The sequence below is a fragment of the Lactuca saligna genome, chromosome 3 (assembly GCF_052625555.1).
Source record: "Lactuca saligna cultivar CGN05327 chromosome 3, ASM5262555v1, whole genome shotgun sequence".
NCBI classification, from domain to species: domain Eukaryota; kingdom Viridiplantae; phylum Streptophyta; class Magnoliopsida; order Asterales; family Asteraceae; genus Lactuca; species Lactuca saligna.
Window position 1 is genome coordinate 23,504,209 of NC_136419.1, and position 59,353 is coordinate 23,563,561.

General features: G+C 33.8%; 4 protein-coding genes across 7 annotated transcripts; 2 read left to right on the top strand and 2 right to left on the bottom strand.

The window, feature by feature from the left end:
* The first annotated feature begins 5,460 nt into the window (after positions 1-5,460).
* Positions 5,461-10,116, top strand: LOC145034785 (LRR receptor-like serine/threonine-protein kinase FEI 1). 2 transcript variants are annotated; one of them, XM_078983294.1, is made up of 15 exons: positions 5,461-5,610; positions 5,981-6,080; positions 6,626-6,694; positions 6,881-7,076; positions 7,227-7,434; positions 7,524-7,595; positions 7,699-7,770; positions 7,885-7,956; positions 8,045-8,116; positions 8,232-8,311; positions 8,384-8,545; positions 8,644-8,976; positions 9,058-9,306; positions 9,378-9,511; positions 9,603-10,116. In XM_078983294.1, the coding sequence occupies exons 4-15, from the start codon at positions 6,980-6,982 to the stop codon at positions 9,819-9,821; spliced, it is 1,770 nt and encodes a 589-aa protein (XP_078839420.1). In that variant the 5' UTR covers positions 5,461-5,610; positions 5,981-6,080; positions 6,626-6,694; positions 6,881-6,979; the 3' UTR covers positions 9,822-10,116. The 2 variants fall into 2 exon arrangements, with proteins under 2 accessions (XP_078839420.1, XP_078839418.1); XM_078983292.1 differs by having other exon boundaries at positions 5,981-6,056.
* Positions 10,117-10,817: 701 nt separating this feature from the next.
* LOC145034786 (AP-1 complex subunit sigma-1) lies at positions 10,818-12,866 on the bottom strand. Of its 3 annotated transcripts, none has more exons than XM_078983296.1 (8): positions 12,742-12,866; positions 12,504-12,563; positions 11,886-11,972; positions 11,692-11,783; positions 11,493-11,601; positions 11,370-11,405; positions 11,184-11,270; positions 10,818-11,101 (listed from the first exon to the last, which is right to left on the bottom strand). In XM_078983296.1, the coding sequence occupies exons 2-8, from the start codon at positions 12,504-12,506 to the stop codon at positions 11,030-11,032; spliced, it is 486 nt and encodes a 161-aa protein (XP_078839422.1). In that variant the 5' UTR covers positions 12,507-12,563; positions 12,742-12,866; the 3' UTR covers positions 10,818-11,029. The 3 variants fall into 3 exon arrangements, with proteins under 3 accessions (XP_078839422.1, XP_078839421.1, XP_078839423.1); XM_078983295.1 differs by having other exon boundaries at positions 12,504-12,626; positions 12,742-12,858; XM_078983297.1 differs by having other exon boundaries at positions 12,504-12,610; positions 12,742-12,851.
* Positions 12,867-37,072: 24,206 nt separating this feature from the next.
* Positions 37,073-39,662, top strand: LOC145034787 (protein KAKU4-like). The gene is made up of 8 exons (XM_078983298.1): positions 37,073-37,470; positions 37,918-37,976; positions 38,119-38,195; positions 38,273-38,361; positions 38,446-38,561; positions 38,653-38,817; positions 38,892-39,060; positions 39,127-39,662. Exons 1-8 carry the CDS (start codon positions 37,182-37,184, stop codon positions 39,393-39,395), a joined length of 1,233 nt encoding a protein of 410 aa, XP_078839424.1. The 5' UTR covers positions 37,073-37,181; the 3' UTR covers positions 39,396-39,662.
* Positions 39,663-40,031: 369 nt separating this feature from the next.
* Positions 40,032-45,221, bottom strand: LOC145034788 (histidine kinase 5-like). The gene is made up of 14 exons (XM_078983299.1): positions 44,681-45,221; positions 44,322-44,587; positions 43,405-44,237; positions 43,272-43,328; positions 42,940-43,167; positions 42,734-42,827; positions 42,428-42,634; positions 42,189-42,319; positions 42,064-42,113; positions 41,778-41,998; positions 41,584-41,687; positions 40,831-41,508; positions 40,573-40,749; positions 40,032-40,478 (listed from the first exon to the last, which is right to left on the bottom strand). The coding sequence occupies exons 3-14, from the start codon at positions 44,116-44,118 to the stop codon at positions 40,356-40,358; spliced, it is 2,784 nt and encodes a 927-aa protein (XP_078839425.1). The 5' UTR covers positions 44,119-44,237; positions 44,322-44,587; positions 44,681-45,221; the 3' UTR covers positions 40,032-40,355.
* Positions 45,222-59,353: the final 14,132 nt, after the last annotated feature.

Sequence of the window (59,353 nt, forward strand, 5' to 3'; positions counted from 1 at the left end):
TGGATTATCTAGTTGGGCCAAAACCCATATGATGCTCCATGGATGCTCCATGGTGTATTTGAACCCATGGATCCAAGGAAATGGAAAGTCATGACAATTAGAGTTTACTCTAATTGTATAACTATATAAGCATCTTATTCTTGAGGAAAATCGACCACTAGTGAGAGTAAGAAAGGGCTAGCCGATTTTCATGAAGTGTAGAATTCTCTCAAGTTATTCCAAGTGTATTTGGTGTTGTGTGAACCATTTGAGGTGTCACACTTGGGGCACTAGGCACTCAAGCTTCATGAAGACTTTCTACATGAAAAAGGTATGTATTCTATCTTGTTATATCCATTGTTTTGTATGCTAGATTAGGATAATACCTTGGATGTTCATATTTGCATGTATAATAGAGAAAACATAGATCCAAGGTATTTAGGGTTGCATGTACACTTAGGAGTGTTAGAATGCTCATAACCTTACAGTAATCCCTTTCGGTTTATTTCAAATGGATACCGGGTCTATTTCACCTCTTACCACTACCATATAACATCATAACAAAGAATCACAAAGTCATCAAGCAAACACATGTGTAAGTGACAGTTGTCACGAAGTAAACCATCATACTACAACATAGACTAGTAGGCCGGTATTGGTGGCTTCGACCCACAGATATAGTGAAGGAAGCTCACCCTAACACTGAAGACAGCTAAATCTCGCACTCGAACTGCTGGAACTAGACTCCGCCTAATAACACAATAATTAACACTAATTAATAATTAAGGTTCATTACTTAACTCGCGAGTCCAAGTCCCATGACTAAACCCCTTAAGGGTAAAAAGACCATTTTGCCCCTAATATTGTCTAAAACCCTAAATTTTGACCAAAAGTCCAAAAGTCAATAAAAGTCCACTGCCCAACGTGTACGCTGGGTGTACTCTCTTCCTACGCGAGGCGTACTCAGAAATCAGGTGGGATCGAGGTCTTACCTGGCTACGTTGGACGTAGCCAGTAGTATACGGGGAGTACTCCATCTAACCCCAAAAACCATACCAAAATGGTCTTAATCATTAAGACATGTAGCATATATGACCTTCTTAGAATGTCTTTGATGTGTGTAAAACCAACTAGTTTTAATCCTACTAACTTAAACACAAAGACAAACACACGAAAGGCAGTGTACCTATCGATTAGTAGTTTAGTTCAGGTAAGTAGGGTATCGAACACAGGGAACGGTAAACAATTAAAATAGATGCTAATATTATCTAAATAAAACAAGTAATAGAAAGGGGGTTTCTCTAGTTTTGAAAGACTAGAAACTTAAACAATTAACTAAAACTTAAACCAAGAAACTAAGAGCTAAGCAAATAAAAATCAACTAAATTCAATAATAAAGAGGACTTTTGTTTAGGTTCGACTCATTTGTTCCCATGGATGATTTCAATGTATCAGATTAATTCTTCATTGGCTACCGACTAAGATGATTAGTTTCACGTTTGCTATTACTAATCCTTAGGAAACAAATTAACTCAAGCAGTGGCCAGTTGTCTAAATTAACGAATTTCCTAGTTTGTTGATTCGGGTTTAGAAAGACTTGTAATTAGATAATCAATTTGGTTATTCAATTAACCTCTTGTTGATGGTGTATCACACAAGCTCACACATTAACTTACCTATCTTCTAGTTAATTCTAGTTTCACATTCGTTATTCCTAGACATACAACTATGTGGTCACGTAAATCATATGAAATTAGCAACTAAGAGATGTTCATACAACTTAATTACTGATTTATTAATAGAAAAATAGTTATTGTTAACACATAAGGTTCTTTAAACAAGCTTAATAAAACATAATCACCAATTAAAATTAATCCTAATCAAATAATCAATCCATGCTCACAAATTCATCTACCTAAACAGAAGTTATGAGTTTTTAGCTCATAATTACAGCAGAAACAAGCTCAAAAACGAAATCAATTGGTAAAAACATAGTTCAAAAAAGAGATTAGGTAAGAGTAAACTTGATTTTGACTTGATTCTCCTTAAAATTGAATGTAGGGTTGATTCCCTTGCTTCCCACGCTCTAGCAGCACCTTTAGTCGACAATTGGCCTCCAAGGGTTCATCTATCTGCTAGGGTATCGATCTGAAAGTCCCTTTATATAGATTTTCACAAAACAGGGGATACTCGGTGAGTCCAGTGACCTACTTGGCGAGTCCATCACTTAAAACCCGTGTGCGGCAAGTCAGCGCGTCCAGAATCGCGAAACTTCTGACCAACTCGGCGAGTAATCGACCCTACTCGCCGAGTACGTTTCGAATCAACATTTTCTCAAAACACGAAAGTCGTCCGAAATTGTGTCCACTTTTCAGAACATTTTGAATCTCGTCAATCGGAGTTACGGTTCATGAGATATGGCCAAAACACTGATGAGGGGTCAAGCTGTCCAACAACATCCTTCTTTCTTCAAAATCCAAGATCCAAGCATCCAATCGCTAGTTCCGCTTCCTTTTCCTTCCGAGCATATCATCATTGCTGAAAAATGAAATTCTAAACTAACTAAGCACCTTTTTTTCATTAAATGAGATAAAATCAACATAAAGTATTAAGATAATGCATGAAGTTTATAACTAAATATGCCCATATCAGTCTTAATCCGTAAAGTCTAAAACTCTAAACCTTTGTATGGCTGAAAATGGATTGAACCTTAAAACTCTAACTGAATCCACACTCATCACCACCGAACTCTTGCATGGTTAGAAAAGGACCACCAAGCAACCATTTTTATGAATCTACAAGATGTAGCATGCATGAAAGGACAACTAATATGCCATGGAGTGTTCCAAACTCTTAAAGTTCCAAACTTTGGGACAAAAAGCTCATAAAACCCAACTATTGAGATAAAAAAAGGAAAGACATCAAGGTATAGACTATATACCTTCAAAATATGCACAAGGAAGGTTTCTGGATTTATAAGCTTACAAGCAACACCTCCTTCTTCAATGGTCTTCTTCTTTAACAAATGATCACCAAAAGTCACTAATAAGCTCCAAACTCTCACCAAAAGTGCAATCAACCTGAGCCATTTCCCTCGACAACAAAACTATCTGAAAAACATTTAACTTTAAAACATAAGCATAGAGCTTATTAAGTTCCCTAAAATACAATATATATATATATATATATATATATATATATATATATATATATATCATTGTAAAAACTATATATATCTGCATTGGGCAACACCGATCATGTCATCATTCAAACGGACATGTAGGCTCACGACACAACACTGCCATCGACATCATCCAAATGGACCCGCAGGCTCGCAATACATCACCAATATCGCTATCATCCAAATGGACATGTAAGTCATCCCACAACACTGGTATTGTCATCATCCAAACGGACTTGTATGCTCATAACACAACACCGATATCAAAACATCATCCCATTCTAAGCATACAAACAAACAGACAAGAGTTCACTAGTCTACATACAGTAGATCCAATAACGACATAAATAATGTAATGAGAAAACTCACATGAATATGAAAAGATGAAACCACACACTCACACAAGCCCACAAATGAATTAGATACATCACCACCTAGTAAAATAAAGGTCAAACCTCGGTCTGCAATTTAAATCCTCAAAGTTTAAACCAAAAGTCAACGATCAATTAGTCAAAGTCATCATTCATTGGTCAACGATCGATGCATTGTGACCTAGCTGTTGGTTGCGTCGTGATCACATTGCAACAAAACAGTCACGATTCTCTTCCTAAACTCGTGTTGTGACCCTTCCTTTGTCATGTCATGCTTTTCGAGGCATAAGCCTTTTTCTTAATAAGCACTTAATCCCTTCAAATTAAGGCTTATACTATTAAATCTAAATCTCACATGGGACTTAATGGATAATATTTCCAACTTTTATCCAAATCTATACCTAATTAAACTTAGACTCAAACACTAATACGTAAATGGTCCAAAATGACTAAGAACTCATGTATAGCTCACAGGGAGCCCATGCATGCCCTTTTTTTTTGTCATCATAAGTCCAAAAATCATCTTAATGCACTTTATAGGGTTTTGGAGTTGCTTAAACTCTAAGAACATCCATAAAAAGAACCAAAAGAGACATATATACAAGATTTATGAACTAAAAATCATAAAGGTGGAAGCTTTATATATTCCAAGGGTTAAAAAGTAAACAAAGAGGTTGGATCTTCTTTGGTAATGCACCTTCTTGCACCAAAACTCAATACTCCTAATTCAAAGATCACACCAAAGGTGTAAGGACCTTCAAACTCACTTAAGAACACTCTCAGGGGATATGGTTTGTTCTATGGGAGATGGAGGTTGTGAAATGACAAACCATGGTGTTAGTGTATTTATATAGGATCCAAGGCTTGAAATTAGGGTTAGGGTTGATGGTGGCTACGCATTACAACCAATAGATAGTCATGTCGCGACTTAATGATGTGACACACGCCGTGATCACCAAGTCATCGCACTGTGGTCCTTTTAAAATCCTTCCAAACATAACTTAAGGGAAGAACAACTTGACAATTAACATACCAAAAAACCAAGTGTTACCAACTTCGATATTGGCCTTAGAACTTGAATATGAACATGGCCAGTGACTCCTACCACCCTTTCTATACCTTTATTTTTCTACCATGCAACTCCAATTATCATGTTTTACTCCTACCACTATTTCTCTACATTTCTTTCTCTCCCATGCAACTTTGATTACCCTTTCTTTCTCCCCTGCAACTCCAATCTCTTATTTTGATTTAAATTAGGGTTTTCACTTTCATTTTTTAGTTTGATGATTTATATGATAAAATTTTCATTTGATTCCAATGTTTGGTTTGTGATTTAAATTTAATGTTGGTGATGGTATTAACAGTGTCGATGGTTGGTGGATGATGGTGATGGTGGTGGCAACCGACGACAATGGTGGTTGGTGTGGTGAGTCCAACGACGATATTGGCGGAGTGGTGACAACAATAATGGTATAATATGGTTATGGTGATGATATAGGGATTAATTAGTTTAGTAATAATACTAGTTAAAAAAAAAAGAAAAAAACAAAATAAGGAAAAGGCACAAATATGATATTTTAGTTATTTCGTGCGCACTTAACGAAATAACATTGACGAGAAATGTGATACGGATGGGGACCAAACCTGAAAGATTTGCCGACTATTAGAAATGTCAAATTTTATAAAACTAAGATCTAACCTACAAAAAATATATACCTCACGGACCAAATAGGTAATTTACTAAAAATTCTTATATCATGTTTTTTGTTCGGTCAAAGTTGGAGGATATATTTTGGAAAAGGAAAAAACATGACACGGGCTATGGTCCAAGAGTCCAACTTATATGAAGCGAGCGTCGGTCGCACGTATGAACAATCGTTCTCCCACGTGCGACGCCACTCTGTGCTAATTGGTGACGCTGATGCTCTGCCCCATATTTATGTCTAGAGCATCTTCTCTCTCCCCTTCATGATCACACACACACACACTCCTTTTTCTATTAGGGGTTTCTCTACTTTACAGCTCAAACTTCCGGCTTCTACTTGCTCAACTCCTCAATTGCAGATCCAAAAAACGGTGACTATCAGTTCTATACTGATTAAATTTGCTTTTTATCGGCTTAATTTCAGTAGTGATACATGTAATTTACTTGAATGAAGCAAAAGTAGCTCCAGTTATAGCTGCCTTACTAGCCTTCTGATTGTATCTAGCCACAATGATGATTTCTGATTTGCTAATAGTGGAGAACGTTTGAATGTCTTTATAAATTACACAGTCATTTTAGGGGTTTTTGCATATGGGTTTAATACCAAAGGGGTGATGGTAATCATCAGAATAAGGGGCATTTAACTAATATTTCATAAACGTATCGTCGTGATTTTGGACTATATCAGTACCATTTTAGGTGTTGGGTAGCTATCTGAACATTGTACTTATTCATGGGCAGGGAAGGAGGACATTTCGGCCATACTGCTGCAGAATTTGTACACCAGAAAGAGGAGAGATTAGAAGCCACTTCAATGGTATTCTCATCTTCATCTGTATATGTAAAATCCTCAAATCCTCAACATGTGTAAACTTTAACATACATTCATATTCCTAAATCGCAGAGGGTTTTAAGCTCGTGACTTCCTTTTATCCTCGTCGATTATTGTTAGCTTAGAGCCTTAGACATTCTAAAATTCTGTTGTAATGATTGTTCGCGATGCTCTTGGTTTACTCTGATAAGCATAATCTTGCTGCATAACATTTCTACTTTATTTTGACCAAGTTACCTTCTAGGATAATATGGATCACTTGCTTATGTTGCAGGTGTATACATGTTATTCTTCTGATAACTCTAGTCATAAGCTATGTGCACTCTGCGGGGTTTTCTTAAAATGTTTTATCTTTAATTATTTCATCATTTTGCACCTACCTGGAAGCTGTGGTATTTTGTATTGGAAATGCTTAAGCCTGATTTTCACAAAAGGAAATGTGGTACCCTTAATTGATGTTTTTTCTTTGTTTCTTTTTTCACTCTCTTATCCATTTTATAAATCTTATTTCTTGGGTGGTGCTGATGTAGATAGTTTCCTTATCTCTCTCTCAGGTTTCTGATAATACTAGTCAATGAACTTGTGATCTTCAGCCTAAATAGAAAGCTGTCTTCTGCTGCCAGGTTATACTTTCATCTCAGAGCAATCAAATCATTAATTTTTAAATCTTTCACGAATCACTTGTCCTAATTCACAAAAGATGCATATAATGTTGTTACTAAATGCAAATAGTTCTTGTGATAAATTTATATACTTTCTTTTCGTGTTATTGAATTATTCTCTCAAATGGAAACTTGTACATCCTGCAGCTGCTACATGGTCACATTAATAAGCAAATGTGTTTCCAAAGGAGATTTTTTGATGCCTTGTGTATCAGATGATCTGTAGGAGTTTTATTATGCTCAATAATGGGAATTCTCCTTAAAGATTTTCAAGGGTCATTGCCATTATACATTCTATTGCTATGTTGTTTGGTGGACATATGCCAAAGTCTCACTTCAGATGGTAATATGTCAACTTTATTCCTTCTTATTTGTTGTTTTCTTTTAAGGATGTAAATGATCATCTTCAAATCATAATCATATATTGATATCAGTATGTTTTCTATGATGCAATCTTTTAAGAATTTTAGAATGTTTTGTGTTAATTGTTTAGGTGAAGCTCTTGTGAACTTCCGGACAAGCATTATTAGTTCAGATGATGTTCTTGGTCAATGGAGACCAGAGGATCCTGATCCATGTGGATGGAAAGGGGTAATATGTGATTCAAAAACAATGAGAGTTATATCTTTGAATGTTTCCAATCACAAGTTAAAGGGACTCATATCACCAGATATTGGAAAGCTAGATCACTTGAAATTCTTGTACGTGATTTTTAAACTCTTTTTAACAAAAAAATTTGCATGCTTAATACTTATACAACTACTGATGCTGTATATGTGACATGCTGTAGAGATCTTCATTACAACAATTTTTATGGAGAAATTCCTCCAGAGTTGGGAAATTGTACAGAGCTGCAAGGATTGTAAGCACAAATTGTTCTAATATGATATGATCGGATTGTGTTCTTGTTTTTTTGAGATATTGATGAACACTTCCTTTTTCTTGTGTTGTTATTATTTTGACAGATTTTTGCAGAATAATTACTTGAGTGGATTTATTCCTACTGGATTGGGAAACCTTTCGAACCTTCAAACATTGTAAGTTTAACTCTTTTATGGTAGCTTTTGAACACTTTTAAGTACAATTATAAAAGCTGTGCATTTTAAATTGTATCATTTGATAACTAATATAGATTTTGTTTCTTGTTGCAGGGATATTTCTAGTAACTCTCTTGATGGAAGAATTCCCACATCACTTGGGAATTTGAGGAACCTTCTAACCCTGTAAGCATGATTATTTAAAAGAGTTAACTTACATTTGATCTTTTTTAAAATATTATTTTCCAACTTTAATTCTTTGTTATCCATGAAGCAATGTCTCATCCAATTTTCTAGCTGGGCCAATCCCAACAGATGGTGTTTTTGACCAATTTGGAAGTAACTCGTGAGTTCTGAATTTAAATTTCCTAATTATCACATATTTTAATATCTAAAAAAAATGAAAATAAAAAAGTGTTGTAAGGCAAAGTTGGTGCTTACTTTTGGTTGGATACCTGCAGGTTTGTTGGAAACAGTGACTTATGTGGGAAGCAAATTAATAAGTTATGCAAAGATGAAGTTGGAAATCAACAGACTACAGGTTTTATTTTCTTCCTTGTAAAAGTTGTTGGTTGACTTTTTTACATTTGACTGATTTATTTTGTTTGTGTAGGGAATCAAAATGTGAAAAAGAATTCTGGAAGGTTACTTATTAGTGCTTCAGCTACTGTTGGTGCATTGCTTCTTGTTGCCCTCATGTGTTTCTGGGGTTGTTTTCTCTATAAAAAACTCGGGAAAAATGATGCAAAAGGGATTGCAAAGGATGTGAGTGGAGGTAAGTAAAGATCGAAATAAGCTTTTAAATAGAATAATAATATGGGCTTTATAATTATTAATAAGAGTATTTTTTTTTTTGGTTATTGATTGGTTCAGGTGCATCGATTGTGATGTTTCATGGAGACTTGCCATATTCATCAAAGGATATAATAAAAAAGCTGGAAGCTTTAAATGACGAGCATATAATTGGTGCTGGAGGATTTGGAACAGTCTACAAGCTTTCAATGGATGATGGAAACGTTTTTGCTTTAAAAAGAATCGTAAAATTAAACGAAGGATTTGATCGTTTTTTTGAGAGAGAGCTTGCAATTCTTGGAAGCATCAAACATAAATACTTGGTGAATTTACGAGGATACTGCAATTCTCCAACTTCAAAACTCTTGCTCTATGACTACTTAGCAGGTGGAAGCCTAGATGAAGCTCTCCATGGTACTAATAATTTTATTTTTTATAATAATTTTGTTGTTGTGAATTGTGATTGAGATTGAGGGAGGAATGATTTGTTATCAGAAAATGGTGATGAACAACTGGCATGGGAGACACGGGTGAAGATAATCATGGGAGCTGCAAAAGGGCTGGCTTACTTGCATCATGACTGTTCCCCTCGAATTATACACCGCGATATAAAATCAAGCAACATTTTGCTTGATGGAAATTTCGAGGCCCGGGTTTCTGATTTTGGACTTGCAAAACTGTTGGAAGATGAAGAATCTCACATCACCACCATTGTTGCAGGAACTTTTGGATACTTGGCTCCGGGTAACAACAAAGTATATATAAGTTTTATTATACCAGTAGTAGATTTAATTTTTGATTTTTGTTTGATGCAGAATACATGCAAAGTGGTAGAGCAACAGAGAAGACGGATGTTTATAGTTTTGGTGTGCTGATGCTTGAAGTTGTAAGTAGAAAGAGGCCCACGGATGCTTCTTTCATAGAGAAAGGGCTTAATATTGTTGGCTGGGTATGTCAGTCATGTCGTCCATCTATTATTGTTTGTGGGAAATTAAAATCGGCAAACATGTTTTTTTTGATATTTTGATTTTTATTTGCAGTTGAATTATTTGGTGACGGAGGATAGGCAGCGTGAGATAATTGATGGAGAGTGTGAGGGGGTGGAGGCGGAGACATCTGATGCTCTGCTGTCGGTTGCAATTCAATGTGTGAGTCCGAGTCCTGAAGATCGGCCCACAATGGACAGAGTCGTCAAAACACTTGAGTCCGAGGTTATGACTCCATGCCCAAGCGACTTCTATGATTCTGCATCCGATTGAAGAACATTTTCTGCAAATTCATTTTCCACGTCATCACCCAATTCCAATCCATTCTTTCATGCAGTAAAGATGAGTACCAATTTTTTTTGGGCTTGTCATATTTACAAATTTACCCCACCACCCCCCTTCCCCTTTCCCTTTTGTGATAATATAACATTTACTTGGTAATTAATTAGCCACATGTGTATAGGTAATAGGATCCTCTTTCTTTCTCGGTGACAATGCCATTTCTGTATAATATGCTCTGTGCTCGCTCATCATATTTATTTAAAATTCAAATGCAACTTTTTCATCAGTAACATTTTATTTCTCATGCAATAATACGTCTTGTGTCTTTTTCATAACATAAGAAATCATGATTGCAAAAACATGTCTAGTGACCAATCGCCCTTTCACAAATATAAGTTAATCACTCACCCTACTTGTACATAATTTTCAATCCTCAAAAAATAATCTTATTATTATTATTATTATTATTAGAATGGCTTACACACAAACCTATTATTCCATTTCTAAATTTATATCTTTTGTCCATAATAGAACTTGAACCCTCATCACAACATTTGAATGAAGGACATTTACGTGTTGATAACATTTTATTTTAATGCCCTTGCTGTTTCCAAGTCAGGGGTTTTATAAGATAACATACAAAGAATATAACCACAATTTTATTTGCCCCAAGTCAAATCTCTATAAACTTTAACATACAAGTTTTTTAACAGTTTAAAAATCTCCAATCCACCCCTTTGTAGGTATACACGTATTTTGTGTCTTATAAGTTAAAAAAACACTTTTGTAACTTGTCCCTTATTTGATTCTAACTTTATAAGATTAACTCTTAAAAGTTAATTATAAATGTACATCTTCTAAAGTACATTCATTCTACATGTAATTTGCCTATATGGTATAAATTCATATTTGTTTATGCATGAGATCTAGACAACCATATTTATCAAACACATGTTTATTTTTAGAAGACTATGAAGCATGTAAACATTTGAAGTTAAGATATATCGTTGTTACACATCTAGAAGCTCAAAATGAACAAATACACACATCCATACATTTGATTAACATCAGTTGACTTTTCAAAATTCAAAATTCTAACACTTAAAAAAAAGATTTCCACACAAACAAAAGGGAAAAAACAACAGAAAAAGATAGATGTGAATATATCAATATGATAGAGGTAAGAGCAAGTAGAAGCTTTATTTGGTTGCCTGTGCAATTATATTGCTTATAGAATTTGCTTCTTCTTTAGCAGCCTCCACCAAAGAATCCTGCAAACACAAAAACCACCAAAACTTCAGCCACTCACAACCCGCCACATGGACATGTGCCACCCGGATTTTATAATCTTACCTGTGCCGCCACTAAACGGGCCACCGTCTTCTTGCTCGATTCCTGAAGCTCTCCTGCTATTAGCACCTCATCCAGTATATAATAAGCCTGCAACAAAACATGACAGAACAGAACAGGTTGTACTACTGTGTTTGACTTTGACTTAGACTGATGTGAATAGGACAAAAACTAAAAGCGAAAACATACCTTGTGAAAATTAAAGATCAGGTCCAGCTCACAAACCTATCATACACAAATTCAAAATTTTATAAAAGAGTTTTCTTACTAAACAACACATTTCCAATATTTCTTACAGATTAGATGGCTTACACTTCCGAAATAGCGATCTAGAATCTCAACATAATGATGAATAATTTCAAGGACTTCCAATTCATTGTCTTCCTGGTTGATGCACATACAGAAGTAGAGACTGGCATATCTGATAAGTTTTTTTTTTATTAAAAAGAAATAAGTTACAAAAAATGAGCTTCTTTAAAAATGGAAACATTGTATTAATTTTAAGGGATACCGTTTATAAACGACTTTAAATCCTCTCCACTCAACAAAGTTGCAAAGCTTGGGACCACGTGTGAGAATCATCCCACTCAGCTCTCGTATTACCTACATAAAGTCCATGAATGTCAACAATATTCTGAAACATAAGAAAAAGTGAAATATATGGATCAAAGAGATGAGAACTTGTTAATTCTTGCAATTGCATACCTTACTTCTTTCTTTCTGGGTATAAGGTGAATACCATTTTGTCAACCTGACTTTTCCTTGTCGGCTTATTAACAAAACAAAATGAATCTGCAACAAAAAATTAGCTATAACATATCACTTCCAAGTTCCAATGCCACAAATGCTCATATCTATACATTTACACCAACTGCATAAATGATAAATCCAAATTCCTGATTTCACAAACTTCTTAATCCTTAATACTCTTGTTACATTTTGATCTGCACTTGCAGAAAACCTTGTTCACAACATGCTAGTCTATGTAAATGTCACTCAATTAAGTCCATGGGATGTATCTCCTCACCACAAGAACCCTAAAAGAGAAATAACACAGTTCTAGTCGTTGTATAGAGTCCCTTTTGTACCACAATTAATGCTCATTCTAGAAAGAAGCATTGTTTCAAAATAATTAGGGTGAAAAAGGCACTATCCTCGTTCCTGAGCACAAAGAAATTCATCCTTGGTCTATGTTCGATTGGGAATTGCAGATAATTGTGAGATGGTTTTTTCTAGATATGTAAGCAACTGATGATAGAAACCCTAATTCAATTAAATGGTCATGAAAACGCAACTAGTAAAAAAGGATTTACAAGTTCTCACCATGGTTCAAACTTCTGCGAGAAAAACCTCGTTTGCCGTCAGATCCGATCGAAAACTCTACTGAAGAAGATGAAATAACCTCGCATTTATTACAAAACTTGCCCAAACTAAAAGAGAGAAAATCTACGTGTATATGAAAATTAGAAATGAAAATTCAATCAGAATTTAACAATTATTTTGAATGATTAAAACATAAAGTGGTCGGGATCAAGAGATAGAGAGGAGATGGAAAGTAAACCTCGAAGAGAGAAAATTGAAGGGTTGGATTTGCCTTGATTGTCGCCGGTGGAACAGAGCACCTCTATACAAAGGGACTTCTATTTTGTTGAACAAAGTGTGAATCTATTTCTTATCAGCTTATTAATTACATGTATTGTATGAGAAAAAATTAAAAACCAAATATAATCAAAATAGTTACGGTGTGTATAGTTCACGAAAAATAATTTATTTTTTAGAAATTTTTATAAGAAAAATAAAATGTAACAGCCCATATTTTTCAATAAAAATGTTCATTTAATTAACAAACTTATATTCATTAATTATAAAATTTCAATCACAATTGTTCTCAAAAATCTAGATCATCAAATAAATTATTCATAATATCAAAATGTCTATAATAAAACGTCGGGAGTGCATGCCGCGCCATCATGCCGAGCTCTGGCCCTTAAATCCCGAAGTACTTGAAACAACTAACAAACTGTAAGCTAATGCTTAGTGAACTTCTGATAGCATATCCCACATAAGTCACATAATCACATATTCAATATAAACCACATAAGTCATACATGTAACATATATGGATGCCATGGAGTCCCTTCATGGTCTTATTCTCGGATGTCGTGGGCTCCCTCCCAGGATCTTATACTTATGTGTCATGGGTTCCCCCATGGTCTTAACTACCTGTCATGGGCTCCCCCCATGGTTTTCATATAACTATCCAACAAGATACTAACACATTCACATATATACATACTAAACATGTCGATGACACATTCTCAATAATTACCACAACTAACTAAATGGGACCCATTGCTATGGTGAGGAAACTCACCTCAAATGCTAATAGTAGTTGAATAGGCCCTGGCTCCGAGTATCTGCTCTACTCAATCCCTAAACATAAACAACTCCTTAAGATTCAACTCAATACTTCAAACCGTAAGAGTCAACATTAGTCAAAGTCAAAGTCAAGATTGACATTTCGAGTTGAATCAACTCATTGAGTTTGGCTATCAACTCGTCAAGTTCCCTTGTTAACTGGCCAGATCGTGAAAAGTCCCACCAACTCGTCGAGTTCACTCATGAACTCGTTGAGTTGGCCAGAAAACCAACTTCTTAATGTATTAAGTCGTTTTCCTTTGAATCCAAAGACTCCAAACCTGCGATCCCTTTCAAAATTGATGTCTAGAAGGGTAAAGTTGTCACACCCCCAAAACCGAACGGCGGAAACGTTCGGGGGCGGAGGACGTCATATTCAGTATCACAACAATTGAATAATAAAGAAAGTACACACCACCATAATATATATTTGAAAAGTTTACATGATTGAATGTATTACATGTTTGAATATCAAATACAATATGGTGATCAACAATATGTTACTAATGCCAGCGCGTTAGTCTTTAAAAGTAGATGCTACCTGGTTTAGCGGCTTCCTGAGAATACAAGTTATTTCAAGAAAAAGTGTCAACAATTAAGTTGGTGAGTTCATAACTAGTGATTTGAGTAAATGTATGCCATTCGAAAGTTCGTGTATGTTATTTAGAAAATCCCTTATTTTCTTAACAAATGAAATGTAGTCTTAAATGAAAAAGACCAAATGAATCGTTGTTTGCATGAAATGAATGTATTAACCAAGAAAATCCCATATTTTCCTAAAAGTGAAAAACAGTCTTAAGTGACCAAGACCGTAAGTTGTAAGCAACTATGACATGCTCAAAAGAATGATGTATAGTCTTATTATAAAACAACACTATAAGAAGATCGTATTTGTAAATGAAAAGTGACTGTAATAGTCACTTTCCCCGTGAAAACATAATACCATAATAATTGTCTGTCTCGTGAGTTTTCATAACAATACTATCATAATTTGCCTGTAGCGATGTTCTTCAGGCGTCGAAATGAGATGACACTTGTCACCCCGAGGACTGTAGTTAACAATCAGGGCGATGGATCATTAGTCCCGTATAGATCTATACACACTTGTCACGTTCTCCGGACGAGAGATTTTGGTTATAAAACAGGACTTCTAGCGGTACCTTAATAGGTATAGTGAAGATGAATGACTCACAGATTCTCAACTAAGTTTGTATTCTTGAAAATGATGATTTTGTATGAAATGATTTCCCTTTTCCACAATATTAACAAAGGCATAATTAAGAGGTGTATGTTCTTGTATGTATAAGAATGGTATACTAAAAATGGTTACCCTTGATATGATGCAAACGTATAAATAAGATTATAGTATTTATAATCATGTTTCATCCCGAGTGGGTAAAGTAGGGTAATATGTTTTGCATGTTAACATATCCATATAATAGTTATTAAAAACAATATGAAATGTATAACGAAAGATAGACATTTTCACGCAAGATTAACCGCGTGTTTACTTGTATTCTCCCCTGTAAGGTGTTAAAAGCATTTAAAAAGTATTTAAAAGCGTAGAAATGGGGGTATGAACTCACCTGATAGAATTGGTGAGTTGAAGAAGGCAAGACTAAACTCGGGCAGTACTTCGACTGGAAAGAAGCTAGGGATGAACATGGGACGGAACCGGTACTGCCCCGTCTCGTTCCCGATTTCCCGAATACCGAATTTGATCAAAAGCTAATCCTGAGTACCGAACTGAATTAACATCACCAGTACCGAAATGGTACTGGTACTTAGTACTAGTACCGGTACCTGCGATACCGATTCCCGAATTTCATGTATTTGGAGTACCAAGTACTGTCCTGTATTTTTAAATTCGGTACCGGTTCCGGTACGGTATCGGGATTTGGGACAAACTGCTCATCCCTAAAAGAAGTAAGTTCCTCGGGAACTTCGGGACTTCGGGCTTCCTTTAAGGCTTTGACACGTAACCGGGGCGTCGGGATAGTCTCGGAATGCTTAACACTGAGTAAAAGTAGGAGAGGGGATAGAAATGAGCAGCCAAACTCAGAACCCTCAACTTCTATTTATAAGGAGAACTTTTGGAGTTCACATCGTGAACATGAAGATGTTCGCATTGTGAACTTGGTTCTTATCCATCTGCTGACTCTACTTCTGACCGCCCGACCCTGGAGCTTATCCATAACTGGCTCACGTCGTGAGTCCTCTGACAGTGTGGGAATTCGTGTCCCAAACTGTAAAAATTCATATCTCTTGCATACGAGCTCCGAATCGTAATCCTTCAACACATCTAACCACCTCCTCCTTCGCATGTTGAGGTTCTGCTGATCCATCAAATACTTTAAACTTTTGTGATCGGTATAGATGGTGAACCGCACTCCATACAAGTAATGTCTCCAAATCTTGAGGGAAAACACCACTACCCCCAGTTCCAAGTCATGAGTAGGGTAATTTGCCTCATGAGGCTTCAACTGTCTCGTGGCATAAGCTATCATGTGACCCCTCTACATCAGTACTGCACCCAACCCTGAAATCAATGCAAATTTAACACCAAAGCAATAACCCTAGAAACTAGCATACAAATCGAAATTAATGTATAAATTAGGGTTAGAAGATTACCTTACTTGTTATGCAGTAATAACAAGATAAGCTTGAAGATCCTTAGCTCTTGAAAGCTTAGTGCCCCAAATGTTGTACCTCTAATGGTTCACAAACACCCAATGCAAGATGAAGATAGGAGAGTCTTAGAAAATATGCTAGGGTTAGGAAACATATCCTTAGGCTGAAATTCTAAGGGTTTAGGAAGGCTTTATCTAGGGCTAGGTTGGTTAATCTTAAAGCTATACTTGAATAAGGAAATCCTAGTTCCCATGCAAAACCTTAAGCAACCCATTTACCTCCTAAAGGAAGCCTTTTGACGAAATCTTATAGGGCCACCCTATAAATTTTGTCCACTCTATTTCATGGAGTCCTAAGCCCAGTTTCACAACGATCAATAATTTGCAAAACAACTCCTCCATTATTAACCAGTTCCTTTAATCCCAAAATCAATCACATACTAATTTATGATTAATCACTAATTAATAATATGATTTCCAATAAATATATTAATCTTGTAATAGATTAATAAAATCATTTTGAGTGTTAATTTATTATTTCAAAAAAAAAATTCTACTATCTCTCCACTAGTCATCATGTCAAATTGCATAAGTGAAGGCAACTCAAAAGGACCATGTTATTATCAAATCAAGTACATACCAATTATAGTTATGGGCTTAGACACCTAATCTAACAATCTTATGGGGTTTTACTCTTTCATGCAAGTAATAGTGACCTTTTATGAAGATTAGGAAGCTTATATTATGGTTTGGAGTCCATTTAGCCATGCAAAATCAGTCAGAAACTTTATGAATTAAGACACCCCTTAAGGGTCAGATCAATGTTTGGACGTTCTAGACTTAACCCAACAGGAGCTTATTATGGATTTTAGGTCTCTCATGAGTACGTTAGGCATACGTAGGACTACGCTCAGCATAATGCGTGGTTCATACATCGATAACTTATACTTTGTGCTTCGAGGGTGAGTATGCAGGGCGTACATTTCTGGTACGCAGGGCGTACTCCCTAAGATGTTCATTTTGGGCTTTTTGGGCCTTGAGCCTTTTAGAATGTGGACTATAAGATGTTGGACCAGTTATGCGAATGGTAAAAATGGTCTTTTACCCTTTAGGAATATAAAATATTGTTTGGGCCTTGTATTTTGGGAGGTTATCTTAATTATTGATCAAGGATAATTTAGTCATATTTAGTGTGAGGATTCCCGTAGCAGCAGCTCGTGTGTTCGGTTATATTGGTTTGAGGTGAGTCTCCTCACTGTACCCGTGGGTCGAAGGCACTAATGCCGGTCCACTAGGATATGTTATGGTAGTTGTATTTGTGATTCTTGTTGGATTAGATGTTTAAACCCATAACTATTTTGGTATGTACTTGACCCGATTTTGAACATGGTCCTTTTGGGTTGCCTTCACCATAATTGATAGGATGAATTAAGGAGAAAGAGGATTAATTATGCTTTATTTAATATATTATGTGAATAATATATTAAAAGAGAAATCATATTGTTTAATTAATATTGATCAATAATTAATTTATAATTAATTTTGTGCTAAAAAAGATTAATTAAATAAATGGGACCGATATTGTAATTATATGATAGTTACAAAGTTGGGCTTAGGATCCATAAAGAAGCAATGGACGAATTCTACATGGGAGTCCATATAGAAATTGTCCAAGTGGCCTTCTGGAAGGATCCCTGGGCTGCTTAAGGACTAAGAAACTGGATTAGGGTTTCCAAGTTGATAACCCTAAAAGCCTCAACTATATAAGGGTCGTAAAGGCTCCCAAAAATGCAGTTAAGCATTCTTAGAGGATCTTGGACGTTTTTTGTGCCTCTTCCCTTTCTCTCTTGTTCATCCTTATTGCTAGTGGTATTTGTGACTCCATTAGAGGTGCAACACTTGGGGCACTAAGCTTTCAAGAGTCAAAGACTTTATGGATTACGATTGTTATTGCTACATAACAATCAATGTAAGATCTAAACCCTAATTATATGTTAATTTTGATTATAGTATGTTAGATATAGGGTTTATGGTTTTTGGATGATTATTGCATACTAAACATGTCGATGACACATTCTCAATAATTACCACAACTAACTAAATGGGACCCATTGCTATGGTGAGGAAACTCACCTCAAATGCTAATAGTAGTTGAATAGGCCCTGGCTCCGAGTATCTGCTCTACTCAATCCCTAAACATAAACAACTCCTTAAGATTCAACTCAATACTTCAAACCGTAAGAGTCAACATTAGTCAAAGTCAAAGTCAAGATTGACATTTCGAGTTGAATCAACTCATTGAGTTTGGCTATCAACTCGTCAAGTTCCCTTGTTAACTGGCCAGATCGTGAAAAGTCCCACCAACTCGTCGAGTTCACTCATGAACTCGTTGAGTTGGCCAGAAAACCAACTTCTTAATGTATTAAGTCGTTTTCCTTTGAATCCAAAGACTCCAAACCTGCGATCCCTTTCAAAATTGATGTCTAGAAGGGTAAAGTTGTCACACCCCCAAAACCGAACGGCGGAAACGTTCGGGGGCGGAGGACGTCATATTCAGTATCACAACAATTGAATAATAAAGAAAGTACACACCACCATAATATATATTTGAAAAGTTTACATGATTGAATGTATTACATGTTTGAATATCAAATACAATATGGTGATCAACAATATGTTACTAATGCCAGCGCGTTAGTCTTTAAAAGTAGATGCTACCTGGTTTAGCGGCTTCCTGAGAATACAAGTTATTTCAAGAAAAAGTGTCAACAATTAAGTTGGTGAGTTCATAACTAGTGATTTGAGTAAATGTATGCCATTCGAAAGTTCGTGTATGTTATTTAGAAAATCCCTTATTTTCTTAACAAATGAAATGTAGTCTTAAATGAAAAAGACCAAATGAATCGTTGTTTGCATGAAATGAATGTATTAACCAAGAAAATCCCATATTTTCCTAAAAGTGAAAAACAGTCTTAAGTGACCAAGACCGTAAGTTGTAAGCAACTATGACATGCTCAAAAGAATGATGTATAGTCTTATTATAAAACAACACTATAAGAAGATCGTATTTGTAAATGAAAAGTGACTGTAATAGTCACTTTCCCCGTGAAAACATAATACCATAATAATTGTCTGTCTCGTGAGTTTTCATAACAATACTATCATAATTTGCCTGTAGCGATGTTCTTCAGGCGTCGAAATGAGATGACACTTGTCACCCCGAGGACTGTAGTTAACAATCAGGGCGATGGATCATTAGTCCCGTATAGATCTATACACACTTGTCACGTTCTCCGGACGAGAGATTTTGGTTATAAAACAGGACTTCTAGCGGTACCTTAATAGGTATAGTGAAGATGAATGACTCACAGATTCTCAACTAAGTTTGTATTCTTGAAAATGATGATTTTGTATGAAATGATTTCCCTTTTCCACAATATTAACAAAGGCATAATTAAGAGGTGTATGTTCTTGTATGTATAAGAATGGTATACTAAAAATGGTTACCCTTGATATGATGCAAACGTATAAATAAGATTATAGTATTTATAATCATGTTTCATCCCGAGTGGGTAAAGTAGGGTAATATGTTTTGCATGTTAACATATCCATATAATAGTTATTAAAAACAATATGAAATGTATAACGAAAGATAGACATTTTCACGCAAGATTAACCGCGTGTTTACTTGTATTCTCCCCTGTAAGGTGTTAAAAGCATTTAAAAAGTATTTAAAAGCGTAGAAATGGGGGTATGAACTCACCTGATAGAATTGGTGAGTTGAAGAAGGCAAGACTAAACTCGGGCAGTACTTCGACTGGAAAGAAGCTAGGGATGAACATGGGACGGAACCGGTACTGCCCCGTCTCGTTCCCGATTTCCCGAATACCGAATTTGATCAAAAGCTAATCCTGAGTACCGAACTGAATTAACATCACCAGTACCGAAATGGTACTGGTACTTAGTACTAGTACCGGTACCTGCGATACCGATTCCCGAATTTCATGTATTTGGAGTACCAAGTACTGTCCTGTATTTTTAAATTCGGTACCGGTTCCGGTACGGTATCGGGATTTGGGACAAACTGCTCATCCCTAAAAGAAGTAAGTTCCTCGGGAACTTCGGGACTTCGGGCTTCCTTTAAGGCTTTGACACGTAACCGGGGCGTCGGGATAGTCTCGGAATGCTTAACACTGAGTAAAAGTAGGAGAGGGGATAGAAATGAGCAGCCAAACTCAGAACCCTCAACTTCTATTTATAAGGAGAACTTTTGGAGTTCACATCGTGAACATGAAGATGTTCGCATTGTGAACTTGGTTCTTATCCATCTGCTGACTCTACTTCTGACCGCCCGACCCTGGAGCTTATCCATAACTGGCTCACGTCGTGAGTCCTCTGACAGTGTGGGAATTCGTGTCCCAAACTGTAAAAATTCATATCTCTTGCATACGAGCTCCGAATCGTAATCCTTCAACACATCTAACCACCTCCTCCTTCGCATGTTGAGGTTCTGCTGATCCATCAAATACTTTAAACTTTTGTGATCGGTATAGATGGTGAACCGCACTCCATACAAGTAATGTCTCCAAATCTTGAGGGAAAACACCACTACCCCCAGTTCCAAGTCATGAGTAGGGTAATTTGCCTCATGAGGCTTCAACTGTCTCGTGGCATAAGCTATCATGTGACCCCTCTACATCAGTACTGCACCCAACCCTGAAATCAATGCAAATTTAACACCAAAGCAATAACCCTAGAAACTAGCATACAAATCGAAATTAATGTATAAATTAGGGTTAGAAGATTACCTTACTTGTTATGCAGTAATAACAAGATAAGCTTGAAGATCCTTAGCTCTTGAAAGCTTAGTGCCCCAAATGTTGTACCTCTAATGGTTCACAAACACCCAATGCAAGATGAAGATAGGAGAGTCTTAGAAAATATGCTAGGGTTAGGAAACATATCCTTAGGCTGAAATTCTAAGGGTTTAGGAAGGCTTTATCTAGGGCTAGGTTGGTTAATCTTAAAGCTATACTTGAATAAGGAAATCCTAGTTCCCATGCAAAACCTTAAGCAACCCATTTACCTCCTAAAGGAAGCCTTTTGACGAAATCTTATAGGGCCACCCTATAAATTTTGTCCACTCTATTTCATGGAGTCCTAAGCCCAGTTTCACAACGATCAATAATTTGCAAAACAACTCCTCCATTATTAACCAGTTCCTTTAATCCCAAAATCAATCACATACTAATTTATGATTAATCACTAATTAATAATATGATTTCCAATAAATATATTAATCTTGTAATAGATTAATAAAATCATTTTGAGTGTTAATTTATTATTTCAAAAAAAAAATTCTACTATCTCTCCACTAGTCATCATGTCAAATTGCATAAGTGAAGGCAACTCAAAAGGACCATGTTATTATCAAATCAAGTACATACCAATTATAGTTATGGGCTTAGACACCTAATCTAACAATCTTATGGGGTTTTACTCTTTCATGCAAGTAATAGTGACCTTTTATGAAGATTAGGAAGCTTATATTATGGTTTGGAGTCCATTTAGCCATGCAAAATCAGTCAGAAACTTTATGAATTAAGACACCCCTTAAGGGTCAGATCAATGTTTGGACGTTCTAGACTTAACCCAACAGGAGCTTATTATGGATTTTAGGTCTCTCATGAGTACGTTAGGCATACGTAGGACTACGCTCAGCATAATGCGTGGTTCATACATCGATAACTTATACTTTGTGCTTCGAGGGTGAGTATGCAGGGCGTACATTTCTGGTACGCAGGGCGTACTCCCTAAGATGTTCATTTTGGGCTTTTTGGGCCTTGAGCCTTTTAGAATGTGGACTATAAGATGTTGGACCAGTTATGCGAATGGTAAAAATGGTCTTTTACCCTTTAGGAATATAAAATATTGTTTGGGCCTTGTATTTTGGGAGGTTATCTTAATTATTGATCAAGGATAATTTAGTCATATTTAGTGTGAGGATTCCCGTAGCAGCAGCTCGTGTGTTCGGTTATATTGGTTTGAGGTGAGTCTCCTCACTGTACCCGTGGGTCGAAGGCACTAATGCCGGTCCACTAGGATATGTTATGGTAGTTGTATTTGTGATTCTTGTTGGATTAGATGTTTAAACCCATAACTATTTTGGTATGTACTTGACCCGATTTTGAACATGGTCCTTTTGGGTTGCCTTCACCATAATTGATAGGATGAATTAAGGAGAAAGAGGATTAATTATGCTTTATTTAATATATTATGTGAATAATATATTAAAAGAGAAATCATATTGTTTAATTAATATTGATCAATAATTAATTTATAATTAATTTTGTGCTAAAAAAGATTAATTAAATAAATGGGACCGATATTGTAATTATATGATAGTTACAAAGTTGGGCTTAGGATCCATAAAGAAGCAATGGACGAATTCTACATGGGAGTCCATATAGAAATTGTCCAAGTGGCCTTCTGGAAGGATCCCTGGGCTGCTTAAGGACTAAGAAACTGGATTAGGGTTTCCAAGTTGATAACCCTAAAAGCCTCAACTATATAAGGGTCGTAAAGGCTCCCAAAAATGCAGTTAAGCATTCTTAGAGGATCTTGGACGTTTTTTGTGCCTCTTCCCTTTCTCTCTTGTTCATCCTTATTGCTAGTGGTATTTGTGACTCCATTAGAGGTGCAACACTTGGGGCACTAAGCTTTCAAGAGTCAAAGACTTTATGGATTACGATTGTTATTGCTACATAACAATCAATGTAAGATCTAAACCCTAATTATATGTTAATTTTGATTATAGTATGTTAGATATAGGGTTTATGGTTTTTGGATGATTATTGCATACTAAACATGTCGATGACACATTCTCAATAATTACCACAACTAACTAAATGGGACCCATTGCTATGGTGAGGAAACTCACCTCAAATGCTAATAGTAGTTGAATAGGCCCTGGCTCCGAGTATCTGCTCTACTCAATCCCTAAACATAAACAACTCCTTAAGATTCAACTCAATACTTCAAACCGTAAGAGTCAACATTAGTCAAAGTCAAAGTCAAGATTGACATTTCGAGTTGAATCAACTCATTGAGTTTGGCTATCAACTCGTCAAGTTCCCTTGTTAACTGGCCAGATCGTGAAAAGTCCCACCAACTCGTCGAGTTCACTCATGAACTCGTTGAGTTGGCCAGAAAACCAACTTCTTAATGTATTAAGTCGTTTTCCTTTGAATCCAAAGACTCCAAACCTGCGATCCCTTTCAAAATTGATGTCTAGAAGGGTAAAGTTGTCACACCCCCAAAACCGAACGGCGGAAACGTTCGGGGGCGGAGGACGTCATATTCAGTATCACAACAATTGAATAATAAAGAAAGTACACACCACCATAATATATATTTGAAAAGTTTACATGATTGAATGTATTACATGTTTGAATATCAAATACAATATGGTGATCAACAATATGTTACTAATGCCAGCGCGTTAGTCTTTAAAAGTAGATGCTACCTGGTTTAGCGGCTTCCTGAGAATACAAGTTATTTCAAGAAAAAGTGTCAACAATTAAGTTGGTGAGTTCATAACTAGTGATTTGAGTAAATGTATGCCATTCGAAAGTTCGTGTATGTTATTTAGAAAATCCCTTATTTTCTTAACAAATGAAATGTAGTCTTAAATGAAAAAGACCAAATGAATCGTTGTTTGCATGAAATGAATGTATTAACCAAGAAAATCCCATATTTTCCTAAAAGTGAAAAACAGTCTTAAGTGACCAAGACCGTAAGTTGTAAGCAACTATGACATGCTCAAAAGAATGATGTATAGTCTTATTATAAAACAACACTATAAGAAGATCGTATTTGTAAATGAAAAGTGACTGTAATAGTCACTTTCCCCGTGAAAACATAATACCATAATAATTGTCTGTCTCGTGAGTTTTCATAACAATACTATCATAATTTGCCTGTAGCGATGTTCTTCAGGCGTCGAAATGAGATGACACTTGTCACCCCGAGGACTGTAGTTAACAATCAGGGCGATGGATCATTAGTCCCGTATAGATCTATACACACTTGTCACGTTCTCCGGACGAGAGATTTTGGTTATAAAACAGGACTTCTAGCGGTACCTTAATAGGTATAGTGAAGATGAATGACTCACAGATTCTCAACTAAGTTTGTATTCTTGAAAATGATGATTTTGTATGAAATGATTTCCCTTTTCCACAATATTAACAAAGGCATAATTAAGAGGTGTATGTTCTTGTATGTATAAGAATGGTATACTAAAAATGGTTACCCTTGATATGATGCAAACGTATAAATAAGATTATAGTATTTATAATCATGTTTCATCCCGAGTGGGTAAAGTAGGGTAATATGTTTTGCATGTTAACATATCCATATAATAGTTATTAAAAACAATATGAAATGTATAACGAAAGATAGACATTTTCACGCAAGATTAACCGCGTGTTTACTTGTATTCTCCCCTGTAAGGTGTTAAAAGCATTTAAAAAGTATTTAAAAGCGTAGAAATGGGGGTATGAACTCACCTGATAGAATTGGTGAGTTGAAGAAGGCAAGACTAAACTCGGGCAGTACTTCGACTGGAAAGAAGCTAGGGATGAACATGGGACGGAACCGGTACTGCCCCGTCTCGTTCCCGATTTCCCGAATACCGAATTTGATCAAAAGCTAATCCTGAGTACCGAACTGAATTAACATCACCAGTACCGAAATGGTACTGGTACTTAGTACTAGTACCGGTACCTGCGATACCGATTCCCGAATTTCATGTATTTGGAGTACCAAGTACTGTCCTGTATTTTTAAATTCGGTACCGGTTCCGGTACGGTATCGGGATTTGGGACAAACTGCTCATCCCTAAAAGAAGTAAGTTCCTCGGGAACTTCGGGACTTCGGGCTTCCTTTAAGGCTTTGACACGTAACCGGGGCGTCGGGATAGTCTCGGAATGCTTAACACTGAGTAAAAGTAGGAGAGGGGATAGAAATGAGCAGCCAAACTCAGAACCCTCAACTTCTATTTATAAGGAGAACTTTTGGAGTTCACATCGTGAACATGAAGATGTTCGCATTGTGAACTTGGTTCTTATCCATCTGCTGACTCTACTTCTGACCGCCCGACCCTGGAGCTTATCCATAACTGGCTCACGTCGTGAGTCCTCTGACAGTGTGGGAATTCGTGTCCCAAACTGTAAAAATTCATATCTCTTGCATACGAGCTCCGAATCGTAATCCTTCAACACATCTAACCACCTCCTCCTTCGCATGTTGAGGTTCTGCTGATCCATCAAATACTTTAAACTTTTGTGATCGGTATAGATGGTGAACCGCACTCCATACAAGTAATGTCTCCAAATCTTGAGGGAAAACACCACTACCCCCAGTTCCAAGTCATGAGTAGGGTAATTTGCCTCATGAGGCTTCAACTGTCTCGTGGCATAAGCTATCATGTGACCCCTCTACATCAGTACTGCACCCAACCCTGAAATCAATGCAAATTTAACACCAAAGCAATAACCCTAGAAACTAGCATACAAATCGAAATTAATGTATAAATTAGGGTTAGAAGATTACCTTACTTGTTATGCAGTAATAACAAGATAAGCTTGAAGATCCTTAGCTCTTGAAAGCTTAGTGCCCCAAATGTTGTACCTCTAATGGTTCACAAACACCCAATGCAAGATGAAGATAGGAGAGTCTTAGAAAATATGCTAGGGTTAGGAAACATATCCTTAGGCTGAAATTCTAAGGGTTTAGGAAGGCTTTATCTAGGGCTAGGTTGGTTAATCTTAAAGCTATACTTGAATAAGGAAATCCTAGTTCCCATGCAAAACCTTAAGCAACCCATTTACCTCCTAAAGGAAGCCTTTTGACGAAATCTTATAGGGCCACCCTATAAATTTTGTCCACTCTATTTCATGGAGTCCTAAGCCCAGTTTCACAACGATCAATAATTTGCAAAACAACTCCTCCATTATTAACCAGTTCCTTTAATCCCAAAATCAATCACATACTAATTTATGATTAATCACTAATTAATAATATGATTTCCAATAAATATATTAATCTTGTAATAGATTAATAAAATCATTTTGAGTGTTAATTTATTATTTCAAAAAAAAAATTCTACTATCTCTCCACTAGTCATCATGTCAAATTGCATAAGTGAAGGCAACTCAAAAGGACCATGTTATTATCAAATCAAGTACATACCAATTATAGTTATGGGCTTAGACACCTAATCTAACAATCTTATGGGGTTTTACTCTTTCATGCAAGTAATAGTGACCTTTTATGAAGATTAGGAAGCTTATATTATGGTTTGGAGTCCATTTAGCCATGCAAAATCAGTCAGAAACTTTATGAATTAAGACACCCCTTAAGGGTCAGATCAATGTTTGGACGTTCTAGACTTAACCCAACAGGAGCTTATTATGGATTTTAGGTCTCTCATGAGTACGTTAGGCATACGTAGGACTACGCTCAGCATAATGCGTGGTTCATACATCGATAACTTATACTTTGTGCTTCGAGGGTGAGTATGCAGGGCGTACATTTCTGGTACGCAGGGCGTACTCCCTAAGATGTTCATTTTGGGCTTTTTGGGCCTTGAGCCTTTTAGAATGTGGACTATAAGATGTTGGACCAGTTATGCGAATGGTAAAAATGGTCTTTTACCCTTTAGGAATATAAAATATTGTTTGGGCCTTGTATTTTGGGAGGTTATCTTAATTATTGATCAAGGATAATTTAGTCATATTTAGTGTGAGGATTCCCGTAGCAGCAGCTCGTGTGTTCGGTTATATTGGTTTGAGGTGAGTCTCCTCACTGTACCCGTGGGTCGAAGGCACTAATGCCGGTCCACTAGGATATGTTATGGTAGTTGTATTTGTGATTCTTGTTGGATTAGATGTTTAAACCCATAACTATTTTGGTATGTACTTGACCCGATTTTGAACATGGTCCTTTTGGGTTGCCTTCACCATAATTGATAGGATGAATTAAGGAGAAAGAGGATTAATTATGCTTTATTTAATATATTATGTGAATAATATATTAAAAGAGAAATCATATTGTTTAATTAATATTGATCAATAATTAATTTATAATTAATTTTGTGCTAAAAAAGATTAATTAAATAAATGGGACCGATATTGTAATTATATGATAGTTACAAAGTTGGGCTTAGGATCCATAAAGAAGCAATGGACGAATTCTACATGGGAGTCCATATAGAAATTGTCCAAGTGGCCTTCTGGAAGGATCCCTGGGCTGCTTAAGGACTAAGAAACTGGATTAGGGTTTCCAAGTTGATAACCCTAAAAGCCTCAACTATATAAGGGTCGTAAAGGCTCCCAAAAATGCAGTTAAGCATTCTTAGAGGATCTTGGACGTTTTTTGTGCCTCTTCCCTTTCTCTCTTGTTCATCCTTATTGCTAGTGGTATTTGTGACTCCATTAGAGGTGCAACACTTGGGGCACTAAGCTTTCAAGAGTCAAAGACTTTATGGATTACGATTGTTATTGCTACATAACAATCAATGTAAGATCTAAACCCTAATTATATGTTAATTTTGATTATAGTATGTTAGATATAGGGTTTATGGTTTTTGGATGATTATTGCATGTACATTTAGACAAACTAGATCCAAAGCTTTAGGGTTTGCATGTTCATTATAGGATTGATGTAATGCTTAAAACCCATAAATTCTTACATGATATGTTGGGCTAGGCCCATTGTATGATGGGCTAGGCTCATTTGTATTTTGGGCTAGACATATGGATTAGGAAGGGCTAGGCCCATTGTATGTTACGTAGGGTGCTAGATGTCTTTGTGAATCTTGCATTTGTAAGCTGGGATGGGCCCAATATGTGGGCTAGGCCCAATGGTATGTATGGTATATCGTATATGGTATTTTGGGAAACTCATTAAGTTTTGTACTTATGATTTATTATTATGGTTTCAGGTACTTTCGGTTCGAAAGGGAAGGGACCGACTTGATCGCAGCGCATCCACCTATGTTTCCACAATATGATGATTTTGGGATTGTACTATGATAAATGTTGTATTATGTTACACTTTGAATGTTTGAATAAAAATTGGTGTTTTGGTTGAATTAAAAATAAAAATTTTACCTCATAATTTTTGGGACATTACAAGAATGGTCACCTTGGCTTGGTTGTTGGATTTCAGAAAAGTTATATGCCGAAATGATCATGCCTCCCAATTGTCCTGCCCGGATGATTCTTACTTGATAGATGTATTATATAAATTAATAAGTTATAGTATTATAGGTTAATACTCGTTAGGCGTATTACCCGTCAGTTAGATCACTAACTGGATCTCCCAGATCCTGTTAATCGTCTAAGTAACTATCGAGGTGAGTTCATCTCACTATATTATGTATTCCAATATATATATATATATATATATATATATATATATATATATATATACATGCAGGTTAGGACATATGAATTAGCAGTGCACAACCCAATATATAGTTTTCTATGTGCATGTAGAGCCGAATATGTAATATCTATGTGCGTAATTGTTGATATGCTTATAAGTTATGACAAATTAGTTAGGGGATGATGGCAGAACGACAAAGTGGTCGGGAGCCTATAGGCCTACGTGTTAACAAAATGACATGTAGGCCGTAAGTACACATAGACTCGTGTTAAAGCTAAAATGTCGTGTAGCCCTTAAGTCTAAATTACCTAATATTATTTGTATGCATGTATGCGTATTGTGGTATATGATATATTTAGGAACTCAATAAGCCTTACACTTACCTAGTTATAAATGTTTTTCAGGCATTTCATTGGTTCTTGAGCAGTGCAAGTTCGATTGTACTTATGCCCATTCACAATCCTATTTTCTGGATTATACTCCGATGTAATTGAATATTTAATAAATAAAAATGAAAATTTTTGTTTAAATTTTGGGACATAACACAAACGCAAAACAACAAAGTATTTTTTGTGTTTTGAATTTGGAAGTGGCCTAACTTCTAAATTGTCATTCTTGGATTATCCAAATTTGATTTCGTGATACCACAGACAATAAGGTCAAAATCAAAGCTTTTGGAGAGTGATTGCAATCACGATTTTTGAATTATCCAAGTTTATATTGATATTCTTAGACCCAATATCTAACAACATTGAACGTTGAAACCCAAAGAAAAAACATCATAAATGATCTATGTGCTTTTAAAACTTTTGACAATATGTCATTATTGCTAACTCCGTTAAGTTTTGTCAATTAATTGAAGGACATTTTCGTCATTTCACTACCACATTTACCATTTATGATGTTTTCTCTTATTTAAAAAAAATGAAAAAAATGAAATAATATTTAAAAGGGGTCCCACCCTCTCTCTCTCTCTCTCTCTCTCTCTCTCCCTCCTCTCCTTTCCTCTCCCCTCTCTCTCTTTATCTATCTCTCTTAAGAACAAACAATAAAAAACACACACTCCTTATCCCCTTGTTCTTCCTCCCTGTAACGGAAACTCACCAACAACCACATTCCTTTGTCTTTCTCCAAGCATGTCGATTTTGTTTTTGAAATGTATGATATTGGAGAAGGTGGCTTGAAGGGAACATATGAGGTCGATGGTGGTGGTGGATCTATCAGAGCAAAAGAGAGTTAAGGGCTAGGGTTCAACTTGTAACGCCCGTAGATCCGGGCTAGTCAATTTAGAGACGATAGACGTCAAAAATGAATTTTTGATGAAAGATTATTTAGAATGAATAATCTTAACTCAGTTACAGTATATGTTACAAGGTTTCCGTGCATATAAAGAACGCCGAAATCCGAGTTATAACGAAAAAGTTATGACCTGTCGAAGTTTCGTGATAGAACCGGCACGACGCAGAATGACGTAAAAAGTGAATTTACTTTAGAGTGATATATAGCTTTAGCAATCTAAACGAAAGTCGTAGAGTTCGTTAAACCATGAGCGTGCATAAAAAGAACGTCCAAATCTGACTTCGTATGAGGAAGTTATGATTTTCTAAGTTTCGACTTAGCGGTATGCAGCCCGAATACTCGATTTGAGATCGAGCGGTTTTTAGCCGAAACAATCTAAATGAGAATCGAAGATCTCATTAATTGTAGTGAAACGATGAAAAGATAGACGAAAACGGACGTCGGATAAAGAAGTTATGATTTTATAATGGAGTTTTCCTGTTCCGGCCTACTAAAAATAAATAATAAAAATAAATTCAAAATTAGCCAACGGACTCCAAATGAAAGTTGTAGATCGTAGTCTCACCTACACGGGGATATAAAGAACGTCGAAAACGGAGTTCGTATGAGGAAGATATGAATTTTTGAAGTTTATTTAATAATTTCGGTATTTAAATTTATTAAAAATATCCGATATTATCCAAGGGGGGGAGTCAGCGTTCTTATCCCATTACGCCCAGCGTAATGTAGATTTACGTCCAGCGTAAATGGGCTTCCAGCCCCGTATAAAAGGGTGTCGAGGGCAACCGACTTCTTTGCTCGTTTCTTCCCTTTTTCTCGCGTCTTGCATCGTTTTTCGTCCAAGAAATATCCTGAAGCTCCGGTATCATTCCCAAGCCCCGAAGCAAGTCCGGAGGCCCCGAAGATCCCGAGAAGTGTGATTCCTGAGTCGAAGCGTTGCCCGCGAGGAGCCCGGTTTTTGTGAAGATCTTCCAGATCTACCGAAGAATACTACTTCTACAAGTCGTAGTGTTGTCCGATCATCTTCTAATCAAGTGAGTGTGTGGTTACTTTCTTCTAACGCATAATTATGAAGTATTTTATATGAAATACGTGTTATGTGTATAATTTTGTTGTTATGTGTGTGAATGTATATTCACTTTCTTCTATCTCATAAATCTGATTTATTCTCTATGAAATACGTGTTATGTGGGTATGCCTCATCTGTTATGTGGAATAGGTATTGAATGAGAATGTTATACAGGTTTTAAACTATGTATAAAAATATATATTTTTATCTACTAATATGTTGGGTAGAACATGGGTAGATAGTTGATATGTGATAAACATATGAGAGGCCCAAATGTTGTTGTTGTTGATCTAGTTATTCAGCGAGTATGGATTAGACCAAGAGGTTAGTTTTAGATCCGGGAGTATGGATCAGGTAAAGAGATAAAACTTGTTATTAGTCCGGGAGTATGGATTAAGACTAAGTTAATTGTCCCTAGTCCGGGAGTATGGATTGGGCACAATTATTGATCCGGGAGTATGGATCAGATCAGGATTAGGGTATAGTTAATTGTTCTTATTCCGGGAGTATGGATTGGGTACAATTATTGATCCGGGAGTATGGATCAGATCAGGAGGTTAGTTTTAGATCCGTGAGTATGGATCAGGTAGTTTTAGATCTATGAGTATGGATCAGGTGAAAAATGTTAGTTTTAGATCCGTGAATATGGATCAGTGAAGAGTATAGTTTTAGATCCGTGAGTAGGGATCAGGTAAAGAGGAAAATTTTAGATACGAGAGTTTAGATCGTGTCGTTGTGAGGATCGATGGGGTGGGATAAGAGTCGCCTTTATATGGTGAAATTGTACAAGTTTGAATGTTCTATATTTATATATATATGATATAACAATGTGGGATGAAAACCCTATATGCTCACCAGGCTCTCAAGCCTGACTCACTCAGTTTTCTTTGTATCACAAGTATCGATACGAAGACATATTTCACAGTGAGATTTAAAGGAGATATAAATCATTAGTGTAATTGAATGTAAGTTCTGTTTATGCTTATATGTCTGTATCGGCACATGACATCCCGAGGTTTTATTATTAAATGAAAATATATTCTCTTTGAGAAATGTTTTGATACGTTATTATCATATCTTGTTTCGGGAACAAATTCCGCAACCGTTTTCTTTAAAAGATTACTCTGATTTTATAAAACAAAGCATAAACAAATCGGTCTTTTCTGGCCGTGAAAATGGGGATGTCACACAACTTCCCCGACATCCTTCTTCTCCCAAATTGGCTTTTTCTTGTTTCGATCTATATCATCCACGAACCTGGACACAAGTATTCTCATATTTGGGGAAAAATCAACCGAATTTCAATCTCTGACGGCTTCTGGTTCTTTACATACCCAAACCTGTTATTCATAAAATCAGCAAGGTGAGAATCATCTTATGTGGTATTAATTTAATGTATGTTTTTTATAAGGTTCGGTTTTGAGCTTTGATTTCATGTATTATTTTGGTATGATTTTAAGATTTGATTTCAACTTTGATATCTTGATTTCATATTTGGTTTTGAGCACTGATTTCATGTACTAAGGAGAAAGCATGATCAGTGAGCAGAGTGGGGTTCAACCAAGATCTACCCTTTCTTTCCCCTTCACGTAGGTCCAAGACAATAAGAAAAAATGAGCTAGGTGTATTGAGAGCATCATCGGGGGTTTTGGAATATTTGTTTATTCCTCCCCAAATTCCCAGAACATGGTTGTTCTTTGTTGGAATTTATGATTCATATGCTAATGTTGGGAGGATGGTGATGAAGAAAAAGGCAAAATCTTAGATTGATTTGGATGATGATAACGACCCGTATAAGGAATGATATAGGAAAGAATTTGATCATGGTGGTTTATAGGTTTATGTACATGAACCTGGGAAGAAATAAATGAATATATTATATATATATATATATATATATAGAGAGAGAGAGAGAGAGAGAGAGAGATCCTTCGCATATTATTTAATTTTTTTAAATAAGAAAAAACATCATAAATGGTCCCTGTGATAGTGAAATGATGAAAATGTCTTTCAGTTAACGGATAATCTATGATGTTTTTAAACTACGAGGATTAAACTTCAGATTTAGAAAAACTACACAGACCATTTATGATGTTTTTTCAAACCCAAAATACAAAAAAACTTGTCTGAAAAGATTTAGGAAATTCTATAATTTTGATAAATCAACGTTTTTTTAATTATAAATCCAATAAAATATAAGAAGCATAACAACATACATTAAGTTAATTTTAGTAGAAATGTTAAAAAAAGAGCATTTTTTTTTGAAACGACAAACTAGCTAACCTACTCATAAATAACTATCTATGCCTCCACTGAAACTTGAATCCATGACCTTTCCCATGAGAGGGTCACCCATTATCGGTAGGCCATTGACCATTTGGTAAAAAAAAAAACATTTTCTAACTCCAAAATCAGGAGTTTCGAAGTGCAAAACCTAGGGGTGAGAATAGTGCGACTTGGTGTGGTTTTAGGGCCAAACCGAACCGCAAACCGTAAGGTGCGGTTTTTAAATTCTAGAAATCGTTGGATGCGGTACTTTAATAGTTTGGTTTTGCGGTTTTTGAGTGCGGTTTCGGTTTATACCGGTTCGGTGTCGGTTTTAAATCGAGTCAAACATATGATGCGGTTTTTTATGTTCACCGATATGATTTTTTTAACTGTGGTGTTCATGTGAAGATTTATGATTGTATGACATGATGTCATTTCGTTTCCTTACATTTAGAAGCTGCAATTTTGAGGTTGTTTTTGTTTTTGTTTTGTTTTGTTTTTTTTTTACTTGATCATTTCATTTGCAACCCATATTCCCAAGCTAATTTTTTTTATTCAATTTGTGCTTAGAAGTTACAGACTTGCAAGTTGTAGCCCACATAGTATTTACACTTTACACATAATCATTAAGTAACAAACATAAAGTCACAAACTCACATATTAAACCTAATACGTAATTACTAATTACCTTCAAGTTCAATATATAATATATTTATAAATTATAATTTATTATCTTTTTAAATAATATGTATAATTATATAATATAAATTAGTGATTTATTTTATTGTTAATAACCTTGCGGTGCGGTTCGATTTTGGTGGTCCGATTTCTAGATAAAAACCGCAATGCACCAATAAATTCGGTTTTTCAAAAAAATAAAATCTGCAACATCGGTTTTTACGTCGGTTTTGGTTTTTCGGTGGCGGTTTATTGCGGTTTTTCTTTTATCGGTTCGGTTTTTGCTCACCTAACAAAGGTTGAGAATGGGGGAATCATTTTCAGCCACTCATTTAATTTTGCCGCAAAAGCCTCCGTCGTACCAGCAGAAATGAGAAAGAAATAGACATGTGTTTTCCAACAAAACATGTTTCCTTAAACTATGCTAATCATTACCTTAATATATACAAAAACATAGTTTTTTCGTTTTTTTTTTTTTTTTTTTTTTTTTTTTTATAATTTTTAAGAAGCTATTTATATCGAAAAATGATTTTAAATATACAAAAATTCATGATTTTTTATTCTCTACAAATAGACATCCATATTGATATAGTTTTAAGATAAATAAAAATTTTATTTTTTTTTATATTTTCAGTTATCGTTATTCATAAGTGAATAAAAATGAATCAGGTTTTACTACAGTACAGTCGTTATTCAGTTATGAATAAAAAACTATGATTAATTTTTTTTTATTACAATTTAAGTATCATTCATATATGAATATAACATATAATAAACATAGTATATTCATATTTAAATATTAGACGATGCATTCACTTATGAATATTACATAGTATATTCACTTGTGAATATTAGATGGTTATTCACTTATGAATATTAGATAGTATTTTCATACCTGAATATTACAGAGTATTACATGGTATATCACATGTGAATATTACATAGTATATTCATTTGTGAATATTACACAGTATATTCATTTGTGAATATTACACAGTATATTCACTTATGAATATTACACAATATATTCACATATGAATATTACACAGTATATTCACTTATGAATATTATAATGTATTTTCACAAATATATATAATTTTTATATGTTATTCACATATGAATAACATACAGACTTTCCTATCAAATGATCCAACCAAACACACCATACATTTTTATCCGAACAGGATTAAACAATAGCAAACAAACATCCATGAAATCATTGTCATTTGTTTTCTTTCCTGTCAAATGAAACAAACCAAACTCCCTTCGTTATCGTTGATTTCCAGTCAAACCCCTTTCTCTATCTGTTCATGATGAACACACCAAACCTGATCAAATCCTTTTCCCCCATCTACTCACCCGTTGAACATCGATCACCCAAACACCCACCTAACTGATTTACAATCAAAATAAAAGAAACAAGAAGAGGACCGTACCAATTGAAGCAACAACCGTGCCATCAAGACCCTTCAGCACTTCCCATCGATTACCACAGCCAAAAGCCACCATCTTCTAGACTATTTCCGTCGATTGGAACCTCGGTTTCCCTTTATGCCTTGGCTCGTTGACCCACTAACACCGATGCCATCTTCCCTCGCCTCCCTCTCTCTTCATTTCTCGCTGGCAGGAAGCAAATGAGAGGCAGCGGGCGTCCGACCCAATCTCCTAGCAAAACCAAACCCTCGCTTCTGGCTTCTTTCCGATCGCAATCTCCTAGCAAAACCAAACACCTCCTCCTTTAGTCTAATCAAAACCACGGAGACCATCTCGGTTTGCGAGTCGGGTAACGAACCTTCGTGCTTCTCCCCCTTAATCAGACGAAGACGAGCACCGAAGAATCTTCACATTGGTCTCCTTTGCTGCTGACGATGGGAGGTGAACGAAGGGTTGCTGCAAAGCCCGCTGTGTTCGTTCATCGATTTGCTTCTCGTTTTCCTCTCGCCATCATCTACTTCGTATCCCCTTTACGGCTTTACCCGATCAAAAAAAATGGATTGATGATGGTTTAATCGAAGAAATCTAGATGATTGTTGAAAGTTGGAGAAGAAATTTGGATGATGAACGATGAATGAGTTTGAACTACGGATACGTATTTGATATTAAAGGTTGTTCTCATATTTACAAGTTTACCACCGTATCTTTTTATACTTGAATAAAATGAATGACTGAGAATGATTCCCTCATTCTCAACCTTTTTTATTTTCTCAATTGAACACTTATATATATATATATATATATATATATATATATATATATATATATATATATATATATATATATATATATATATATATATATATATATATATATATATATATATATATATATATATATAAAGAGAAAACAACTTTATCTAATCGAATATATATTCCGATATAATGGCATGAAAATGTGTCATTGTGTTGCAATAAAGGTCAATGAGGCAACGGTTAACGGAGTTTTATTTATTTATTAGGTGTGAAACCCGTATATTATACAAGTTGATTTTAAAAAAATTAAACATTAAAATGTAACATAAAATATTTTTTAATGTAAAACTTTAAAATAAGAAAAGAAGAAATGTATTTATTACAATTTAATATCATATATATATGATATTCAATATTTTACATATATAAGTATACGACTTTAATTATAAAAATTGAAAAAACCAAAAATTGACAAGTGGGATAATATTTATTTCAAAAATACCCCAAATTGACAAGTATCAAAACTAATGAAAGATTGACATGTTTGGAAGATTTATTTATTTATTATATATGTAAGATATAAATAAAAAAAAGTATTTTATATATTATATATGTTTGAAATCCAAATTTCTTTAAAAATTTCTAAAATTTGAATCAATTACATATTATCAGTAGTTATTTTTTATAACTATCCAAAATTTATAGGTTACATGACATCTTTAGTACTGTTTTACTTTTACACTTTGAGAACGTTTATTTATATATTAAATACTCATTCGAAAAAAAGAACATTTTATATTAAATAAACTAAATAGTTATTGAGTGTTTGGAAGAAAGGTACCCTCATATTTATTGAGAAATCAAAACAAAATAAAAGGTTATTGCATACTCATTACTTAAGTGCTTTTGACTCGCTCTTTTTCCGTCGATTCGGAAAACACACTGAGTCACTGAACACCAACACCGTTTCTCTTCGCCCATCGCGAATCTCAACACCATGGCTCCCGGTTCTCAGGCACCCGCAGATGTTCCAGCCGGCAGATCCGGCGGAAAAATCTTGAAAGCAAGGAGAGTTGCTGCTAGGAAGACCCCATACGACCGCCCAACTCCGCCTCAGCCTGAGCCTCCACTTCTGCAATCAGAAAGCCCTAGTTGGCTCGGTGGACTTGTTTTTCCGGCTAAGTTTGTTGCTGGTGGTGCCAGCAAAATTTTATCTTCGTTTTGGAACCCCAAGACTTGGGCCGCGGCTTCCTCCTCCTCTTCTTCGGACAGTGATTCCGAATCAGGTAGATAATCTTATTTTGGGGTTTCTTTTAATGTGTTTTAATTGTATGTGTTTTTCAGAGTAAAATAGATCCAAATTAGGAGTTTTTTCTAGCGCGAAACAACCCAATGTCCTCGAATCACAACTCACAGTATTTTTCCCTTGAATCTTTCTGAATTTTGAAAAACGGTCGTTATGGTATGGAGGGAATGTTTTTCATCAGATTTAGTTATAAATGCATGTTAATCTTTTAGTATACGTATCTATCATATAACCAACCTTATTTGCGCTAGTTATAGAATTTGAGAACACATCACACATTCGTTGGAGAAAGTTTTATCAAAATTCATTTTGTGAAGAGGAATAAGGAAACACAATGTTAGTACGGAAGAAATTGAAGTAACGCTATTTCAATGATCTTGAAAATTTGGGTAATTCATGAATTTGATATTGTTATCTTTTGCTGAAGATGATTCTGGAGATGATGAAAACCCTTCTGATGGAGCAATGGAGTTGAATCAGAATCAGGTATCTGTTCTCTTCTTTATTACCATCATTTGTTCCATATGTAGTGATATCACTTCAGAGTGTAAAGCAAACCACTTGTTATGAACTTGATAACTGAAAATGGTTGCATCACAAATATTTTAACTCTATTTTGTTACATCAGCAAAAGGATAGTTCATCTCAGAAGGGTGAAGTTTTGCATTTAGTTGAGCAGCTACTTATGATTGAACGATATTCAAGGTATGTTTTGCTCAATGTATTTTCATATTACTCCATATAAGCTTTATGCTCACTGATAATTTCATAATTTCCAACAGGGAAGAATGTGATAAACTAATAGAGATTATCAATTCGCGAGTTGTAGATTATGCAGGACCAAGCATGATTCATAGCAGGAGTAACAATGGTAAATCCAGAAAGCATCTGTAACACTTTCATATCTACTAAATTTCTTTGATATGATTACGAACAAATAGTTATTTTTAACCAGAGACCCAAGCTATCATAGAAGCAAGAAAGTGGGTTGCAGAGAGTAAAGTTAGATCTGGTAAAAAGTCAGATTTGGACAATGGACTTTATGCTCTTAAGTATATTATGACACCACAGGTTAAATCTTAATCCCTCACATGCAATATTCTTTAAATATATATATATATGTATATGTGAATATATTTTATATTTTTTTGTTCATATCCAGGCTACTGAAGAAGAAGGGTCGCCAGTTGAAGTGGCAAAATCATATATGAGAACTCGTCCAGCATGGGCATCTCCTTTAAGACGTGATAATTCATTAAGTCCAGATTTGTTCAAGGAAAGAACACCCTATTCTTCTGATGCTGGAATCTCTTTCACATCAACAAAGGTTAGATAGATAATTCTTTAATCATATTTGTAAATTGTATGTTATCTAATTTTTTTAAAAAATAAATTGTACAGAGGGATTATCTTTCTGGTGGATCGTGGAACATTGAGGATGAAATACGCAAAGTGCGATCAAAGGCAAGTGAAGATTTGCTAAACAGCCATCGTTCTTCCATGAAACATCATTTACAACATTCCTTGGATAATGACAAGTCGAATGAAATTGTGGACCTGACTGCTGAAGGTATGGTTGCTTTCAGATTATTTGAAAGAAAAAAAAAGTAGATACTGATTTAATCTTGTTGTTTAGGCGATAAGAAAGAAACGAGGGGTGTTAGTGAAGAGAATGGAGTGGAGAATGAAGAAGGGAATGATAATGAAAATGATGAGGTGGAAAAGAATTGTTTTTTATCGACAGAATCAGTGGAAGTACCAGTTAATAATTCTCAGGACAGTTTTAATGATGAAGAGGAAAGTTTGGTTGCAAAAGAAAAGGAAGATGGAATGGCTGAAAACCGAATGACGAGAGCTAGAGGTAGAGGAAGAGGGAGAGGGAGAGTAAGAGGAAGAGCCAAGTAAGTGACTCAATCTGAATGTAGTCAGGTCAGTTGATGAGGAAAAGACAAAGTTTGTGTTGATTTATTTGTAAGGTAGAGTAGATATAGACTCTTTTGTTGTGAAGCTCATGTATTATCTATTATGTCATTGTTATCAGTTATGTATAACTGACTTGACTGATTTAGTGTTTCACAGACTCTCTGACCATTTGTAATTTAAAACAAATCGTATTGTAGCCTTGTAGGCGTACTAGCTGATTTCATGTATTGTAACTTTTTTATTTTTTTATTTTTTTATTTTTTATGCCACTTTCAGTTGTGTTTTTTGTAGTTATAGTTGCCCGCATATTAGGGATGTGTTACATTTTTAAAAATAGATGAAAAGTTATTGATGAATTTGAATTCAGAAGATTCTCTATGTACTATCTATAATCATCAAAAAGCATTTAAGAGATTGATTAATAAATCAATTACTTTGTTAGAAAGTAAATGATTTACAATTATTAATCATTTAATATCAAACATACGCTTTAATAAAGAGAAAAGAAATAGCAAAGTAGATGTTAATAATAACTTAGTGATTAAAAAGTAAAGTTATTGAAAACTTGACCTCGATGGCACATCACATTTTCTGAACCAGAATAGAAACACAAAATAATTTACAAAACCTTGGATTATGTAAAAATAAAAATGTCTAAGCCATTCACAGCTAATTAATTATTGCTCACAAAACAAAACTATAATAATATCTAGCTCAATGGTATTCAGCTCGTCCCCTACATACTTATTTTGCTAACCTACAACCTAATAACACCCATCTAAACTCTAAAGAAATGAAAACTGTTTAGACAACTAACTCTTATAAAGTGAAGAGCTAAGAGGACGAGAAAAAGACCAAACATTGATTACAAAACTTTCCTAACTCACATTCACATTTCTATACACATACACATATATGATCTATTTACACGCTGATTTTATATCACTCCACATACTGTTCAAGACATTGTTTTAAGTTCTGAAGTGTAACAGGCTTTGTAATGAACGAATCCATACCATTCTCAAAGCACTCTTCTCCACTTTCCGACATTGCGTTTGCTGTCATCTACTCAGTCAGACAATTAATAAAACTTTTTGTTAGTCATAATATAGTAAAACGCAAGGGCATTTTAGACATTTCTTGCTAGTTTAGTACTTACTGCAACGATGGGAATTCTCTTTCTGGATATTTGATTGTGAGAAGGAGAATCATGATCATGATCATGTGGTTCTGGTTCCACTCCAGCCTTCCTTGCTTCATCCCAATTCCCGGTTTTTTCATATGAACGAATCAGTCTCGTAGCTTCAAGCCCATCCATTACAGGCATGCATACATCCTGCACATTCATTTAGCGATCATGATTTTTATTTTTTTAATTAGTTTGATTGATAATGAAATAATTTAGTAGTAAAAATACCATAAGAATGAGATCATAAGCACAACTCTGAACAGCACGAACAGCTTCAGCTCCATTATTCACAACATCCATGTCTTGATTCAACTGTCTCATCATCCTCCTTGCCACCATTACATTCACCATATGATCTTCCACAAGAAGAATTTTAGGTTTTCTTGTTGACCTGCCATTGCCAACGTCTTCCTGGTTACCGGAACTACTACTACACTCTGAGCTTCTATTTGAATCCTTTCTTGCCTCCCATGTGTCACATAAATCTGTTTTTGAAGAAGGCGAACATGAAGCAGCGACTATGGAGGTCGTATTTTCATTCTCTGAGTTACATTTCGAACAACTTTCAGGTTCCGATGAGGTATCAAAACAAGAGGAATCGTCATCCATGGAATTAATCTCTTTGAGAGCAACTTTACTCGAAGGAATGGAATACAAATTCTCCGGAAGCACACTGATTCTGTCTTTAGAAGAGAACACGGAGCCTAACGTGTGTGGCTTGAATTGGAAAAAGCCACAAGTGATGTCTTCATCTTCAGACTCGTCGTTATCGGCCATGTCGCCGAACTCATCAGTATCATCTGAACCATCACATGGATGTGAAAGTTTATGAGGTAAAATGAAAGTAAATGTAGATCCACAATGTTCTTTACTCGATACAGTCAGATGCCCTCCCATCAGCTCAACCTGCGATAAATCACGGATTTTAGGTCAAAACCAATTTCATTTTCTCACATTCCGATTCCGATCTAGAATCATTACCAATTGTTTGCAGATCGCTAAACCTAATCCAGTCCCACCGTATTTCCTAGCTGTATCTGCTCCAGCTTGCATGTATTTTTTGAATAAATTGGGTAATGCAGTTTCTGACATCAAATCGATGAATAAAATATTATAGTTAACATGATTACTAAAGCTACGAAAATGAGAAATTGGAAATTTTAAAGGAAAGGTACCTGGTATTCCTATTCCTGTATCTTTAATATCACAGCGTATCCAGACTACTGTTTCATGCGATTGAGGTTCATTCTCCTCATGTCCATTTAACAGGAGATCGTTTTTTGTTAAATCATCTGTGTTTACATTCTTCGGTTCTTGTTGGCCTTCAGGATATGGATCTGCTATTACGTATAGATTTATCTCAACCTTCCCTTGGTGAGTGAACTTGATAGCATTGCTGCACAAAATTAATGTGTTTAGAACTTGGTGTGTATGGAACATTTTGACCTGTGTTAGAAATACCTGATCAAGTTGGTGAGAATCTGTCGAATCCGTAGAACATCACCAATAATCTGAAATTGTTTAACAAATGTTAACATAAATGTTCTCTTTTTTGTAGCAAATTATATCAGTATTAGAGATTAAACCTCCAATGGGACATCATCTGCCACGTGTCCTTCCAAAATCAACATCTTTTTCAGTGATGCAGCTGCAGTTTGAAGAACATGCTTGATTACTTCTCTAGGCCTAAATTTTGTAGCCTCCAGCTTCATAACTCCTGAAAATAATCTTAACTTTTAAATGCTACACAGTATAAAAACGGTGTTTGAAGTTTGAACATCAGTCTATTAAAAAAAATAGCAATTATAAAGGGATGAAAAATAACCTGACTCGACTTTGGAAAGGTCAAGAATGTCATTTATAAGTTGAAGAACTAAATCACCAGAAGATAACATAACACCCAAGAGCTGTTTCTGATCCTTATCAAGTTTTGTAGTTGATAAAATCTCTGCCATGCTAACGACCCCGGATAATGGAGATCTTATCTCATGTGACATGGTTGCCAACATTTGTTTTGCTCTCATTGTTTCCTCTAAAAGAAGTTTATTTAGGCAAAATGTTCGATAAACCATTTTTATATAAAACAATAAAATAAAATTCATAAGGTTCAAGAGAAAGAAAGCTTACCAACCTGTAATATGAATAGTTTTATTAAGTTCTGTCTCTTTAGCTTTCTGCACGGCTATTTCTTCCCGGAGTTTTGCCATCTTTTCTCTCTTTTTTACCTGTCACATGATTAAAAAAAATATATCAAATTATAAAACCGAATTGGGTAGATTTTTATAACTACAATGTTGTAATAAGAAGATGCTATAATAAACAAATGAAAGAAAGTACCTGATCAGTGATTTCCATACCCATGTAATTTACACCAATTTTCTCTCCATCTTTGCTGAAAACAGGTTCAACATATATTAAAAATGTTTTGGCACCAAATAATTCGGTCTCAAAAGTTATTTCTCTTTTTCCTGGTAATCCTTTTTCAAGAACTTCTCTTTTGAAATCTTGGGATTCCTTTACACCACCACCTTTGAATATTTCTACATCTGTTTTCCCGATTATATCCTGTGCATAGTATTAGGGAAAAAAAAGATATGGTTCAAAAATAATCTATGAACTTACAACAAATAATAACTTTGAATTAATAAAGTTGATGATGATCATATTACCTCTTCTCGTAAGCTTGGAAAATGATTATAAATGAAGCGATATCGCAACTCGTTGTCCTGAGATATTACAATCGTAATGTAAAAAGGGCAAAAAAGGAACAAAATAAAAAGAGCTTGAGTGAAATCAAATTACCTGATGGCCAATAACAACGGGTGCATTTTGAAGAACAAAATGTAAAAAATTATCAGCTCTTTTCAAGATCTGGGACAGTTCTTCAACAGGTGATGATTGTTTTTCAAGGTTTTCAATGCTTTCCTCCAACTTTTCCAAAAGTATATGTTCTCTCTGAACACTTTCTTCCAACAATTTTCCCAAATGCAATGCCTTTTGCTTCCAATATATAACTGTATCATATTCAGCATCTATTTCTACCCGTTTATCTTCAACAATAACATCATTTCTTTTCTTGGGTACATCTTGAAATATTTCATAAACTCCATCCAGCACAGAAACTGGACGTTTATCACCTTCGTAACTTTCCTCAAAACGATGTTGTTCAAAGATTTCTAATTTTTTAAGCTGAACTTCATGTTGTTGTTTGCTCAAATTTTCAAGCTCTTCCCTCAAAAGTCTCACAGCATTTTCTTGTTTATATTCCCAGTTTTTTACAAGGTAAGCTAACTGTGAGGACCCTTTTTCACTGTAACTTGTGAGTTCTACTAACCTTTTGAAGTCAACTATACTAGGCTCTTCAATGAAGGCAAGATCCTCTAACATATCTTCATGGAGTCCTGGTTTTTCTACATTGAACTTTTTTCCAGCTTCATCAATGTCTTCAGGCCACATTGAAGAGAGGACTTCAACCTCCATATCTTCAACATGATCATCCACCATCTCGCTCACCATTTTAGAATAATAATAATAATAATAATAATAACAATACAAAAAGTATCGATGTCTGTTTACTTTGAGGAAATTGTGATTTTGAGCATCAATGGAGTCTATACGCAATTAACAGATTGTTTCTGCAGATTGAAATTTATGAAATCACGATCGAGAGAGTTTACCAACAGAAAGGGAAAATGTAATTGGAGAAGCATGATACTCACCATTGACATGATCGGCAAATTCGAAATGAAAGAAGAAGAATCATCGATACTTGTCAAAATTCTGCAAAAATGGTGGAAACCGATAAAATTTACCGACTGGAGAAGGAATGATTGAAACGCGATAATCATTTCCACGAATAAGTTTTGTTTATCGGATGCCACTTAGATCAGAAAAGCGAAAGAAGTTGAGATTGGGGAAAATCCATCTGGCCTTGCCATTCATGTCATCTCGTCAGCCTCTGTAACCCCCTTTTTTCACTGTAGATCTGGAAAGTATCTTAGAAGTGCTCAGTCAATGAATAAACAAAAGAAAAACTAGTTTACTTAATCATAGAGAGAGAGAATGTGGAGAGACAAACCATGTGAGAGGGAAAGAAAAACAATTGTGGAAGAGCAGAGAAGAGTAGAAGCTCAAAAGGCCATGTGCATTTGAAAACAATTTATATATATATAGTATATAAGATGACACACAATACTGAATTGAATGAGAGGTTTTTATATTGTCGAGAAGTTTTTTTATTGCTTATTCGAGAATCTCTCACAGACATTTATACAAACACATTATGTTCATTCATCATTTACACAGACACAAACACAAACACACACACTGAAAACACCTACACTCTGTTCCAATTTAATTCTTTGTGGAGAACATGCATGTAGATGGATGGGAAATTGTTAATTGATAATGGGGTTTTCTTTATCGCTTTTCCTGGATGTACTCCATCAATCAAAATGCAATATCCAAACATAGGGGAGGTATAAAATATTGCATAAACAGGAAGAGATTACCAAAGGTTGGATTTTTTAAATTGGCAGGCAAAGGCATACCAGGCTGTTCCCCGCCACCTTCCGAGGTTGACGCATATCCAGGGCGCGTTCGGATCCACGCGCTTACTTGGAGGCTGCCCTTTCTTTTGGCCCTTATTATCAGCCACTTTAAACTCCAACAAACAACTGCTTTTTTACCCCATTTTACTTCAATCCATTTCAGTAAAATCACATGCTGTAAATGGAAATGAAACGTCCAAGGGTTGCAATTTGCAAAATTATCAGTCCCTTTATTATAGATACTGAATTTTTAATTCGTTGAGTTTAAATTTCTAACACATTCAGTTAAACGAGTTAAATTGTATTGTAATTTATAAATCAGTTTAACAATGAAACAAAAAACAACCCAAGCCAATATGCACATTGTCACATGTGATTAACTTATTCTAAATGAAAACGAATAAAAAATTATGCTTGTTTGTTTCAGTTGATAACATATTTTGTCGTTTTTTGACTTTATAGATAATTACGACTGATTCTATAACATGATTTTATGAAAAAGGGTAGATTGCAATTTTTTGTCTGGGCTATTCCTTCATCAGCATGTCTACTTAATTGTCACTTAATTTTTTTAGCATTGGAATCCGTAATAATAAGTTTTTACTGACTAAGGCTACACGGTATGGTAAAGATGTCACCGGCAGTATCCAACGTGTTACACTTTCACCATCGGTGAACACCGTATCGTGGTGATGTTAATACTATCAGTGAAATACCAGCAGTGGTTTTTTACCGTTGGTAATCGTTTGAATTTTTGACCGTTTGAGGGATTTTGGGGAAGGGAATGTTGCCAAACGGTCAACAACGGATATTTTAGCAATTTTTTTTTTAAATCTATTATATATATATATATATATATATATATATATATATATATATATATATATATATATATCATATTTCTAAAATTTAAAAACACACTTTCAACAAACATTTTCTCATTGATAATGTCTTCTAACAATCCAAACTCTTCCAAACAAAATGCTCTAAACCAAAATGTTAACAACTCTTTCGTATTTTTCGGCTACGATCCGTCATCACTACCACCTTACCGGTCACAAATGGATGTTGTTCTTAGCTATTATTCACAATTCCAAATGCCTCAACAATTTCATTTCCAATCTCAACCTCAAACCCAATTTCCATCATAACCGCCATTCACACCTTTAACCGAATTTTTTTCTGATTCCGAACAAGAAGGACAACAACCACCTCAACAACAAAAGAGAAAGGGAAGGCTGGTCCAAGAAAACAAACACTAAAAGAAGAAGTTGAGTTAGCAAAGGCATGGGTCAACGTATCTGAAGATGGTGGAACGGGAAAAGGGTCAAAATCGTGATCAATTTTGGTTACGGATCATATAACGATTTTGTAAGGGAATGGATCGAAATCCAGATTAGCGAACCTCCAACCAATGTAACTCCAAATGGAATCTTATGAACAAAGTCGTTACATATTGGAATGAGATTTACACAAACTTTGAAAAACAATGGTTAGCGGAGAAAGTGAAACGAGTTTGTTGAAAAAAACACACGCTACATTCCAAGATGATATACTAAAATCTTTTAAGTTTATTTGTGTGTGAGAAGTTATTCAGAGAAACATTAAGTGGATGGAACTTGCAACACATAAAGAAATTGTTAATCCGCCAAAAAGAAGTCGAACATCACCATATCCGAACTCACAACAAATCTCATCAGATGGCCACGTAGGCGTTAATCTTAATGATGATAACGACGACATCAAAGAAATACGCCCGCCTCCTCCTCCAATGGGAAGGGACAAAACAAAAGCTCGATCAAAAGCAAAAAAGAAAGCGACATCATCTTCAAATTCTTCAATTAGAACCAAGCGGTCAGCTAGATCGGAAGAAATGATGACACAAATGGCATAATTAAATTCAACTTTGGAGAGGCGTATGATTGAAACCGTCCGACTCACAGATGTGAGTATTCATTGTTAATGCAAGATGTAAGACACATCGACCCCGAGGATCAAGAGGCGGCTAAAGTGATGAAGCAGTCGATTCGCGAAAAATATAAGCTAAACCGCAAATGAAATTTCGATGTTTTTTTAAGGGTTTTAATGTAATTTTTAATTTTATGTTATTTTTAATTTTTAGGATTTCTAATATGTAATTTTTAATTTTAGTATGGTTTTTAAAAAAATGTTCTTATTTTTTAATGAAATTAAAAATTAAAATAAAATTTTAAAAAAAATTTAAAAAAAAAAAGAAAAAGAAAAAAAAAAAAAAAAAAAAACTCATAGGTAAACCATTACCACACCCTAGTTTGTAAGTGAAAATTGTAAAAACTGGGAAAGTTAACGTGGTGACTACGTGATATCTTTTTACCATCGGTTAAAAATGCACCATACCCTTAGCCAAAGTCTAAATTTTCAAAATTAATGAATTCTATGAAAAAAAAATCTTGTGCAAGTCACATGTATTACAACATTTATAATAGAGTAAATTACACGAATGGTCCCTATGGTTTAGGGTAATTTGCACGTTTGGTCCATAACTTATTTTTTTAACTCGGAAGGTCCCTACTGTTTGTTTTTGTTACGCGCTTGGTCCCTGTCTTACTTAAAAAAATCTATTTTTTCCTTTATTTTTTAATTTATTTAAATAAACACACCCCTAATCTCACCCTTTTCACCTTACCTTACGTACTGCATTATTTTTTTCTATTTAAATAATAGTCTTTTTAGGTATGACAGGGACCAAGCGCGTAACAAAAACAAACAATAGGGACCAGACACGTAATAAAAACAATTAGTAGGGACCTTCCGAGTTAAAAAAATAAGTTAGGGACCAAACGCGCAAATTACTCAAACCATAGGGACTATTCATATAATTTACTCTTTATAATAATAGCCTAGTAGGAGGTCATCACATGTAGTAAAGCATCTACTATAAAAGTTTATGTTTTTTCGTCAAATAAGCTTTTCAAAATCATAATTATAATAGTACTTTTTTGTTTACATGGCTTTTTTATAGTTTGGTAGGACTCGCATATAATTTTTGTTAAAAACTGTAGTATAGTTTAGATAATGACATAAATAAATTTTGTAAACCTCTTTTTCAATCGCGCATATATATATATATATATATATATATATATATATATATATATATATATATATATATATATATATATATATATATATATATATATACTAGCCGTTACCCGCGCACAGCAGCGGGGACAAATAGCTTCTTTCAACGATATTTTTTTTAAAGAAAAATGTTATGTTCCAAAAGAAAGTTCATGTCGTGGGTGAGAGAAAGGCGGTAGTCATGATAGTTGTTAGTTGAAGGCGGAAGGAGGCAGAGCGGCTGTGGTGGTGGTGGTTATACTGTCTTGGTTACTGGTTAGGGTTCTTCCAGAGAGTGTGCGTATATTTCTTACTTTGAAGGGATTACGAAGATAGATATTATGAGATGGCTTGTTACCAATGTGAGAGAAGAGATCCTCTATAAATTGTTGACATTGACCGCTTTAAATGACTGAAGTGTTGAGATTGACGGGTTCAATTTACAAATGAATTCTTATATTAATTTGATACCAGATTTTTAGAGGATAAAAGATAGGGTTAAAGTTTTAATATTATTATATTATAAATGGGTTGTACTTCAAGCTTAATAGTTTGGACGTCTTAAAAAAATAATATTATTATATTCAATCTATTTATAGAAATAATTAGATTTCTTTTATAAGTAGTAAAGATATATATATATATATATATATATATATATATATATATATATATATATATATATATATATATATGGGAAAAGTGAATATACCCTTAAGGGTATATAAGCTTAGATACCCAAACTCACTATATACTACATCATTTTATATCATATATAGACATTGTAATTGTCTAATGTTCTTATAATTCAACTTCTAAATTGAATTACTTCAAAGATTTTTATAAATTTCATATTTATCTTCCTCTTACATAATTGTCATTTTCAACAATAATATATATAGCCTAGTAAGTATTCGACAAAAAAATGTGATGTAAAAAGCAGACAATAGTGAAAATTTAAAAATATTGAATATAAATCAAGTTAAGGATTGAAGTTTAACAATATTATAATAAATATATCAAATAAAACTACGTATTATTATGAGTTTAGGTACCTAAGCTTATATACCCTTAAGGGTATATTATATATATATATATATATATATATATATATATATATATATATATATATATATATATATATATATATATGGTTAGGTTCATTGGAGACCACTTATATTTTGTTAGACCGTGAGACGCATTTTTTTTATTTTTTTTAGTTAATTCATGTTCCAAAAATAATATTTAAAAAAAGAATTTTTTAATTTTTCCATTTATTTTGCATTTTAAAATTATTTTTAGAATATGTACAGTGTAATATTCTATTTAGAATACTTCACGTATTTTTCAAAAAAAAAAAAAGATTTTTTTTTTATTTTTTGTAGTTAATTCAAGTTCCGAAAATAATATTTAAAAAAAGAATTTTTAGATTTTTCCATTTATTTTGCATTTTAAAATTATTTTTTAGAATATGTCAGTGTAATATTCTATTTAGAATATTTCACGTATTTTTCAAAAAAAAAAAACGGAATTTTTTTTATTTTTTTTATTTATTTTTATTTATTTTTAATATTTTTTTTAGTTACTTCAAGTTCCGAAAATAATACTTAAAAAAAGAATTTTTGGATTTTTCCATTTATTTTGCATTTTAAAATTATTTTTAGATTTGGTCTCACGGTCTAACAAAATTAGAATGGTCTCAAATGAACATAAACCTATATATATATATATATATATATATATATATATATATATATATATATATATATATATATATATATATATATATGTTAACGTTAATTTGAAACCATTCTAATTTTGTAAGACCGTGAGATCAAATATAAAAATAATTTTAAAATGCAAAATAAATGGAAAAATCCAAAAATTCTTTTTTTAAATATTATTTTCGGAACTTGAATTAACTAAAAATAATAAAAAAATCTCATTTTTTTTCGAAAAATACGTGAAATATTCTAAATAGAATATTACACTCACATATTCTAAAAAATAATTTTAAAATGCAAAATAAATGGAAAAATCTAAAAATTCTTTTTTTTAATATTATTTTCGGAACTTGAATTAACTAAAAAAAATAATAAAAAAAAATCCTATTTCTTTTGAAAAATACGTGAAATATTCTAAATAGAATATTACACTGTACATATTCTAAAAATAATTTTGAAATGCAAAATAAATGGAAAAATCAAAAAATTCTTTTTTTAAATATTATTTTCGGACCTTGAATTAACTAAAAAAAAATTAAAAAAAACTTAAAAAAATAAAAAAATGCGTCTCACTTTCTCACAAAATTAAGTCGTCTCACATGAGCCTAACCCTATATATATATATATATATATATATATATATATATATATATATATATATATATATATATATATATAGGTTCAGGTTCATTTGAGATCGTTTTAATTTTGTGAGACCGTGAGACCAAATCTAAAAATAATTTTAAAATGCAAAACAAATTAAAAAAAATCTAAAAATTCTTTTTTTAAATATTATTTACAGAAACTGAATTAACTAAAAAAATTAAAAAATAATAAAATAAAAATAAAAAAATCCCTTTTTTTTTTTTAAATACGTGAAATATTCTAATAGAATATTACACTGATATATTCTAAAAAATAATTTTAAAATGCAAAATAAATAGAAAAATCTAAAAATTATTTTTTTAAATATTATTTTCGGAACTTGAATTAACTAAAAAAAATTATTTTTTTTGGATTTTTCCTTTTATTTTGCATTTTAAAATTATTTTTAGATTTGGTCTCACGGTCTTACAAAATTAGCATGGTTTCAAATGAACCTGAACCTATATATATATATATATATATATATATATATATATATATATATATATATATATATATATGTTCAAATGAGAACATTTATTTAGTTTGACAACATTTGAGATCAATTTTAAAAAATACGAAAGACGTCATTTAAGTTTTAATGAAATTTAACATAAATATTCTTTGTGATTTGCTTTTCACTCACAAAACAACCGACACCCCACTCCGATCCTCCCTCCACCCCCCTCCCCCCCCCCCCCCCCCCCCGCCATTAGAATTTGGTGATGCAACTACTGTGGTACATTCATCTGGTGGGCACACTATCAATCAATCGTTTCCTCACACATATGGTCAGCGTTTGGCTCATTTTCTTAGGGCAACAACCAAAGTCCATGGTGCTCAGATTATTAGCACACTTCCTGAACTGATGGTTTCAGATCTTGATTATCTTTTGGTTCCTTATTTTGGAGCAGACATCAAATATATTTGGTAATTGTCTTTTATTCCTTACACATATTTGTTCTTATGAGTTCTGAATGATGTTAAATACATACTTGTTGGATGATTAGTGATTCTTGTTGTTATTGTATCTTCATTACTCTTTCATTTGAGGTGATTAACTTCTATCTTGTTTTATATAATATCATAGACATTGTGATAGTTTATAGATTTTTTAAACACCAAGTGTTCGATGAAATGTCTCAATGAAAAAACCTTAACTTTGAACCCTCATTAAGCCAAACATTAAGGCCCTTAGGTTAAATTGAATTTCACATCTCTATAGCCTAATAAGTAACCAACAATCATGTTAAAAGTGATAAACTTAAGGCTTAACTATTAATTCCTTAATAGAACACCAAAAATCATTTAGAAGATATTATGATCAATTTTCCCACATCTGTCCTCCAACTTCTAAAATCCGTACAAGTCAATACGAACATCTAAAAATCATGAGACTTAGGTTTCTGGAAATCTTAGTGTGTCTACTTTATTCAAACTTTGATTCACATTTCGAAATTCCAACTCCTTGAGGGGTAAAATTGGCAATCTTCTCAGGCTGTTCCATGCTGTCACAAATTTCATGCAATGTCTTCAAAAAATCATAATAAACTCATCAGAACTTCAAATGACAAAATTTAAAAGCCTATAGTTAGATATGGATGTATAGTTTCCAACATATAAAGGGCCTGATGTAATTCTTAGTATATTGATACAGTTTATTCAAAGAGTGTTGAGTGGTCCAAAAAATGACAGCTAAAAGTTACCAACTTGTAAATTTTATATAAAATAATCCAAAAATCATTAGAATGAGATCTTTATATTTCTGAAAAGATAAAGGGGGGAACTTTACCAGTATAATTTTATCAAAATTTAAAAATGGGTTGAAAGGTAAGAAAACATATCCCAAACAATGGACTACAATCAAAGAGAAAATAAGGAAATATATACATAAGTTTTATAAGATTAATATAACGAACACAAGGTAAATAATGTTATATATTTTTGTGTAGGTTCTCGGAAAGGAAATGATCCATCTTGCTTATGCTAGCTAATTTTCAAGATCAAGGAGGTGAGTACTAACTCTCCTATTATGTAGGCATTACTTGTTTTATGTTATTGTTTACATATACCCTAATAACATGTGATTATGTGTATCTAATGACATATGATTTATGTGGATAAGATTATTTTCGTGTTCTCGATTCAATAATCGTTGTTTTCCACTTTACTCATATGTGATTAAATACATTTAATCAAATGTGATTATATGTTTCTAATCACATATGATTTTATTTGGAAAAAACAAATATTGTCTATTTAAATCAAATGTGATTAGATACATACAATCACATGTAATTATATATGACCGCGAAAACAAAATTTTTTTATCCAAATTAATCATATGTGATTAAATACATATAATCATATGTGATTATATGAATCTAATTACATATGATTTATTTTTTTGCTTTGTCGATTCATTAATTGTTCTCATGTATTTTATTACATGTGATTATATGTATAATCGTATGTGATTAAGTACAAGAGCAAAACTATTTAATCGAGTTGCAAAGGTTGACCTAGAATATTACATCATCTTTAATACTTTAGCCCAGAAACACAAGCGTTACAATATATATATATATATATATATATATATATATACACACACACACACACAGTTATTACCTTTTAAGATTTTTTAATATATTATTATTTAATAATCCAAAGTTGGTTTATTTTCTTAAAATAAATTAAGAAAAAAGACCCTTAACCAAAGTCCAAAACCGTCAAAAACCCAAAACCCAAATGTCAGTTGGCCTAATTTGAAATTAGTATCATTTCAACGTTCAAATTTGAATCTTAATCGTTTCTCACATGGAAAAGATCCTCTATCATCGCTCATCGCTATCAGTTCACTCATACTCATACACGTACAGACACATGCTCACAAATTCCTCGATCTCTAGATCTGGTTTGGTGCTTAATTCCTCAGTTGCCAAGATTTTTTGTTTTGTGTTTGTGATGTTTCTGACCTACACTATCTACCTTTTTGGATAAATTGTGCATTTGATTTTTGGATAAAAATTTGGGTAATACTATATAGAAGAGAAACAACATAACTGAGAGTTGAGACATTAGCCTTTTAGGGAAAATGACTTGCGATGATGATTATCTTTTCGTCTTGTTCATGTTTAGATGATTTCATTTTTTTGTACGCATTTGACCATTTAACCAGTTAAATAGTCAAATGTTTACACAAAAAAAACTGCCTAAATGTGAACAATTTTTTTTTACAATTTTCTTAAGAATTTTTATAATTTTTTACAACATTTTTATGATATTTTTTCCTATATGTTTATCTAATATAATGTTTTAAATTTTACTTATATATTTTTTTTCAAACTTTTTTTTTATACTTTCATATAATTTTAATATAAGTGTTTTTAAACTAGATATTTTATAAATGATTTAAAATTTTCTTACAAGTTTTTAACTTGTTTTTTTTCATATAATTTTTTTGTAACTTTAATACATTTATTTCTAAACTTTCTTTTACAATATTTTTAAAGTGTTTCACAGATTTTGTATGATAATTTAATATTTTTTATAACAATTTAAAATACTTTCATTAAATACTAGGTTAAAACATTGTATTAAAAAATTAAAAGTTAATAAACTTCTAATTAAAAAGTTGGAATAATTTTAAAACATTTACATTATATAGATTTTTTTGTTTTTATTTGCTAAGTAATATTTTCTTTTTATTTTTTTAAAAGACATTTCGTACTTATTGTTACATATTGAACTTATTTAATTTTATTGTTAGATATTATTTATTTTAAAAATATTGTATGTGCTTAAAAAAACAAAAGAAAAAAAATTATAAGAGGCTATATAAAATATTTCACAAAACAAAAACATATTTATTAATTAAAAAATAAAGTTTAAAATTGATTAATATTTAATTAATATTTAGGAAATTGTGGATATTTTAAAAATAATTGTAACGCCCTGACTCTTAGGTGATAACTTTATGGCTTTAATTTTCATGAATTGCAAGGTCTACTTGACGAGTTAGATGCCTTGCCTCGTCGAGTAGAAGCGGATTGGGCCACATGTTTCAGTGATCTATTCGACAAGTCCAAGATAGGACTCGACGAGTAGGAGTTGGAGGATGAAACCCTAATTTCGGGATTTTGCACTCTATTTAAAGGATCATAAGCCTCCTTTAACCCCCTTACAACCTCTTGAGAGTCCAACAAACCCTAATACGTGTGTGTGCTTCATTCTTGTGTTTTTCAAGTTTTGGAAGGTGGATATTAGTGAGAAGAGCTTGAAGAGCAAGTGACTAGGAGCAAGGAACGTGTGGGGATCTGAAATCTACATCAGTTAGCATTTTTTGGAAGGTATCAAGTCGTTTCCTTAACCTCATTTCATTCTAGATCTCATTAGGTTAAAGTTTTGGGCTTTTCTAGCATATTAAGAAGCTATTATTGGGTATGAGCTAAGATCTGAAGTTGTAACTTCAAATCTAAACTCTCTTTGGTCTCTAAGTCCATAAAGCTTTCAACTTTAGTAATTATGAGCCTCTCTTAAGTATAAAACTCCATTACAATCTTGGTTTTGACATTATGAGCCTTGCATGCACGTAAAGTTTGCAACTTTACGTGATAAACATGCCTTGGGAAGCTGGATCTGCAATACAGGACCTTAACATGGCTAAAAAAGCATCTAAACAGATAATGGAATGAAGGGACTCGATGAGTTGCATGGTCAACTCGGCGAGTCCGATGAAGATTGTCATGCAAGGACTTATGCATGGACTTGGCGAGTCAGGGGGTGACTTGGCAAGTCAACTAGAGTTTTCCTGACATTTGGACACACGTGAAATCGGCGAATTACGGGAAACTTGACGAGTCAGTGGAGGATTTCACGACTACTCGAGTTCTGGAAGGACTCGACGAGTCAGGTCAACATGGACTGTTGACCTTGACCGTGGAATTTGACGTTAACCAAGGGTTGGGTAATTGACTTCTGGGGCATTTTGGGAGATTGGAAAGTTATGAGTATGGTTTTGTGGTGAATCTAGGTGGTGGAATTTATGGCGGTGATCCGAGAGTTTGAGCTTATCCTTTGAGTCGACAGTTGCGAGGTGAGTTATCCTCACTATACTTAAGGGTGTAAGGCACCAAGGTCGGACCTTTGTTTGGTTATTGGGATTATTACTATTGTGATATGTTAGCTCGGTATCCTAGAAGATAGGATGGCTATATGCTAGTATGATCTGTTAGATCGGATGTGGTTATGCTCAGTGACGTATAGTTGGTCTGACTGTTTGCATGCTAGTTGTGATGCCAGTTAGGTAGATCCGTAGGACTACCTGTAGTATTATGTGATTATATGTATGTGCATTAGTTGTGTTATATGTCGACATATTATGTGGGATGGGTTGAGGTGAAACTGCTCTGTGTGGTAACCAACAAACCAGGGAGCATTCCAGATACGAGTTGAGGGAGACTCATATAGTGGGCTCGATGGTAATCTAGATGTGAGTTGTGGGCCCGGAAGGTAGTCCAGACTCACACTGTGGGCCTAGGGGTAATCCAGTCTGTAAAGCTGTGGACCCAGTACATGCTGTTATTTGTATATGTGATTATGTGAGGTGTATCGGTATGTTGGCATTCCAACCCAATGGTTGAGGGTCTGAGGTATTCCATCCCGATGGATGATTGGACTCATACTATGATGTTTGTTATTCTATGTGTATTGTTGTGTGTATGGGTATTTTGGGGGTAACTCACTAAGCCTTTGAGCTTACAGTTTCAGTTTATTATTTTAGGTTCAGCGGATGACCGTAGGAAGGCAAATGCGTGAGTGTACACTTCCTCAGTTGATGGTTTGATTTTTGAAAACTCTGATGTTTAAACTATTTTGAATACAAATTGTAATAATTGAATGGTTTGAAATGTTTTTTAAAAGTTTAAAATTAACTCGAATTTTATAAATGTTACAATAATGTTTGAAAAAAAAATAATACAAACAAATATGAAAAATAAAATCGCTATTAAAGGTTAGGAAAATAATTTATCAGGGTAATTAACTTTTTGTTTTGTTCACATTTATGCAACTTTTTTTTTACACATTTAACCATTTAACTTGTTAATTTTTTCATATATTACTATTATCTATTGTCACCTGTTATAACCGGTGACAATGACAATATATGAACATATATAACAAGTTAAATGATAAAATATATACAAAAATAAAAAAGACACCTAAATTTGTACAAAACGATAAATATAATTACCTGATAAGTTATTTTCCCAGCCTTTTAAAAAGCTATGTACTTGGCTTTTCTTATAAACAGATCATAGTTCTTGTACTAGTGCAAAAGAAAAGCATTGTACAAAAATAAATTGTTCTTTTCTCTATACTCTTGGATAAGTTTTTAAAGCAATAATGTGGAACTGCGTATAAATTTATAAAACAATTGTTTGAATATCAATTTAACTGAACATGTTGATCAATATTTGGGTCCATTGTGTAAATATCAAACGTGGCTAAGTTTATTCTAATACAATCATAAACTACTAACACATGAAACAAATATCTACTTTTACATATGTTTTAATTATTTTGGTATTTTTCAATTGTAGGTATATTAACATATATTAACATGAACCAAGATCAACACAAGATACAACATAAGTCAATATAAAGCAGATTATGTAAAAAAAAGGCGAATGAATAAGAGATCTAGTTAGGGCTGTAAACGAACTGAACGTTCGGCGAACCGTTCGGCGGGAAGTTCGTTTATGTTCGTTTATTTAATAAATGAACGAACATGAACAAAAATTATCGTTCGTTTAGTTAAACGAACGAACATGAACAATGGTCTCGTTCGTTCATTTATGTTCGTGAACGTACGTTTATGATGTTTGTTTACGTTCGTTTATGTTCGTTCGTTTAAGTTTATTTATATTCATCTATATTCAATTAATTTTCATTATATTGCTATATTAAATGTTCGTTTATGTTCATATATGTTCAATTGTGTTTTTTTTTATCTTTGTTCGTTTAGCATGTTCACGAACATAAATGAACGAACATGAACAAAGTAATTTGTTAAACGAACGAACATGAACAAGAAAATCCCGTTCATTTATCCGTTCGTGTTCGTTTGTTGTTCGGCTAACTTAAATGAACGAACATGAACAAGACCTTGTTCGTGTTCGTTTGGTTCGTTTACGGTCCTAGATCTAGTGGTTGAGATCTACTTTTACATATGTTTTAATCAGTTAGGTCCTTTTATTGTAACTTTTTGTTTTTTGTATGTTGATGTTAACTCTATTTGAGATTTATATATAGTAGGAGTTTCATAATTTTCAAAATTAATAATTTTTATTACAATAATAATTAAAATTTATAAAATGCATTTAATTTACAAATTTAATCATTAAGGTCCAAAAAACCTTTTAAATAATGAATATTATATATGTAACGCAATGTTTAGTCGATATAAATATTTATTATTTAATGTTAGATAACATACTTAATAGGTTAAATTAAATGTCATCTTGTTTGATAAAATGTTATATAATCTGAAAACAATATAATTTTAAATAATAAAAATCTTGAGAGTATAATATTACATTCGCTTATATATTTTAAATAACATATATACAGTTCTAAGGACGTGTTTTACAACAAGATTTTGATAGATTTAAAAAAAATAATAATAACTTTGTTTAGGATGGATTTTACAATTCTTTTTTTGTTCTTTAAAAGTTAAGATTTATTGTTTCTATTCATTATAATGACATTATAATGACGGTAGAGATTGATGGTGGTTGTCGGAGAATGCATAGAGAAAGTAGACAAGGAAGACAAAAGAAAAGGGAAATGAGGTGTATGTGGGTGTGAGGGTATCCGGTGTGGGGAAGTATCCACGTGTCTTGGGCTGACGTGGTTGGGCTTCCCACGCGTGAACACCGCCCCCAACTCTGGTGGGTGTGTGTGACGTGGCTCCGGAGACAGAACGAGACGACCAATGAAACGCTTTCTTTTGTAATGGGTGGATTTTGATGGGGAAACAGCTATTTTGGCCGTTTAAAAAATAAAAAATATTTTTTAAAATTTAAACACAATCAACTTTACATATAAATTACCTACTATTCTATTTATATTTTACACTTCAAAAATCATTTTCTACATTTTATTACTATTTAAAAAAAACACGCATCTCTCTCTCTCATATATATATATATATATATATATATATATATATATATATATATATATATATATATATATATATATATATATATATGGATTCAAATCATAACATCCCACACACTCCAAATGCAAATGTTAGCTACATGCAATTGTTAACATCTTTAATTCAACAACTTCTATTCACCATTCCATACCCCCAACAATTCAATCAACCTCAATTCCAAACCTTGCAATAACAACATTCTAAACAATTTCAACAACCTTCTCAACAATTTCAACAACTATCTATTATACCTCAATAATTTCAACCATCTCAAGTCTCATTATCTTAATCTCAATCTATAAATATCGACGACGAAGAACGGGTCCAAGAAACACAACAACCAACTTGTCGAAGGCAAAAAAAAAAAACAAAAGATCCAAAAAAAGAACTACCGCATGGAACGAAGACGATGAGGAAGCTTTAGCGAAAGCTTGGGTTTTCATATCGCAAGACGGGAATGTCGGCAACTTGCAAACGGGTCAAAGTTTTTGGTGTCATATTTTATA

Coding starts and splice junctions, on each gene's coding strand:
- LOC145034785 (XM_078983294.1), top strand. CDS start 6,980: ATGGGAATTCTCCTTAAAGATTTTCAAGGGTCATTGCCATTATACATT. Junction 7,435..7,523: donor CTAGATCACTTGAAATTCTT/GTACGTGATTTT, acceptor GACATGCTGTAG/AGATCTTCATTACAACAATT. Junction 8,312..8,383: donor TGGAAATCAACAGACTACAG/GTTTTATTTTCT, acceptor TTGTTTGTGTAG/GGAATCAAAATGTGAAAAAG.
- LOC145034786 (XM_078983296.1), bottom strand. Junction 11,271..11,369: donor TGATCTTTAATTTTCACAAG/GTATGTTTTCGC, acceptor GTTTTGTTGCAG/GCTTATTATATACTGGATGA. Junction 11,102..11,183: donor CCCGTTTAGTGGCGGCACAG/GTAAGATTATAA, acceptor TTGTGTTTGCAG/GATTCTTTGGTGGAGGCTGC.
- LOC145034787 (XM_078983298.1), top strand. CDS start 37,182: ATGGCTCCCGGTTCTCAGGCACCCGCAGATGTTCCAGCCGGCAGATCC. Junction 37,471..37,917: donor GGACAGTGATTCCGAATCAG/GTAGATAATCTT, acceptor CTTTTGCTGAAG/ATGATTCTGGAGATGATGAA. Junction 38,196..38,272: donor ATGATTGAACGATATTCAAG/GTATGTTTTGCT, acceptor AATTTCCAACAG/GGAAGAATGTGATAAACTAA.
- LOC145034788 (XM_078983299.1), bottom strand. CDS start 44,118: ATGGTGAGCGAGATGGTGGATGATCATGTTGAAGATATGGAGGTTGAA. Junction 42,635..42,733: donor TAAAACTATTCATATTACAG/GTTGGTAAGCTT, acceptor AACTTCTTTTAG/AGGAAACAATGAGAGCAAAA. Junction 40,479..40,572: donor AGAGAATTCCCATCGTTGCA/GTAAGTACTAAA, acceptor CTGACTGAGTAG/ATGACAGCAAACGCAATGTC.